At 41.8% G+C, this 72089-nt stretch overlaps 4 protein-coding genes across 4 annotated transcripts; 3 read left to right on the forward strand and 1 right to left on the reverse strand.

Moving 5' to 3' along the window:
• Nucleotides 1-893: 893 nt before the first annotated feature.
• Nucleotides 894-20894, forward strand: LOC139663289 (cathepsin K-like). The gene is made up of 8 exons (XM_071541926.1): nt 894-1045; nt 2770-2896; nt 7968-8090; nt 10689-10841; nt 15136-15354; nt 17618-17783; nt 19360-19468; nt 19801-20894. Exons 2-8 carry the CDS (start codon nt 2771-2773, stop codon nt 19898-19900), a joined length of 996 nt encoding a protein of 331 aa, XP_071398027.1. The 5' UTR covers nt 894-1045; nt 2770; the 3' UTR covers nt 19901-20894.
• A 657-nt stretch (nt 20895-21551) lies between these two features.
• On the forward strand, nt 21552-35723 carry LOC139663287 (cathepsin S-like). Its single transcript, XM_071541924.1, has 8 exons — nt 21552-21613; nt 22993-23117; nt 23965-24090; nt 27531-27683; nt 31050-31274; nt 32711-32876; nt 33256-33358; nt 33635-35723. Exons 2-8 carry the CDS (start codon nt 22998-23000, stop codon nt 33732-33734), a joined length of 993 nt encoding a protein of 330 aa, XP_071398025.1. The 5' UTR covers nt 21552-21613; nt 22993-22997; the 3' UTR covers nt 33735-35723.
• A 7084-nt stretch (nt 35724-42807) lies between these two features.
• Nucleotides 42808-53530, forward strand: LOC139663288 (cathepsin S-like). The gene is given in 9 exon segments (XM_071541925.1): nt 42808-42950; nt 45694-45818; nt 46082-46204; nt 48441-48543; nt 48546-48592; nt 49482-49706; nt 51351-51516; nt 51977-52079; nt 53168-53530. Coding segments are annotated over 9 exon segments (1011 nt in total). The 5' UTR covers nt 42808-42931; the 3' UTR covers nt 53268-53530.
• Nucleotides 53531-59485: 5955 nt separating this feature from the next.
• Nucleotides 59486-67352, reverse strand: onecutl (one cut domain, family member, like). The gene is made up of 2 exons (XM_071541927.1): nt 66302-67352; nt 59486-59796 (listed from the first exon to the last, which is right to left on the reverse strand). The coding sequence occupies exons 1-2, from the start codon at nt 67350-67352 to the stop codon at nt 59486-59488; spliced, it is 1362 nt and encodes a 453-aa protein (XP_071398028.1).
• Between the last annotated feature and the right edge of the window lie 4737 nt (nt 67353-72089).

A 72089-nucleotide genomic window follows, 5' to 3' on the forward strand; every position in this document is an offset into this window, starting at 1 on the left:
AAATGTTTGTCTAGTAAATATCCAGAAAATCTAACAAAATATCCCACGTTCATTTGCTTATTTCAAGCCAAAGAACTATGAACTCAATGTCCATCTGTCCATACATACATACATACATATATACATACATACATTCATCCATCCATCCATCCATCCATCCATCCATCCATCCATCAGTCAATGTCATGTAAAAACAGGAATTATTCTCTAAAATGCATCAGAATTTAATGAGACTACTTGTAAGTTCTTTAAACTATAGTGTACTTTCAAGTTAAAGCCTGTTTTTGGACGTCTCTCTCTCTCTCTCTCTCTCTGTTTGTCTCTCTCTCTCTTTATGTCTTTCTGTCTCTCTCTTTCTGTCTCTCTCTCCCTCTCTTTCTCTCTCCCTCTCTTTCTCTCTCTCTCTCTGTCTGTCTCTCTCTCTCTCTTTATGTCTTTCTGTCTCTCTTTCTGTCTCTCTCTCCCTCTTTCTCTCTCCCTCTCCCTCTCTCTCTCTCTCCCTCTCTTTCTGTCTCTTTGTTGTACCCCATTTTTCTCTCTATCTGCTTTAGTGAGTGATCTTCAGCATGTGGAAGTCTTTGTGTTTTACTCAAATAGATTGTTTTGTCTGTATGTATGAATGTATATGTGCTTTTATCTGTATCTTCTTTTGCCTCCTACATATCATGTAAGATTTTGTACATAATAGCCTACAACAAATGACTTATAACTAAATAATACATATTTTAAATTGAAGTTTAAGTTCAAGACGCTGTTTTCATGCAAAATCCAAATCTGTTTGCGAGCCAGACTGCAGCAGACGGCAGGCCCGAGTCCTGAAACCTGACACCTGACATCATCTGGTTTGGGGATCTTTGCTATTTGAAGGAAACCAGATGTAATTCCCCTCTTGGAAAAAAATCCTCCCGAACCTGGAGCTCCCATTCTACTTCCTCAAACTGCAGGCGATATAAACTCACACACTGACCTACTTCAGCAACACAGAAAGAAGCCGTCAGACTCTGAGGAATTCACCCAACTCTTCTTCTCAACTTTCGGACTAAAGGTAAACTAACTTTGGAATGATTTATGAGCATTCATTTCCAGTTAAAGATTTACTTTCATTTTTGAGATTCCTTCCCCTTGAGCGGAGTTAGGTTTAGCGTTAGGGTTAGAGGAAACAAATTCATAAGATTGAGATGGTAAAAATCATTCATAATAGGATTAGGACAGACTAAAAGTAATTTGCACGAAAGGTAAACTAACTTCAGCATAACTGAACTGAACTGGTGGCAAGTTCAGCATAATAATGAGACTTTGAGTTTGACTTTTAAGATTCCTTCCCTTTGAATATAAGCTCAGATAAATTCATAAGTATTTTTTTGCCAGCTAAGAAAGTAAATTCATTCTAATAGGATTAGGATTATGCTATAATGATTGTGACCCAGTTGTATGTTAAAAGAAGGAGTTTTGGAAGTCAGTGCTGCAGCCTATACTGAGAACTATGCAGAGTCATGTGCATGTGATGTCATGTGCATGTGACGCATTAATACATATTTACTATATTTTCATATTAATTTACACCTTGATGGCTTATGCAACACCATATTAATTGATCTCAAAGTAATAAAGGAAAAACCAACATGAGGATTTGATAATGACTCTTACAGTCCTTTTCATTGTTTAGATAAACTGGAAATCATTTGCATAGACCATCATAGGCTACTATTTATATTTGAGTAATTTCCCTTGAGTCACCCAAGGATACAGCTGCTAGATGTCAGATGCTGTAACCTGAAACAAGCTCACACGCTGAAAGTGAATGAAAAGGAGATGCTGCTGCAGACCAGGTGCAATAAAGTGCAGTCGGCTTCAAAGTTCACACAGTTTTGTTTTTCTGCATTTAGTCAAGTCAACGTTTATTGCAAAAGTTTATTTGTAAAGCTCTTTTAACAAACAGGTTTGCCACAGAGGGCTCTGTTGAGAACGAAATCCAGATAAAAGCAAGAGAGAATAAAACAGCAGGAAGCTCCAGACTGCAGGGGGGCAAGCAGAGGGAAAGGGGGAGTTAAGGTTGGGATGAAGAAACAAGTCTTGAGTCTGGACACAAACATACTGAGACAGAGTCTGAATCGCTGACGAGGGCAGGAAACTTATTCCAGAGGAGACCCAAAAGTTTACCAGTGTCCTACACATATAAGACAAAAGCCATAAGCATGTGTAACGTACCTATTTAGTTCAGTGTAGAGAGTTTTTTGAAGGCTGATACTACTACTATACTACAATTTTTGGAATGAAGCTGCCCATAGCCAGTATTCATTATCTAAAAATGTGACCGTTTCATGCTAACACAACTCCAAAAATGACATGCATTTATTGTTTTCCCCAGACTTTTATTCTTGCTAGAATAGAAAACCTTTGAGACAGTGTTTAGACCAGTAGCTGTCAATCCAGTGGCATCAAGACCCAACAGTATGCAGGTTTTCCTTCCAAATCAGCTGCTACAGTGTTTGGATGCAGCAAAAACCTGTGTACTATTTGAGCCTCATGGGCACCGGACTAAAAACCAGTGATTGATACCATGATGTGACACTACAACTCTCCACTGAAACCCATACAAAGACATTTTTTTAGTTGGTTGACTGCCACACTGCACTGGAATGATTTGATCCGACACAATAGGCTGATATCCGCTTTTTTAACAAAAGGACAATATTAGCCCTTTATATCGTTTTACCCTTGCTCAGTTTTCACACATCTCATGTTTCTTCTGTGCTGCTGCTGTTGCAGGATGTTGGTGTGTGTGTGCATGCTGCTGCTGGCGGCCTCGGCTCTGGGCCATCCTCTGGACGAAGCCACGCTGGACGCCCAGTGGGAAGACTGGAAGATCACACACAGGAGGGAATACAACGGCCTGGTCAGTGTCTGTCTGTATCTATGTGACTGTATGTTTGTATGTATGTGGGTGAGTAGGAACTGTAGATAGCCATTATATTCAAGAAGCAGACCGCAGTCCAGATGCGGACCTGAGAAAGGATCTGCACAGACTAGGGCTATTGTCGATTAATCTATCAATTATTTTCTCGATTAATCAATTAGTTGTTTGGTCTATAAAATGTCAGAAAATGGTGAAAAATGTGGATCAGTGTTTCCCAAAGCCCAAGATGACGTCCTCAAATGTCTTGTTTTGTCCACAACCCAAAGATATTCAGTTTACTCTCATAGAGGAGTAAAGAAACCAGAAAATATTCACATTTAAGAAGCTGGCATCAGATAATTTTGACTTATTTTTCTTAAAAAATACTCAAATCGATTATCAAAATAGTTGGTGATTAATTTAATAGTTGACAACTAATCGATTGTTCGATTAATCGTTGCAGCTCTAGCACAGACCAAACAGTGTTCTAGTTATAAATTCCAATCACTTCTTTTATGCAAATTCCTTAACGCTGCAGAGCTGCACATTCCGGTTGGACTAGACTCACCGATCACCCGCACATTAGTCTTTGAGAATTGCCCTTCACTCCTTATTTGGTTCAAGGTTCAGAGATAAAGAATGAGAGAAGCAGAGTGAAAGAGGGGAAAAGGGAAGGAAAGACCAGAGTGACTGCACCATTACTGAGAAATTTTCATCATTACTGGACTCCCAGTTGTTCTCCAGTAAATGTGCACTTTAGTTGTTTTTTTTTTACGATAATGGGTATTTCTCCGAATACATAACTCAGCTTACAGAACCACTTTTGTTCTTCAGTAGGCTAATATAGTCAAAATGTGCACATAAATTGTCTCTTAAAGAATAATTTTTTTTTATGCTCTTTGTTGTGCCTATTTCTTACAAGTAAAATACAGCATAGCAAACATCCATAACATTCTGCACTGCTGACTCTTCAAAGCACTGTACATCAAAAATAAAAAAAACATTTGTAGTTCTTTGAAGCAAATTTAATTGGTTTCACTTAATGTTTTAATAGACAAATATAATAGACAAATATGAATTATTGTAAGTTTATACCCATGCGGTTAATCTGCACATTTGTTATCTAGACATTTGTTTGAGTGACTGGTCCTTCTCAAATAGATTGTTTTGTCTGTATGTATGAATGTATATGTGCTTTTATCTGTGTCTTCTTTTGCCTCTGCTTCTCTCTCTCTCTTTCTGTCTTTGTCTCTCTTTCTGTCTTTGTCGCTCTCTCTTTCTGTCTCTGTCTCTCTCTTTCTCTCTCTCTCTTTCTGTCTATCTCTCTCTGTGTGTGTCTCTCTCTCTCTCTCTCTTTATGTATTTCTGTCTCTCTCTCTCTTTCTGTCTCTTTCTCTCTCTCTCTCCCTCTCTCTCTCCCCCTCTCTTTCTGTCTCTTTGTTGTTCCCCATTTTCCTCTCTCTCTGTCTCTCTTTCTTTATGTCTCTGTCTTTCTCTTTCTGTCTATCTCTCTCTCTCTGTGTGTCTGTCTCTCTCTCTCTCTCTCTCTCTTTATGTATTTCTGTCTCTCTCTTTCTGTCTCTGTCTCTCTCTCTCTTTCTCTCTCTCTCTCCCTCTCTTTCTGTCTCTTTGTTGTTCCCCACTTTTCTCTCTCTCTGTCTCTCTCTCTTTCTGTCTCTGTCTCTCTCTCTCTCCCTCTCTTTCTGTCTCTTTGTTGTTCCCCATTTTTCTCTCTCCCTGTCTCTCTCTCTTTATGTCTCTGTCTCTCTCTTTCTGTCTATCTCTCTCCCTCTCTCTCTCTCTCTCTCTCCCTCTCTGTCTGTCTCTTTGTTCCCCATTTTTCTCTCTATCTCCTTTGTGAGTGATCTTCAGCATGTGGAAGTCTTTGTGTTTGACTCACCGTCTGTCTCCATCTGACTCAGTTTATCAGCTCAGTCAGGTCAGCGTCGGTCTCGCCTCTCTCGGCGGACTCTAGGTGTTACTTTGGGAAGTTGCAGCTCAAACGTTCACTTTGGTTCAGTCAGTTCTCTCTTTGAACTGCTGATAGAATATTAAACAGAGCAAGACGAGGCTCTTAGGAATTTGCTTAGGCTGCGTTCACACAGCAGGTCTTCACGCTCAATCCTGCACTGCTGCTTGACTTTTGACTGAACTTGAAGCGTTTCCCCAAATACCAAACGATCTGCTGTTTGGCTTTCTTTCCATTGTGTTGTTTTCTCTATACTATCGCTGGCTCAGCCAAAATTAGGACAGTTGTCTCAGGTGAATGACAGAAGATTTACTTAACTTACTTACTTACTTACATACTGTATACATACACTTACATATTAATGGCCAGTGGTGGAAGAAGTACTGAGATCTTTTACTTAAGTAAAAGTAGCAACACAACAATGTAAAGATACTCCATTACAAGTAAAAGTCCTGCATTCAAAATCTTACTTAAGTAAAAGTACATAAGTACTGGCAGCAAAATACTTAGAGTATCAAAGTAAACGTACTCATTATGCAAACTGTCCCCATTTAGAGATATTTATCATAAATTATTGGAATATTAATACTGATTTATTGACATACATGTACATGTAAGCAGCATTTTAAAGTTGTCAACGTGAAGCTAATCTTAACAATTTAGCTATACTTTTGGGTAGTCTAATCTATAACAATGCTAATTTATAGTTATTTTATAAAGATGATCAAACATTTAAATATAAAATATTGATCTGAAAAGTAACTAGTAACTATTATTTCCCAATATATATACAGTATATCCAATATTTCCCTCTAAAATGTAGTGGAATATAAGTACAAAGTAGCATAAAATGGAAATACTTAAGTAAAGTACAAGTACCTCAAAATTGTACTTAAGTACAGTACTTGAGTAAATGTACTTAGTTACTTTCCACCACTGTTAATGGCTCACTGACAGATTCCCATATGAGCGTTCAAATACTCCTGTAGGTTGTATGCCTCTGGATCCAATTTTGTGGCACATATCCACATATCCCTGACTGATATTGAAAAAAGATGTGACTCAGATTTTTGAGGTTTTTGTGGGAGTCTTCCCCTGTTCTTATTCACAGTCTAAGTTTGGAGGGTGTTGTTTCCATTTATTGTTCCATAACTTGGATGTGGTGAAGTCCTTTGAGGCTGTGACTGAGATTGAGGGCGATACAAATAAACTTGACTTGACTTTTGCTGTGCACACTGATTTGAAAACATCTGATCTGTGTCACATGCGAGTGAAAAGTCAGAATTGGGACACTTTCGGTTTCAGCCTTTGACAATAAAACAGCAACGTCATCTATTGCAAAACAAGAATCAGTGCCAATAAATGTTGTATGATAGATTTGCCCTTGAGCAAGACAGTGGATCCATTCACTCACTGTTAGTCGCTCTGGATAAGAGTGTTATCTACATTGTAAATCTTTAACACATGCTAAAAAGCAACTCAGTTTGTGCTGTACTTAACCAGACACGCTGTACATTTCGAGGGAAACAGTGTAAACTGGAACAGCAGGAAATTTGAGGAACAAGGTTTACCGTGACCGTTCTGTTTCCTTCTTGTTGTTATTGACCCAGAGATAAAAAGAGACAGATGGAGTCAGAGAACAGAGAACCAAAAGTGAAGCAGGACACGCACAATGAGAATGATCAACAACTGGATCAATCTTTTTCATCCTTAGCCAATCATTCAATAGTTTCCAAAAGGCTATAGATCCATTTTTGATAAAGAAAACAGCATTACCATAGTTCATCAGTAGTTCTTCAATATCTCTAAAACATAGACCATTCAGACATTTAGCCAACCAATGACTTAATTTGTCTAATATTCTTTAAAATTTGCCCATATTTTGGTGCAGTTTTTGTTTCTTGTTTTAACCTGGCTATGTGCTGAAATGTTTGCCTTTTTATTTTAGGTTTTATAACTTATTATGAGACTATTATTCTTTTCCTTTTCACCATGATGTGTATATTTTAAACTAAACACTATTGTGATGCTCACAGATTTCAGATGAATTGTCAGCTGCCATGTGAGAAACCTAAAAAAAACATACTAGTTTTAAAGCTGCACTAGGCTAAGATTTTGCATAAAAATACACACCTTTTATCAGCCTAAATCACCAATCTTTTCAAATCTTTCTATCATTCTGTGTTTTCCCCTCCCAGTTCAGTTTCCCTGTGACAAAACTCTCCACTCCTCCTTTTCTCCTCCCAGTTCTTGGCTGTGAAGAAGATGGGAAATGTAGTTCAGTGGGTGTTAAAACATGGAGCCTGGCTCAGCTTTACTTTCCTGGCCGTAACTGAGCATCTGTCTTCCCTTTCCTGTTCCTCAGGCTAGAGGTCACTGCTGCACAGCTGTGTGTGTGTGTGTGTGTGTGTGTGTGTGTGTGTGTGTGTGTGTGTGTGTAACTTTTTAGATATCTTAGTCTATGTGTATGTGCATGTTTTTATCTGTGTGCCTATGTGCATGTTTGTCTGTGTGTGTGTGTGTGTGTGTGTGTGTGTGTGTGCATGTGTTTACATGATAGCATCATTAAGTGGCACATATTCACATTCCAGTGAAGTCAGCAGAAGAATCTCTCTCCCTCTCTCTCTCTCTCTCTCTCTCCCTCTCTCCCGCTCTCTCTCCCTCTCTCTCTCTCTCGCTCTCTCTCCCTCTCTCTCTCTCTCTCTCTCCCTCTTATTATAAAATACCAGGTTTTAATCAGCATTCCTCCAACAGTTCCTCTAATTCAACCCTCCTTGAACTGACATCCCTGTAATAGAATCAAAGTCTGCTCAAATCATTTGCATATTCCATTACTGGAATGGATATCAAGATAGAAAGTAATGATTATAGTTATGCTAATGGTTGTTAAGACGACGAATACTAAGCAGAGCGGGGTTTTTTCTTAAGGCAACCAAGCAATGTTCCCATGTCTTTTCCTATGTTGTGTCTGTGTGAGCTGCAGATTTTCAAAGTGCTAAACGAATGTAGTTCCTGTGAGGAGTGTCTTCAGTTTCTGTTACTGACATTACACAAAGTCACACGTCATGTTGTCGCATTTTGTCGTCTGTGTCGGTGTGTCAGGGCGAGGAGGGGATCCGGAGGGCCATCTGGGAGAAGAACATGCGCATGATTGAAGCCCACAACGAGGAGGCGGCACTGGGCATGCACTCCTACGAACTGGGGATGAACCACCTGGGAGACATGGTGAGTGCGACTTTAAGGCTCTGTTCACACCGCAGGACTTCACGCTCAATTCCAAATTTTTGCTCGTATTGTATTTTTTTTCGGGATGATTGTTCGTGTCTGTTCTAGGATGTAACATGTCACATGCCAGTATGAACTGAGAGTGATGTGGAAAAAACACACTAAGCTTCTCCTGCTTGTTTCAAACACATTTCGATTAACGTATGAGCCTTTGAATTTTTGACTGAACTGATGCCTCACCCTAAATACCAGTTGAGCCAGCTGTTTGGCTTTTTATCCATTGTCGAGTATCATTTCCTCCTTGGAGCCAAAATGATGACATTTATCTCAGTTGAATGACGTAAGATTTACTGGTAACACTTTACAATAAGGGTCACTAAGTTAAGGGTTAGTTAATGCTTAATAAGCATTAACTAACCCTTAATTAACAGTTAACTAATGTGTCTGCTAATCATTTACTAATGGTGTTCATGTTAACTAAGGTATTAATTTATACATTATTTAATAGTCATCTTTATAAACTATTAAATAAGGTATAAATTAATACCTTAGTTAACATGAACACCATTAGTAAATTACACATTAGTTAACTATTAATTAAGGGTTAGTTCATGCTTATTAAGCATGAACTAACCCTTAACTTAGTGACCTTTATTGTAAAGTGTTACCGATTTACTGACAAATTCCAATTTAAGTGTTCAAGTTGCATGTTGGTCGCATGCGTAGGGATTTGACTTTGCACCACATGTCTATGTGGTCAAGATGGGAATTGGTAAAAAAAAATTTGACTCCATGCAGCTTTTTGTTGTTCACGCTGACTAGAAAACATCAGATCTGTGTCACATGTGAGGGAGGAAAATCTGAATCGGCTGCAGTGTGAACAGAGCTTTACTCTGCATTCAGAGCATCAGCCACAATCTCAGTGTCATTAGCAACCCTTGCAAGTGACGGCTAACATCTCTTTTGTCCCACTTTGTTTGACACTCTTTTTGCTCATTTTAATCGCACTGGTGGAGTCACGTGTCTCCTGTATTTTGGGTCAGCGTAGTAAACTCACAAAAAAAAAACAAAAAAAAAAAGTCCCTTAAGTGCCAGCGATCCATTTCTCCCTCTGGAGTCCAGGCTTTCAGCTGATGCGGACTGCAGCCACACATGCACGCTGCAGCCTGCTGAGGCAAAACAAAGGCTTGGTGACCATTAAATCAGCTGCAGTGAGTGACATGAATGTCAGCGCAGGTCGTGACTGATGGCTGTTTTTGCATGAGGACGCCGGGAGCCGGGGTGTAAACAAGCTGTACATCAAAAATGGGGCGGAGAGCGAGGACACATGAAATATAGCATGCCTCGTGTGTTTTTTTTTTTTTCCTGTTTAGCTTGCATTCATTAATGGTTTGGGCTTGTTTATTCCTGACAGGAGCATGTGTATATGCGCTCGAGCCGGCTGTATTAATGGCCAATTTCATGTGTATGTGAACAGTTGGCTTGAAAATGAAGGATGCGTTTCCATTTTCATTTCGACTCGAAGCGCGTACGTGAAATGAAAGAAACAAGACGGTTTCTATTTCTTCCATTAAAGGATAAGCTCTGTGAATTTGGACCTATAGAAAATGTGTCTCTTACATACCTGTATTACTTGTATTATATCTGCAAGAGACAAATTATCTATAGGTAAAAAATCGCCAAACTTATCCTATAGTGGAAGAAATAGAGACCATCTGTTCTTCTGTTCCTTTCATTTCACTTTAGCGCTTCGAGTTAAAATCGCCAAACTTATCCTTTAAGGCTCCTTCCGCAGTCAAACTGCCAAAATTAAGGCTTTAGGTTTAAATTACCCTTTAAACAATCGCTAATGAATATCTTAATATTTCAGTGTGACACCCAGCTGATTGCGAAAGGCACAGGAGTCATTTAAATACTGAAAATAAAAAGCTTTTAACGACTATTGTCATTCTCTCCTCATCCCTCCATCTTTCTCCTCAACCCTCTCCTCCTTCTCTTTTCATTCCACTTTCTCCTCTCATCTCAGTCTTTCCCACCACTCCCTCCCTTCCCCTTCTCTCTCTTCTTCTTGTATCCTTTATCATATTTTCTGTTATTGTTTTGTATATCTGGCAGCTCTTTTTGTGTGCATAATGCACCTTAATGCCTCTTCTGCTGTCTCATTTCTACAGTGTCTCTTCTTTTTGACGTTGTACTCTGTACAGATAAATGACATTTCATGGTGGAGTAAACTAATATAAAATGTCCTCCTCTCTTTGTTGAATCTAATCCCCCTCTCTCATGTCTTCCTCCTCTACTTGCTCTTGTCTTGAGTCTAAAAATAAATCCTTTATACCTCTCTCTTTTGATTTTTTTTCCCTAGCACGTCTCTTTCTTTCATGATCATTCAAGGGATTCAAGGGAAATATTTTGTTCCATGTACTGTCAGGGCGCTGAGAGTCTGACCTTTGACCTCCTTACTAACGGTTGCTTGTAATATTGGTGATCTAGGAATTGAAGCTCGTTGCATGTCGCTGTGGATGAGAGCCTGAGCTACATCCCTGAACTCTAAAGCGTGATGTAAGGTGTAACCCGGCTCTGCCTCGTCTCTCCCTCCAGACGTCGGAGGAGGTGTCGGAGAAGATGACCGGTCTCCAGGTGCCGGTGAACAGAGATCGCAGCTTCACGGCGGCGCTGGACGACAAGCTGGAGCGGTTGCCCAAGTCCGTCGACTACCGCAAGAAGGGCATGGTGACTCCGGTCAAGAACCAGGTCAGAGAGCCATGGAAACATGTCCCCCCCCCCCACAACACGTTTCGCAGCCAAGCTTCGTTCAAACCCACAGACCTTTATTTTAAATTCTAGTCAAGATCCCAAGGTTTCCAAAGATACCAAATATGTCAGGCTGAATTACAGGGAAATGTGTAGAAAATGACAAAAAAAAAAGACATTTTGAATTTTTCCATTTGTTGCAATGGTGCAGCCATAAAAAATGCCACCTTGGGTTTGAATATTTCACTCAGTATCAGCAGCTGTAGCTTCAGTGAAGCTTTGGAATGAGCAGATACAGGATATGGATGTGATGTTGTTGTACAATTTCGAAAAAAAAATCTAACTTTGAAGCTACTTAAGAGTAAATTTAAGGGGAAACAGGGTGCAAGGAATTAAAGTAAAAGTCCTTTTCAAAGTCATTTTCATAATGGTAAATGTTTCTATCACCAGTTGATAAAACACAACAGCAATTCAACCTATATCCAGTTGATGAAGCTTTTCCACTGTTCTAAGCAGCCGGTGTCTGATAGCTCTTTCCTGGGAAAAATCCTCTGCCGCACAGGAAGTGATGCGTTTTACGTTTCCGGTTTGTTTGGATTAAACAGAAGAAGAAGAACTGGGTAGTTAGCATGAGCAGCGATAGCCACCATGGCTGAACAGACAGAGAAAAGAACGCCACCCACAGAAAGTGTGCAGTTGAAAAAAACAAAGGCAGTTTAGTTCCTGAAATATTTTTCGAGGTGCGAGGTTTTCACCTGACAGTGAAAAAACTTTTTTCATGGATAGTTCAAAAGAAAATATATTAAAAAAAAAAGTCCAATGCATTTCAGCCAAAAAACGTTGGAGATGTTTTTGTTTTGTACTAGCCATGAAATGAAAGCTTTAATTATTTTTGCCTGAAGAGCACTTTGAAACTCCTTTCTTTCATTTTGCTGTTATACTTCCAGTTAAAGGAGTCAAGTCTTTCCTCCCTGTCCAGGGAAAGACTGAAATAATCCCAGTTACAGTGCGATCACGTAACCTGCTGCAGGACAGGAAAACAGCCTGTTCTCACGCTAATTGGCTTTGACAACAAAAAAGAACGGCGGTGATTATTACAGTAAAGGTAATTAGTCATGATGAGCGGATTGGACGGCGAGGCGTTGTTTACGTAAACAAGGCTACTGAGTTCAGGAGGACATAAAGTACATAGATTGAAATATGGCATACATCTGTGCTTTCTGCTAACAGGCAGATTAGCCCTGGAATTAAACCTTATTATCTAATGAACTTCCCTGTGAGAGGACACAGTGCTGATGGGTAAATGATGATGTAAAGACAGCGTGGTTACGTCTGCCCCCCGAAGTGCCTTTGAGCAAGACCCTGAACTGCTGCTTCACTGGATGTTGGTGTCAGCTAAATGCAGAAAAATATAAGTTTTGTAGGCGGCTAGTTAAAGAAATTTTGTGTTTGTTTTTTTCAAAAAATTCATTCTCTTTTTTTTACCCAACAAAAACTGAAAATTAGTTTTACAAGTGGAAAAGATAACTTAAGTTCAGTTTTAGTTTTTTCACAATATCATTTTTATTTTTTATTTCAGTTCATGACACTGTTTTTAGATAGATTGATAGATAGATAGATAGATAGATAGATAGATAGATAGATAGATAGATAGATGCTACAGGTAAAGTTTTTCAGTTTTAGTTTTTTCACAATATCATTTTTATTTTTATTTCAGTTTGTGACACTGTTTTTAGATAGATAGAGATAGATAGATAGATAGATAGATAGATAGATAGATAGATAGATAGAGCTAAAGACATACAGTAAATGTGTAAATGTGATGCTGTCAGGTTAACTGCTCGCCCTCTAGTGGACGAAAAGCTCGCTGCAGTTTTAAACAGAGGATCTATTGAGCTGTTACTAAAGCTTCTCCTCTGCTCCCTGTTGCTAATGAATTATGCAACAGATTGACTGAACGCACACCAAAAAACGCTGCTGTGTCTTTTTCCTTTATGATGCTTAAATTGTGTGTTGTTATTTTATTTGTTACGGGCAAATTTCAATTATTCCACAGCACTAAGCCTCTTCCTACGGCTCACAGTATCCCCGAGTGAATTGCTTTGATTATCAATTTTGTAAAGTTTTTAATTGGGATGAGAAGTAGGAGCAACGGAAAGTTCTATTCCCTGAGGAAGGAAACCAAAGCCAGGCAGCATTTTACACTAAGACAACAATTTATCAGACACTGAATGGACTTTTACTAACCGAGTGTGTGCAGTGAGAGAGCATCTACACACCGAGTCTACTGGCCTGTTAAAGGGAAGCTTACCCCAAACAGTAAATAGGGTTTATATGTTTAAAATCTGTTGCATAAATATTTAATTCCATAGTTGTATTTCTGGGGTGGCAGGTGATATTGTTTCATGAAAATCACAATGCACAAAATTCAAAAAAACTAGGGATAGATTGATATATCAGTTTTGGCTGATCGATATTGGCCTTTTATCAAATATCAGATATTGGCAATTTGTCGTCCACCTCTGATGTGATGGAGGTTCCTCCTGATCCCAGCTACAGTAAAACAGGCCGAAAAACCTGACATTAAATTAGATTTTCTTTTTTATCTATTCACTTAATTGTTCACTTATGTTTTTGTAAATTAATTCTTCATTTAAAGGCCTAATGTATCCCAGAGTGTCTCTACCATTGAATAGGTGTGGTGGGTCACTCTGCCTTAAAGAGCTGCTGACACTAAAATAATTTCATCAGTCTGAGTTTCAGTGGAGAGTTTTAGTGTCCCGTGATGCTCTGAATACAGGTAAAATTTAAAGGTATTGAAAATCGGCACAAAATATCGTCTATCTGCAACTTTAGTCTAACAATATCGGTATCAATATCAGCTTTCAAAACCCTACTCCTAACCCACTGGAATGAATTCAGTGAACACATGGTATTCTGTTTTATAGGGTCAAAGTGCAAGGACTCTTGTACCATAGCAGTTTGTGTGGGCTTCTGTACTCAATATCTGTAGTAATTTATAATGCAATGTCAGTGTCTCCCACACACAGGCTTATTTTACTGGCTTACATCAGTCAGGCCCATTAGTCATAGGATCCCCAAACCAATAAAACAACATATTTGTTATTGTGTGACATGTACACACTCTCCCAGGCTGAGCAACACAATCTGACTAATGGCATTCTTTGATCCAACAAACAGAAAGGTTTTTCCTCAAACTTTTGAATCAAAGTTGTCAAAGTGTGTCCTCTAGTGGACAGAGAGTAGAAGACACCAACTGCTGCAATGTGAATGACTGATTTTCTACACCAGGCCAGAGCTGCTCATTTTATCTCCCTTACTCGGGTATTTTATTGCTGTTATACCATTTCAGTCAGTTCTCACAGATGATTCCTTCCTGGCTGTGCAGTGATATATTTACAGTACGGTGTACCTGCTCTGTTTGCTCCACTCCAGCTCATGTGCTCAGGTGTTTTTTCCTTGCTGTGTGTAAAACAGTCAGAACTCAGTGAGAGTCAAAAAAACACCCAGAACGCAGAGCAATATTCTCTAGATCTGTATATATTTCTGTTTATTTTGTTAATTTCTAACTTCTCTAATTTCCTGTCAGTGCAATCAGTCAGGCTCCAATGTGCAGACTATGTGCATATTGTATAGAAAAAATGGTAACACTTTACAATAAGGGTCACCAAGTTAAGGGTTAGTTAATGCTTAATAAGCATTAAATAACCCTTAATTAACAGTTAACTAATGTGTAATTTACTAATGGGTTCATGTTAACTAAGGTATTAATTTATACCTTATTTAATAGCTTATAAAGATGACTATTAAATAATGTATACATTAATACCTTAGTTAACATGAACACCATTAGTAAATGATTACCAGACACATTAGTTAACTGTTAATTAAGGGTTAGTTAATGCTTATTAAGCATTAACTAACCCTTACCTTAGTGACCCTTATTGTAAAGTGTTACCGAAAATATATCTTATTATATATATAATATATATGTTATTATTTTAAGCTTAATTCTTGTGTTGTGTTATGTTAAATGTGACCTACATGAGACTTGACCCACCAAGTCAAATTATTTGAATGTGCAGACTCACACCAGAGAAACTAAATCTAAAAGACAACTAGACTAAACAGAACTAAACAGAACTAAACACAATGAAACTAAACTAAACTGAAATGAAACAAAATGAAACAAATAGAAATGAATAGAAATAAAACGAAAATATAGTGGCCTCACCCTGCCCTCCCTCCCTCCCCTCCCTCCCTCCCCTCCCAGGGTGCCTGCGGCTCGTGTTGGGCCTTCAGCTCGGCCGGCGCTCTGGAGGGCCAGCTGGCCAAGTTGACGGGCAAGCTGCTGGACCTCAGTCCTCAGAACCTGGTGGACTGCGTCACCGAGAACAACGGCTGCGGAGGAGGATACATGACCAACGCCTTTGAGTACGTGGACGAGAACGGAGGCATCGACTCCGAGGAGGCCTACCCGTACATCGGAGAGGTAAATGTGGTCATACAGAGGGAAATTACAGCTGCAATATGCACCTTTGGGCGGTAAAGTGAATCCTATAGTCCCGCCCCTCCTCCCCCTCAGTTGGTCAGGTTCCCGCCCCAACACCTGTCACTCATCTTGACGAGCTGTCATCTATCCTGAGGCTGAGGGAACCGACATCTGTAAAGCCTCCACAGGCGCTGAAGAAGCAGACGCAACACCGATGTTCTCCGTGTTTTTGAATGTTTATCTGTTTAGCTGTTCTTTCGTTTTTACCACTTTCCACCATTGCTGTTGTTGCTGTCACTTCCCTGCTCCGTTGTCACTAGCATCACAACCCAGTTCACAGCTGGCCACACCCACAGCAAATAGTAATAATAATAATCTTTATTTTTATAATGCTTTTAAAAAACAGAGTTCACAAAGCTGCTTTACAGATAAAAGAACAGCGTATACGCCCCCAAAATGTCCCATCATCATTGAAAAGCCAGTTTCAGACAAATAGGGTAATTTAGGCCTGAACACACATGGTCACAAGCCAACACAGACTGATGACGTAGAATTCAAGCTATTTATTTATTGTTATTTTCATATGAAAAGGTTGGGCATTGCATTTAAATAGGTGGTGGCAGTAGTAGAGGTTAGAGCTTGTGGATGGAGGGTCGCCGGTTGAAATCCCAATCTAGGAAGCAAGAGTAAGTTAGAAACACTTTTGCCTTCTTCAGCAGCAACTATCTAAACGCCTTCCTGCAACGCACGTAACCATCAGTTGTTCCAGTGCAGCTGCTCAGTGGCCACCAGTAGGAAACTGTGGTTTACTGGGCAGCTCCCAGTGTGAATGAGCGGAACTGGAGAAATGAGAAGCAGGGCATGAATGTATGTCAGCTTCCCCTACAATCCTAGATTAAGAAAGGATGGAAGAATAAGATTGGTGTTTAGCTGTTAGCAAATCCTCTGTTTGTTGTGGTAGTTTCTGGTAGGTAGTCGGCAAAATCTTTATTATTGTGGTTCACCTGGTTAGTCTCTAGTTTATGGTACAGGGATTGACAGCATTCAATCATAATCCAAAGATGACCCAGTCTAATGTAGATGACTGAAAATGAAAAGTATGTGGTAGTCCTGCCAAGATCTTCATATCTGTACAAGATAAAACAAAAACGACCACAACTTCCAGAAAATGCCTGTTTACCGCAAGTGAGCTAAACTCAGACTGAAACTGTTTTGGTTGACAGTTTCTCACTTAGCTGTCAGAGCGTCATGTGCGCACCAATCACATGTTCCAACACAAAAAAAAGACAATCATAACCATATGCCATTTGACATTAAAGAAGCACCAAGAGGCTCACTGAGTGGAAGTGGCTCAGCTGAAATGATGCGCATGATCTCCCACAGTCTGACTCGGCAAAATCAGTTTCCCCTTCAATCACCTGTTTTGTTTTCCTCAAACAAGAAGGAAGTTCAACTACTTTCAAATGATTACAAAGATTGCACTTTCTTCCTCATTTCTTGTTATCTTAAGAAAAACACCGCAATCTGAATTATGTCAAGTTTAGTTTCCTTTGGTATAAAGCCTCACAGACTGGTTGGTTCGGTAAACATGAGCGTGTTGAGTGCAGTTTACTGATGTCACCTTACAGGATTTCTGGCTGTTGAGGTCCTTAAATTTCAAACAGTAACCTGTCGCTGCCATTTGGAGCCGCTAACATGCAAAATCGCCAAAATCGTGCAGCTTTAAAGAGAAGGTCCTGTCCTATTTATCACTAACCATGTCCACTATTATAACATTCAAAAACATTTTTGCATCAGAGTTTTTGTCTCTGAGAAATCCACACCAGCCTCCTGTTAGCATTTGTTAGCAATGCTAGTGCAAGTCAATGGGGTATGAAGCCACTGCTCTCAAAATCCCATTCAAGTGCTTTGAGCAAGTTCTATTGCATATTGTTACTATTACTACAGCTATGGAAGTATATAGAATGGCTTGCAAGTGATTTTAAGAGTTATGGTTTCATGCCCCATTGACTTGTGCTAGCATTGCTAACAAATTATAATAGGAGGTGGTTGCCAATTTCACAGAAACACAAGCTCTAATGTAAAAACATTTGGCACATTCAAAAACGATGCTTGATTAGTGATTAATAGGTATAGGCTTAGAAAATAGCTGAACCTTCCCTTTAACTTGATTTAATGGGATTTCGCAGTAATAAATAAAGGTATCAGAAACCAATATTTTCAGCAACAAAAGCCTGACTCTCCCCCTCGGTCTTGTCTGCAGGACGAACAGTGCCGCTACAACGCGTCCGGCATGGCCGCCCAGTGCAAAGGCTACAAGGAGATCCCCGAGGGAGACGAGCGGGCGCTGGCTGTGGCGCTCTACAAAGTGGGTCCGGTGTCCGTGGGCATCGACGCCACGCTGAGCTCCTTCCAGTTCTACCAGAGAGGTCAGTCGCCTGTTCATAGTTCTGTTGTCTACTTTTTCTTCTTCAAACAGTGGGAAGCTAGAGCGGGAGAAAGAGAAGGGGACGCACTCTGGAAATGTCTTGCAGTGGGAGGGGAGTGTTTTTTTCTTGATATCAGAGTAAAGTGAAAGTGAGATTTGAAAGCGAGAAATTTCATCACATGACCAAGTAAATTTGAGTCACTGGTGTTGATCAGCAATCCTATCTACCACACACAGATATAATATGGTCATTTTGTCCTATGGGGTAAAAATCTTATTAAAAGTACTAAAAAATCTTAGTACTTTTGCCCCTTTAAAACACTTGTTTCAGTTGTGATCCTCAATCGAAGACAAAATAACAATAACTTGCCATTCAACATAAAATACAATAAAAACACCAACAATCGATAGAATATACAGCACTACTGTGGCACTAGCTAAAATGTGTTAATACTGGCCACTTCTAAATTTGTTCCAATGTAATGTTCTCACTTCCTTTTCACACAGCTTCAGCAGGGCGTTTTTGAATTTGCAGGGTGAGGCAGTTCCACAAACTGATAGCAGAGAAGTGAAATGAGTTTTGAGCTGCGGATTTTTTCACATGATGAGGGGATGATTCAGGACTACTGGGAAATTTCACATGAACGCTCTCCAAAGTCGGATGATAAAGTCAGAAACTGAGAATATTTTGCTACTCGTGTTTCCGAGTTGATGCAATGGTCTTCAATGGCCGAAAGTGTCAGTCAACAGTTAGAAAACACATAGCCATACGCTTTTATTGCAAGTTTGAGGTCTGTCAGACTGACCTAACATTTGTTTGAGTGAAGCTCGTCAAATTAGTTTGCAAAGTTACCGGACGTCTGTGTTTGTTTATTGTTTGACTTATGGGTTTGATTTTCTGGCAAAATAGCACATGAATGCATCGTAGTTTAGCAGCCAACAGCAGCACATCAACACACTAGTGAACCATAGTAATCTGAGAATTGAGGTATCCAGAATCTAGTGCCAAAAATTCTCAAAAATCTGTGATATTGGTTGGAATTTTTATGTACGTCTATTTGTACACCATGAAGTAACAACTAAAAATATTCCAAGTAAATAAAGTAAAAGTAATAATAATAATATAATAATAATCTTTATTTATAGAGCACTTTTCAAAATCCATGTTACAAAGTGCTTCACCATGGCAGCAAAATAAAACAGACAGATCAAAACTATTTGGTGTATAAAAACCAATACAGTGTAGGAAAAGATAAGAATAGGAAAAGAATAAGAATGGGAAAAGAGTAAGTAATGTGATTTTGATATATAAATATGAGAAAATAAAGAATTTGTATATTTTTGGGCATTTATTGTTAAATAGGTGTACATTACAATATGGAGAATCAGCTAACAAGGTGAAAAAGTGTTTTTTAATTTCACAGATTTTAAGGCTTTTTTGCAGAAGTCAGTGCAGCTCCTACAATGTAATGTGTAGGAAAGACTACCAAAGTCTAACTGATGGACTCTTCTGTGGCCTCGGGGTCACGGAGGTCGCCGCGTGAAGCGCTCACTCTTCCTCTCTGTCGTGTGCCCAGGTGTTTACTACGACCGCGACTGCAACAAAGACGACATCAATCACGCCGTGCTGGCGGTGGGCTACGGAGAGACCGCCAAGGGCAAGAAATTCTGGATCGTCAAGAACAGGTGGGACACGTCACCTGTCTGAACGGCATCAGGTGGCTCGTGCGGTCGTCAAAATGTGATGACAGCTTGTTTGTTGTTTGTCCGCTCTCAGCCCGGCGTGTGGTGCACCAGTCTGAACGGCATCAGGTGGCTCACGCGGGCGCCAAAATGTGATGACAGTTTTGTTGTTTGTCCGCTCTCAGCCTGGCGTGGCGGCGAAACGATGGCCTTTTGTCCGCCGCACAATGACAAAATGATGAGCTGAAATGCCATTTGACTCCTGGCGATGCCGAACACCTCCTCTGTCCCTCACTCTCTCTCTTTCTCCATTTCGTTTTTCTTTTCCCTGGCAGCTGGAGCGAGAGTTGGGGCAAGAAGGGCTACATCCTGATGGCGCGTAACCGTGGCAACCTGTGCGGCATCGCCAACCTCGCCAGCTACCCCATCATGTGAGTCGAGACGAGTCTGGAGGCCGAGAGCGCAGAGAGACACGGGACGGACAAAGGGACCTTGCCTGGACTACTTGACTTTGACCACAGCCAAGACCACCACACATACACGCACGCACACACACACACACACACACACACACACACACACACAATTCACTTGGAAATGTATGCAGAGTTTCATTCCAAAATATCAACAACCATCACAAAAATATGACACTTTCTCATATTTTAAGTATAAATTAAAGTTTTAATTGAAAATACTAGCAAATTTAAAACCTTTGTTACTGAATATTTTGGAATATTCAGTAAGGAATTACAAGTTAAAAAAAAGAAATGGAAAATGGATTTATTGTGTTTTGGGATGAAACTCTTCCAGTGATGAAAGGGTTAAATGTTGTCAAGTCTTGGATTCAAGTGTCCTTACAGATGATTGATTAGGAGGTTTGGCTATCCTGAGCTCTTTTAAGCACTTTGAACCCCTGAAGTGGTTTCTGTTTTATCTCCAAACCAACAGACTTCCACTGCAGTACAGATACAGTGGAAATAACTTTTTCATCAACCGGCCACAGTCGCTGCTGGATTCAGAATTTACAATAAAAAAAAACAAACACTGAACACAGGTTGGATACGTGCCAAAGCACCAAGTAGAATTGACAAACCTGCCAGGCACAACTCAAATTTTACAGATTCGTCTGGTTAGTGCTAGTTTCAAGCCCTGGTTGTACTAACAGTTTGTGTCAAAGCCTTCCACTGCACCTAACACACGTAGCTTTAATTCAGTGTGACAGGAAACATTGCTGGGCGATGGGAGTTCCTCCTGTCCTGTGGTGCAGAGTGAAGGTGTGGATTTTATATCTTTAACCATTGATTACGTTGACTTTTCTCCTGATTGTGTTGACGTTTTTGTTGTTGTTCTGTTCGGCACTTTTCTCATGATTAAACTGTAACTTGATGTTTTCTATGAAATTAAATAAAGGTTTCATTTTGAATTTGAATGTGTCATTTGGATATTTAATATTTAACCAAGGAAAATAAAGCGAGTGCAAACAGCCAACATGCTGCGTGAGAAAATGAGCGCTGTGAAAGTCAGAAAGTGAAACTTAAAATTCCTCTCCAAACTCACGTTAACGGCATTTGTACATGGTAACACTTTTTAAACAGAGATTTATAGCACTGCTCAACACTCAGAGAGTTAATGTGAATGCAGGTCAGATTCTGGCATATTACCCTTCTTTAGGCTACCTTTAGGCAAGTGAGAAAATGGACTTGTGGCGTGAGAGCGTGTGAAAAGTGTCAATTGCATGTGATGCCATGCTCATCTCCATGCTTCTCTGTCTGCAAGCACTCAATAGGGCCTGATGTGTTGGTAGAAGACCCTGCTATGACAACAGAAGAACAGAATTTGGGTTATTATAAAATTTGAAAATGCTGGATGTTATGTCGTTACCCTTCTCAACACCGGACACACCGGTTATACCGCCTGTCGCCACTAGAGGGTCTGAGCGCTGTGAAAGTCAGCGTCACTATGAAAGTGAAACTTAACATTCCTCTCCAAACTCACGTTAACGGCATTTGTACATGGTAACACTTTCTGAACAGAGATGTATAGCACTGCTCAACACTCAGAGAGTTAATGTGAATGCAGGTCAGATTCTGGCATATTACCCTTCTTTAGGCTACCATTGGATTGTACTGGACACATTACTGTCACTAGGTAAGGACAATTAATCCTATTCATACTAATCTGTCATATTAGTGATCACATCTGATCACTAATATGACACTTTAGGATGATCAGTATGTTGTTATTATGTCCAGTTATCATTTAGTAGCCTAGCTTGAATATGGAAGCTCTGAATATGTGCCTTTATTTTACAAAATACAAAATAAGGTAGGCTACTCCTGGTGTGGGGCTAATAACACCGGTGTGGACGCTGTGCGTGTGCCGGCACCGAAACAGACTCGCGCCCATGTGAATCAGCGCTGCAATGTCCACCGGGTGCTGATGCGTTGCGGTAGCGGCACGGAAGCCATCCGGAACCCGCACGGCAGTTTGGGCGACTCCGTTCTTTTTCCGCGTCTGGTCTACTTTTGCCGGATCCGCTTGCGTCTGACAAGCGTGGAAATGCACTTTATTGACTTTCGGGTGATGCATAGCCTACGACTCAAACGCGTGCGGTGTACATTGCCATCCGTCCCGGAGCCGTTCTGCTTCCGTGCTGCATCTGGTGGACATTACCGTATGCCACCGGTAACACCTCCCACCGCGACAACCCTACTCTGAATAGAAGTTGGCAAAATTCCTAGCCCAATGTCCCAAATGGCTATCAACAAAACAACAGTCCCTCTCTACATTTACACCTTGTTACTTAATTGCTCTCCCTCTTTGTTGTCTGTATGTATATATTTTTTCTTTTGACTCGAGGCTTGATCTCTGCCAGGTATTTGTTTTCTTTGCTTGATAGCAAGCAGCCATCTCGCTAAAGGTCAGAGGATATCCTGTCTTTGATGTGGCCCATGTCTCTCTGGGTGCATCCCAAGTCTCTTATTTGATATTTCCTCGCTCCTCGATCCTCGCTTGAACCGGAAGTCGTTCTGTTCCGTCATTTTGAAGGTCGTCCCAAAGCTCTAATTTCTGCTCCGAGGATCGAGGAGGGATCTCTGAGGAGTGAGGAGACACGAGAGCAGCCTTCCCGGAAGACTTTCAGCTGAACGCCATGACGTCAATTCTCCGCCCCTACATCTGGCAAATTTGAACGAGATGGCGGAGAAACAGTACAAGTGTAACTGCCCGTTATTTTATGCGTTTTGATATATAACGTTAATGCAAGAACATGGGGAACCTAAATTACGTTTATTTCATCCACAACCCGTTTTGTCATGCAGAAACGGACGTCGCTTCACATGACGCTTCAGAGGAAAAGACGTCTCATTTCTCTAAAAACATATTTCCTCGTTTCCTCTCTCCTCGCATGGTTTCCTTGCGTCTCTCCATGCATCCTCGGTGGGAGGGACTAGGACGCAAGGAAAAGACGCATGTGAGGGAAACGTGGATGCAATTTAAGAGACTTGGGATGCACCCTCTGTGTACAGGCCTGATGTTGGGGACCCTGCTGCTGGTTTCCCAGTGTGTCGGGGCGGCGGCCATGTTTGACACCAGGCTGGACGTCCACTGGGAAAAGTGGAAGAAGACACACGGGAAGAAGTACCAGACAGAGGTATATGTAAAGAGTTTACACAGTTGATGTGACTAGGTCTCTCCCCTCATTGTTTTTTTTACTTGAGAGATTATTGTTTTCTCATTGATTTAGTATTATTTTTCATTCCTTGTTTATTGGACAGTAAATATGAAGAGTTTTGTTCCAAAATGGGATTTCCACCATTTGAAACAAGTGACATCAACACTTCAAAAATGATAGATATTGACAAATGGTCTTTTTAAACCATGGTGGGTAGCTGAAGTCTCTGGCTGACAGATTATTTTCCATAATATATGTATCACACTTTAGAAAAGAACTCTGTATGTGTGTGTGTGTACTGTGGAGCCTCTGCAGCAGGGAGATATACCACTGATGCTACAGGGGGCACCATGGACCAGCACCAGCACAAGAGAAGGCTGGGCCACGTCTTGGAGGAGAAGTACCAAATCCAGCAAACCTGAAGATAACACAGCTGAGACAAATTGGTAATCACCTCCTCAGTATAAGGCAGACCAGTCTCCTGGAGAGCATGCACGTATACCCCACGGCACTTTTATTTTGAAAAGCCTCTCGCTAAACAGAAGAGCATTCTCTGCAGTTGTCTGCCATTTTTCAAACTTCACCAAAACCAGGCCAAGAGATCAGAACGTGGATAAACAGCAAATTGGCCATCGTCTCCTCTCCTTCCCTCCCCGTCTCTGTGTTCAATGACTTCCATACACAGCAGCCTCTGACCAGGAAGAACTTGCGTTACCTTCGTCCTCCACCCCCCTCCTTCACATTTATTAATAAAGAACTGTATTTTGCTTTACTAAAACAAGACTCTCTCCACCTGTCTCTACCAAGCTATTCAGATCCTCTCAAGAGCAAGGAGGAGCTGTACCGCAGGGAGTTGTGGGAGAGGAACCTGATGCTCATCACCATCCACAACCTGGAGGCCTCCATGGGCCAGCACACCTACGACCTGAGCATGAACCACATGGGAGACTTGGTAAGGAGCATTCACTCACCTATTTTTACTTGAGAGATAATTATGCTTTGTCAAAGATTTATTATTTTTATTCCTATAGAGGCTTTGGAGTTGAGTCACAAATCTAGTAACCATGGTTGCTGGTGCCATCATGGTGATCTATTGGATAATTAATATCTAAAACAACCAGGCTACAAAAAGAGAGAGATATTTAAAAAAGGTTCTTGTGGTGTGACTGTAGGGTCCACTCAGCAAGTAAACATGAATAGTCTGATGAGGCAGATTTCCAACTTTAGGTTACTCTACTCATGACACCAAACTGTCTTGTCTTTAGCCCTAGTCTCTACTCCAAACCACTATGAGTTGAGAAGAGTCAGCTCAGTCAACCTGAACAAACTGTTGGTTGGTTATTGGCTTTGTTAGCTAGAACTAACCATTAAATATTTAGCAAAGCAGCTAATGTTAATAATATGCAACTACTAGCCATTGCTAGGTACTGGTCAGGTAACATTAGCTACTTGATAAATCAGATGTGTTAACAACACAACAATAATGATTAGCTGGCTAGGTAGCCTACTGTTGTTAGCTCGCTAACGCTAATGTTATCTAAACACCCGGTAGATCTGATGTGTCAGTGGCAAAATGATCAGTTCTCAGTCAAACACAGCACAGGAATTAACGTGTATTCCATACTTCAGAAGGACCGTGCTGTGTGTACTTTATGTCTTGAAACATCATTTTGAGACCAAACACAAGAAAACTTTCAAGGATGAGGCAGACAAGGCTGAATACATCAAATGTGCGGTGTCCCGGTATGGGAAGCCAAAAAATGCCAAAAATAAAAATCATCCTACCGAAGCAAGCTATCACATTGCGAAATGTGGAAAGCCATTTACCGACCGCGAGTATATGAAGGAGGCTTTCTTCTGTAGCTTAGAGGTTTTGTTTGATGGCTTACCAAACAAAGAGACAATAAAATCAAGATTAAAAGACATTCCCATGTCAGCCAGAAGTGTTGAACGACGCATTGAAGAAATGGCAGAAAACGAGCACAGCAGACAGCTGGTTTGAAAGAAGCCATGGTATTTAGCATTGCACTTGTTGAGAGCGTGGATGTGAATGACATACCACGTTTGGCAGTCATGGTAAGATACTGTGATTTGAATGTAAGGGAGGAGTTCTGCTGCTTAAAACCAATGCCTGAAACAACAAAAGGAGAGGTCATAGCCAAAGTTTTTATGGAGCATTTTGAGGAGCGAGGGATTGACATTAGCAAGTTTTTTGCAGTGACAACAGATGGGGCCCTCGCCATGGTCGGGAAACAGAGGGGAGCAGTCACATTAATTGAGGAACAAGCGGTCACCCCATCATGAAACTCCACTGCATAATACACCAAGAAAACCTCTGTGCAAAGATGTCAAATTCAGATCTTAATGCGGTCATCGCTACAGTGGTGAAGGTTGTTAAGTTCATAGTAAAGCGATCTGCTCTGACACACCGACAGTTCCAGTCCCTGCTCAAGGAAATCGACCGCTCATAGAAAGATATCCCTCTCCACTCAGCGGTTTGGTGGCTAAGCTGCGAAAAGTTTTGGAGCGGTTTGTCAGCTGCTTTGATGCCATAAAAGCCTTCCTGGCTGAAAAAGGCCAAGACTATCCAGAACTCGAGGACAATAAGTGGGTTGTGAAACTTATGTTTCTCACGGATATTACTGGACACCTCAACGAGCTCAATCTCCAACTGCAAGGTGCAGGGCATACTGTTTTGGACATGTAAGACACATGGGCGGCTTCTGTCGGAAAGCTAGCAGTTTTTTCAAGTGACGTTGCTACCTCCACTTTCCGTTACTTCAGACACTTGAGGGAGCTATCCACGCAGCACAGCATCAGCACTGCTGAAATATGCAAATACATCAGCGGGCCTGAGTCGGAGTTCACAACACAATTTCGGTATGGACCCATGTTCACTTTGTTGATCAAACCTGATAGCTTTGATGGACATGAACTGGATTTATCTCTGATGGACTGGCTGGATACACAGGACATGACAATGCAGCTGATTGACCGCTGTGGGTGACAAAGTTTGCAGAGTACGTTCAAATCCAAATTGCTAGTTAAACGACACACAATGTGGGCGCAAAGTAAGGCGCAAGGCGCAAAGAGGTTGTACTAAGTCCCTTAATTAATCATAGGTGTGTTTTGGGCATAACATGAAATCAACCAATCAGAGTGTCATCTCCCATTCCCTTTAAGAGCCAGGTGCGCTTGCACTTTGGCGCATTGCTATTTAAATGGCGGATTCGGCAAGTTGGAGAAACGAATGGTTTTCTGCTGTGGAAACGGATCTGCTCGTGCGCGATGGCGATGTGTGTGTGTGTCGGGTGAAGGTAAGATGCCTTTGCAGTTTATTTTCATGACTTTTTGCTAGGCTGTGCTTTTTACATATTTACTGTGTTGTTTTTCATGATTGTAGGTTGCGTATTTAGTAATTGGCAATGTGTGATGGTGGTTAACGGGACATGCATGTTGCGCATTTGGCATTGCGTAATGGTGAGAGGGACACGTAGTTTTTGGCATTGCGTAATGGTGAAAGTATATGGCAATTTGGCAACTAAATACATGTCAGGAACGAAGTAAAGTGCATCTTACTATCTGAATAATGCGCCCTTTAAATAGCAGGAAAATACTGCGCCAGACTTTAGACCAGTTTTTGTTGGTCAATGGCGCAATCGCTTTCCCCCGCCTCAAGACAGTACTGCACCACCAATGCGCCTGACCACACCTCATTTTAAGACCAACACGCCCATGGGCGCAAAGATGGGTGGAAGTACATTTGCTATTTAAACAACGTGGGCGCTGGGCGTGAAAATGACAACAGCGTTGTTGGAAACTAGCAATGAAACTTGTGCTGGCTTTGCGCCACTTTGCGTAGTAGTGCCCACTAGTGGTAGAGTGCAACTGCTTTTGGGTTTGTGTTCAAGTAATGCTCCTCAACATGTGTTTCAAATTTGGGCTTGATTAGATGAATGGTCAATGAGTTATGGACAATTTTGTGTTATAGGGTGTGTTTCTTTAAAAGTTTATTGGTCGATAAAAGTCAAACCATTTGACCTATCAATAACCTTTATACAACTTTAATAGAGGACCGTCCCAAGATTGTTCACACCGAGTTTTGTGTGAAGGAAAGTTTCTTAAAGAATTCAAGGTACAGAAAAAATGATTTTTGAAATTGGCATACTTTAAAGAGCGAATAGACAAAAAATACTCATGTCACACTTTAAGCTCTGTTGGTCTGTCTGTCCATATATCACTGACCTCATCACAGCCTATCTGAGAGGGCTTGCCAAGGACAGCAACCCAGGAAGGAATAACATAGAACCCTGCAAAACAGATATATGGCAGTTAGAGGTAAACTCTTCAATCGCTAGTCATTTTATCATTTTGTTGTCATCTTCCCCACAGACACAAGAGGAGATTCTGCAGTCTTTTGCCACACTCCGTCCTCCTACTGACCTGCAAAGGGAGCCATATACTTTTGTGGGATCAGCCGATGCTGCTGTACCAGACACCATGGACTGGAGAGAGAGGGGCTGCGTCACCAAAGTCAAAGATCAGGTAAAAGAAAACAATGATTTGTGTAGCTCAGCAGGTAAACTCTGTCCGCATGATCGGTTAATGTTGCTGGTCAGTGCAGGAACAGAAGAAGAGTGTCGGCATCTAATGTCGCAGTGATGCCATGAACTGTGCCATCCCAGAGGTCTCATCCTGTTTATCGTTGTTATTTGTTGGATCAGTTCATCACAAGTCGTCACCACAACTGCCTGTTATGGAAGTTGCTGCCTATATTCAGATTTTGTTTTGGCCACTGCCGAGGTGCCAGTCTGTCGCTTGTCGCTTGCAATTAAATATCTCAGACAAATGTTTCCATACTACAGCTTCATCAGTGTCTGGACACTTGAGACAAACACTGAAAAAGATGTAGTATTGAAATGTTTGTCTGCTGGCAACTGTACTTTTGCACTTTTTGCACATTTTGGTGAGCAGAGCATAGTTTAATAACTGCCTTAAAAAGACTTTTTCCGCTTTCCCCTTTTTAGCCTTTTGTATTTTAAGTAGTGTGCAGATTCCTTGCCCTGTATTCAGGGTGATTTTTAGATACTGAGCTTTAAAATGTTCATATTCCACAGAGAATAAACCTTTTTAATTAGCATTTTTAAACTCTAATTTACTTTCATTTTTGTAATAAATTGCACTATTTACCCATTTTTACTTGCAGTTTTTTTTAATAGACCTTTTTACTTTTTTTTTTTTAAAGCCCCTACGTGTAGAATTTGATGACTTTGGCCACCTCTTGAGTCCCGTAGTGGTAGTATTTTACGATAGTTGTTGCAAAAGGACCCCCACTGCAGACTACAGAGAGAAGACATGTATAATGAAGAGGTGATATGAAATTGTTGTAATGCAAACTGAACGATGGAACTGGAATAAACTTGTGTAAGAAGGAAAGTTATTTTTCATATGGTACAAAATTAGCCCTGTTGGGACTGGCACTATACTGCGTGGGTGCACGGGTGGCACCACCCCCCCCTGCAATATGATTGGCCCTTGATCTTGGTCTTGCTCCTTGATTTGCTATGCGGATCTGTCACGGCTGCTGTCAGAAGACAGGAGGAGAGACTTTTTCAGTATCAACAACACCATGTCTCAGTTCATGCTATGCTATATGGTATGCATGGTATCTCTCTCTCTCTCTCACTCTCTCAATGGACCCATCTGTGCACTTCCCATTACACACACGGTTTGCTCCCTCAATCCAGATTAATATTGAAAAATATTAGAGTAGATCATAATATCAAAGGCTAGTAATTTAACGATGTAAAGATACAGGTGAGACTGACAGCACAGAGAGATGTAGGGGCAGAGGGGCAGAAAAGCAGATTTCTCTGTAAAAGGGGCCTCATTTCTATTCTTCACCTTGTAGACAAAAGCAAGCAACAAACAGTATAGTGTAGCACTGTTTATTTTTAAGTTATGTTATCTTTGACACCAAGTACTTGAAAGGGAGCACTTTAGATATCTATATTTGACAAATGGAACTATTTAAAATGGAGTACATTAGATCATTTTTCAGTTCAGTGATAATATCCTATATATTGACAGTATAAGAGAATACAAGAATAAAAACATCATCCCCCAGCAATGTGTAAATATTAATGGCTACTGACTTAATGGTTTGTATTTATTTTTTTAGGGTGAATTTAATGAAAAGACTCTAAATTCAAAGACTTCTTTATCCAAAAGAAGAAACCATGTCAGACAGATAGTGCAGGTCAGAGCCTTGCAGCCAGGGACCTACCACAGGTCAGAGCCAGCCTGAGAGGGCCAGTCAGGGCCACACCAGCAACCAGGGACCTGCAGCAACAGGTGAAGGTCAGAGCAGGAGTCTGTTACACCTTTTGATGTGTGGTTTTTTTTTTTTCTTTTCACAACCTGTTCACAAGGTTCCTTCCATATGGAATAAGATATACTGGTTGTAGAATTTTACAAGATTCTTATAGAGGCACATACAAGAATCATAGTCATTTCTTATATCAAATTTGACTTATAAATACTTAGGAACTTATAGACTTATAAATACGCTGTATTTATTCCTGATAAAATTTCTGGATTGTCCATGGGCCCCCCCTGTCTAGGTCTTGGAACCCCCCGCCCCCCCCACCCCCTTAAAAAAAAACCTGCTTGCGAATATTTTAGTTACAACTAGATTGAGCTAGTAAAGCAGTTTTTTATGCATATCAGATTTGGAATTTATTATGTTTGCCCAATGCTAACTCACCTCATATTCGGTAATGCTCGCTCGCTCAGTGTTTGTATCACAATGTGTTTGTAACTGTGATTGTGACAAGATATATTTGCTGGCAAATATTTTAGTTACAACTAGATTAAGCTAGCCAGTCACATTTGGCTCTTGATCAGCTGCTTCCGGGATGGAAGCTGTCTGATGCACAAAATAACATTTTTTTTTTAGAAAATCAGTTGATGATTTCCCAAGAGTAGCAGTAATAATAATAATAATAATTGTATTCGTATAGCACTTTTCAATACAGGTAACAACATGCTTCACAACAGTCAATATAAAACACACAAACAAATCAAAATAAAACAAGTCTGTTTTGAAAATGTACTGAGTAGAAAGTACAAATTTTTCTTTTGAAATGTAGTGAGTAAAAGTAAAAAGTCTTCAGTGAAAGAAAAACTTGAGTAAAGTACAGATACTTGAAAATCTTACTTAAGTACAGTAATGAAGTATTTTTACTTTGTTACATCCCACCTCTGCTTACTTCCGTGCTGAGGAAACGGCACAATTGCAGCACACGTTTTGGTGGCTTTGGGGTGTTATGTACTCCCTAAGGTCTAATGCATGTGCAGCAGCAAGCTAAAGCAGATCTATTCCGCCAAAACCAAATGTATTGCTATGTCATAGCCATTTAGAAACGTATTAATATCTATATGTGAGTTGTCCTGACTGAAATAGAATAAACAAATTTTCACCGAAATGTCTAATTTTCCTACAGCCATTATGCTATAAAATTTAATTTGAGAGTGATATATTGTGGCTTTATTTCAGGCAGTTTGTGGAGCTATATATAAAAAATCTAGATAGGTGAGGTAAGGGTTTATTTCTGAGGTAAAAACACATAGAAGAGTTGCAAACATATCTCCAAAAATCCTCCTTTTGAAAACACGTAATGATGATTGAAAAAATCAGAATCACTTTACTTGCCAATTGTAATAAATATATATTTGTCTTGCTGTAGTTTAAAGGCATATGAACAACGTACATAGTAACACAGTACATACCTATAGGATACATAACATATGTAATATATATTCCTAATAGATACAGTATATATAGATAGGAATATTTTTTGCAGTGTGTACATTATGTTACAGTAACACTATTCCTTTCATGGACCCCAGGGTGCCTGTGGCTCCTGCTGGGCGTTCAGTGCCGCAGGGGCCCTGGAGGGCCAGTTAGCCAAGACTACAGGGAAGCTGGTCGACCTCAGCCCGCAGAACCTGGTCGACTGTTCATCTAAATATGGGAACCGTGGCTGCAACGGCGGCTTAATGCACAAAGCCTTCCAGTACGTCATTGACAACCAGGGCATCGACTCAGACGCTTCCTACCGCTACATAGGAGTGGTGAGTGACTGTGTTCATTCACTTAGTCAAAATGCACTGATTTTATTTCGTGAAGCAAACCTCCTGGAAAGCAGTTTTTGTGGAAACTATTAGAAGGCGGGCCGACGCATGTTTAGAAAGTGTGGGAGATCATGAGAAATGAATATGATTGTTTCCAGCTCTTTGAAAAGCTTTGGAATTGGACGGTCTGGAAAATTATGGAACGAAACAGCAGTTCAGCCTTAATACACACATTTATGCAGCTGTAAACCCACTGTCACTTCATATATTTGTTGTTGTGAAGCATTGTTGTGTTCTCACTGACAGTAATATCACACTGTCGGTATATTCAACAATGACCAAAATCTTCATATCCAGTCAACAAATTAAGGCTATATGGCCATATAGTATGGAATTTTTAAAATGGAAAACATTTACAAAACCATGTATTAAAACAAACACTGATACATACAGTGTACACTCAGGTTTACAGTCAACAAATTCCTGCATTTAACAGTGTGGTTGGGAGACCGACGGTGAGAAGTTAAGTCTGATCCTTTAGGCTGCGCACGCTCTGCGCACAGCAGTACTCTTCTCACTTGTCTATGGTTTGGTGTCAATTGTCTCTTTGGAGTGGGTTTTCTCTATGGGGGCGGTACTGCCCCGAGTCGGCTTTCAGAGAACCTCTGGGGGCGCCGGGAACAAGATAGCTCAGAGAGGGGTATTTGGGTGCAAATGGGGGCGTTCTGTTTTTTTTTAACAGTCATTCAGTCAGCCCAGTTAGATTTGTTCCCCCCTAGGATGATTTTCTTTTTTAAACGTTTTTTAATTTTAATCTCAAATTCCTCAAATTGACATCCCAATAGAGAGAGCTGGCTGTAAAACTGTCATTTTGTGATGCACAGAACAAACTTACATGTGTAAGTAACAGTATTTACTTGACTCTTTTTAATCAGAGATGTGTGAAACTAACACTCAGATAGAGACGTAACATGAGTAAGTACAAATTAGCACATTTCATACACAGGGAAACGATGTGCTTCACATGAAAGCAATAATTTAACATGGAAAACAGAAATAACACATACGCTAGCTTGCATTTGCATTTTTTATATCGGCAAGGCCACATGGTCCACCAGAATTATTAGCTGGTGTCTGTCACTCCCTGCTCTCTTTGGCTAGCTAGGTCTATGCTCGCAGTGATCGACAGGATCAGAGCCTAGCCGCCATACTAAACTCTGTATATATATTTGCATTCATTCTCAATAATCTGTTTACACGAGTTGGCAGACTGAACTATAGAAAATGACTGAATGACTACAGAAACATTGTGGGTAGCAGTGAATTAATTATAATTAATCACGCAGCACTCTATACTTTAGTAGCACCATGTATAGTTAGGACTGTGTTTTGGTAAATGCTCACAGAAGTTTGACCCTGTTGTCTTCTCACTTCAGGAACAAAAGTGCCGCTACAATCCATTGAACCGCGCCGCCAACTGCTCCCGGTACAGCCTCCTCCCTGAGGGCGATGAGGCAGCACTGAAGCAGGCGCTGGCCACCATCGGACCCATTTCTGTGGGGATTGACGCCGCTCGACCCAAATTTGCTTTCGCCCACAGTGGTACGTAACACATGATCAGCTGCACGGGTCATAATCTATAACATAAATGTAAATATACGTAGAAAGATCAGATATTTTTTGGGGGTGGAAGGATGGACAACTGAACCCCTTTACCTGCTCAGCTAAATGCCTAGATGTAAATGTAAAGGTTGTCATTGGGATACTGAGTGATTTATATAGATCTCAATAATCATAATAATAATGCATTTTTATATAACACTTTTCAAAACATATGAATGAAACATATGAATCAAAACTACACAGGGTTACAGATCAATAAAAGAGCCAAAACAAATAAGTAAAATTGGTAAAGCCAAATTAAACTTAAAGCCTGTCTAAAAATGTGTTGATGTGTAGATAGAGAGATATGTCATTTCAGGAGTGTATGATGACCCAAGCTGCACCCAGAACTTCAACCATGCAGTCCTAGTTGTGGGATACGGCACACTGAACGGACAGGACTACTGGCTGGTGAAGAACAGGTGAGGGGATTTCACACCTTTAATTCTCTGTTTTCATCCCTAAACCCCCATCTGGTCCATACATACATACATACGTACATACATACATACCAAGTGGACGTATAGCTCCTATACCACACTCCCCCATCTGTTCCCCTGGGGTGCATTTTAACTATACTGGAGGACAATGGGGAAGTGAAACAAGGAAGTTCTAAAACAACAGAACAATCTCCCATAAACGTGTTGTATTTGTTTGACCTAATTCCTCTGTTTTTTGGCACTCTACACTCTGTCTAGCTGGGGAACGAGTTTTGGAGACCAGGGCTACGTCCGGATGGTTCGCAACAAGAACAACCAGTGTGGCATCGCTCGGTACGGCTGCTACCCCATCATGTAGCTCCACACCACCAAAGGGAACTACTGTTACTACTTTTTTAGATTAATTTCATATGGATTTTTACATTTTTCTAAATGTTTTGTTTTTATTGGTATTCCTAATGTACATTTTTAACTACAAAAGCCCGGGATGGGTAGTCTTACAATACTAAGGTTTAGCAGCAGCTCTGAGGGCGCTTTCACACCTATAGTCCTTTGCTTTGGTCTGAATCAGTGGATGAGTTGCATTTTTCATTAGGTCCGGTTAGTGTTCACACGGTCCTGTGTTAAGTGAACCAACATTTGTAAAGAAATGACACGCGGTCCTACATGCCGTTCATCTATTGGACAGAACATTTCCGAGAGAAAATCACTTCCTGTCAATCACATTGTCACGGACAACAATGGAGCAACAGCAGCGTATTGCGATTGCGATAGTAGCTTTGATTGAGGGCTTTTTGTGAGGAGAAATGATAACGTCACCTGATGTTAGCTGAGCAGCTGCTAGCTCAGTAATCAACTGGTTAGCACTTCTAGCAGACAATGTTGTGGAACAAGCAAAGGCTTACCAGATATTTCCAATACATGTCCGGTATAATCCATACTGCCTTTATGATCGCTGTTACAGTAACGTAAATTCACTGATTACAACGTCCTATTTCTCCAACGGCACTTTCACTTTCTCCATATTTGTTGTTGCTATGGGAAACAGCCAGCGTCAACGGATGTCAACATCCATTTTCAACCCACAATGCACTGTATTTCGGTTTGCTTCCTATATTAGGTCCTATATTAAGTCCGATTACGTTCTCACCTAAAGCTGCACATACACTGTACGATTTGAGCCCGTTTCTGACCCGATTTTTGAGCCGCACGACTCATTTTAGAGTACAGCAAGGAAGAAAAAGAAAGGTTACAGTAATCAGAGTGTAGCTTGCTATCAAGTTAACAATGTACAATCTATACAGTAAAACGTAGCTAGTTTACCACCAAATCTCTCTGCAAAATGGACAAGCCATACTGTCCACGTCTTCCTAGCCACCTGCGAGTCTATATACGCAGACACCACCTGCCTTGGAGCTTTCAAGCGAGTCTTTATTGACAATTGTCAATAGCCAGAACAGTCCGCAGGGGCCAACGGGCCGTTTTCTACACGTACAGTGTGAGCACTTAGGTCGTGGCTTGACGATCGGACCGTACAATGTGAGCACATAAATCGTGAGCTTTGGCTTCTATTTACTCGTACAGTAGGAGTACAGTAGGAGTTGGAATTAAACAACAACATTTCTAAAATCGTACAGTGTATGCTCGGCTTAAAGCGAACCAAATCGTGGTTCACTTGGAAACGGACCAAGTCCCGACTTTTCAGGAGGACCATGGTTCGCTTGTTTGGTCCGCACCAGAGTTCAAATGCGTGTTCTCACCTCTCCAAACGAACCGGACTTATGAAGTAAACGCACCATGGTTCGATTAAAACGGACCAAACAGGGTAGGTGTGAAAGCCCCCCAGAGTATATTATGTAGTGAACGTGTTTAGCTTAAATGGGGAATAAAGTTCTACCTCTACAACTTTAATCATTGTGATGTCTGATAACACGCATGTTTGTGCGCATGTTTGTTAATGTGTGGAGAAATACAGTATGTATGTGTGCATGTGTTTGTGTCTGGATCTCTTTAACAACTTAACAAAACTGAAAACACAACAACATTTCACAAAACAACTCTTGTGTTGCCCCACAAGAGTTGGGGCAACAAGGGCTACATCCTGATGGCACGTAACCGTGGCAACCTCTGCAGCATCGCCAGCTACCCCATCATGTGAAAAGACGAGTCTGGAGGCCGAAGGCGCAGAGAGACACGTGGAGGACGAAGGGACCATGCCTGGACTACTTGACTTTGACCACAGCCAAGACCAAAAAAACACACACACACACACACACACACACACACACACACACACACACACACACACACACACACACACACACACACACACACACACACACACACACACAAACACATTCACACACACAATGCACTTGGAAATGGATGCAAAGAGTCTCATTCCAAAATATCAGCAACCATCACAAAAATATGACACCTATAAAAGTAAATGATTTAGTAGATGATGATGATTAAATGAGAGTTTTATGCAGTATCAATGAAAATACTAGCTAATTTAAAACCTTTCTTAACAAAACAGTTTTTGAAGTTCGGATCATCTGTACTTTTGGAATACGGAAATAAGGAATTACAGGTAAAAAAGAAATGCAAAATGGATTTATTGTATTTTGAAATTAAACTCTTCCAGTGATGAAAGGGTTAAATGTCTTGGATTGAAATCCTTAAAGATGATTGATTACAAGGTTTGGCTAGCCTGACTTCTTTGAAGTACTTTGAACCTTTTGAAGCATAGGCGTCACAAATAGGGGGGACAAAGGGGACACCCCTTCCAATATTCAATAGTGGTCGTTTTGTCCCCCCAATAATTTTTCTGGACCTCAAAATTATTGACCAGTACCAAAGTCTGTCAGCTGCCTCTAGCTTGCTGCCGATTGCTGCCCCTGAATCTGAATGACAAAAGCTCCCGCCCCTCAATCTGAATTACCGAATCAGTGGTGAATTCTTAATACTATAAAGATAACTGGATCATTCACATCTAGAACGATAACTGTAAATTTAACTATAACTATAAAATGATTTAAATCGTTATTAGTAAATAGAATATCTGTGTTCCAATACAGCTATAACTATATAAACATCCAAAATAATAACTATAACTATATATTTTGTTCAATCTGAGCAAGATTTTTTTTGGATGCAAAGACAACAATAAAACATTTTCAACCAATCAACATAAAGTTCTAAAAAGGAAGAGCGGGAGGATTCAGTAGCTCTCTGCAGTGATGGCGTTGCTTGCTGAGGAACTTATCACAGAAGTCCAGAGGAATCCGGTGCTATTTGAGAAAGACCATCCCCTCTATAAAAAACACAACATACTGCTTGGGTTGGAGGAGCTCATGGGATTAGCGGTAAATCGTGTTTACTGACTTGGAAGCTAGTTAACTCGCTAACTAGTGTATTTGCTAGTTAGCTAGCTAACTAACAAAATGTGTTTGCATCATGTGTTGGCCAACCTGACCTGCTGAGGGCAAATGTGCTCTGGCACATTTAGACCTATTTATTCTATCGTTTTAATGGCTATGACAGGGAAGTAGCAACATGTGTGTCCCCTCCAGTATTGAAAAACCATTTAGCCACGGTGAAGTTACAGGTAGTGAAAGGAATAGTTCACCCAAAAATGAAAATTCTGTCATCATCTACTCACCCTCATGCCAAATGAAACACAGGTGAAATTTGTTAGTCTATATAACACACAGGGAGGCTGCAGCACAACTTGGTAGCAGCCTTCTCCAAAACAACTGAAGTCAATGGGGACCTGTTCTTTAGAGTTCCAAAACAAAAACAGCCAAACAATCACACTGTGAATAGAAAGACCTATACACCATTATTTGTTGCAAATAAATCATCTGTAATTAAGATTTGCACTAAATTATGGAGTAAATGTACTGTAGGTCTTTTTGGAACTCTGAAGAACTGGTCCCCACTGACTTCAGTTGTTTTGGAGAAGGCTGCTATGGAGTTGTGCTGGCAGCCTCCCTGTGTGTTATATGGACAAACTTCACCTGTGTTTCAACTGGCATGAGGGTGAGGAGATGATGACAGAATTTTCATTTTGGGGTGAACTATTCCTTTAATTACTCTCAACTAGTGCTGGTCCAAAAAGAACAAACAAATCATTTTGAACAAATCATTCTCAAGCTGGAAACATACCGAGTCTGTAGTGGTACATACTGATTCTTGCCACTTCGAGTTTCCATCAAAGCTCATTAAACGATTGAATGATCACCAATGTACCTTAACAAACGAAGACATGACACTTTCAAACCCACTCTTTGGGGAAGCAGTACATTGCTGAGTGAGCCGTTCATTCAGGTTTTCGAGTTTCACTTTCAAATCACTATCTGCAAGCTGTCCGAGACGAGCAGCATCTCGAGCACTAGATACTACTGCCATGTCGAGCCAAGTTCCAGTATTCAGTATACAGGTTGTATTGTTTGGTAATATTGTTTGTGTTAGTGAGACAACCTAGTGTATTTTCTTGTATTGAGCGGTCGTATAGTTTTGTGTTATGTGGCAACTTGTAGTTTTCCCCTTGGGGCTTGCCATACTTAGATACTGCATGGTTAAATGACTTGTTCATGTGCCGGTATACTGAAAACTCGAACTCGACTCAACATGGCAGTAGTATCGGACGCTTGAGATGCTGCTTGTCTCGGACAGCCTGCAGACACTGTGTCTGCCGTGTTTGCCCATTGCCCATGTAGGCACGCTGCTGCGGTTTCCAGCTTGGTAGTTACTTGTTTAGCCTTTTGGTGTAACTAATCTTGTAATTATTCTTAAGACATATTACAAACAAATTTAAATATGTACTCTGTTCTGGCTCAAGGCCGGCGGTAGCTATGGGCAGGGGTGGGCTCAGCCCACCCAAACGTGCATCTTGCCCACCTAATCAAAAGTTAAGAAAAAAATGTTTTTTGTTCAGCCAATGAAAAAATAGCACAGAAAATACCAGTACCGTAGCCCGCCGCTGAAGTCGCCCACTGCCCACCCCCCCTTCTCGTCGTGCTCAGGCACAAACACACAGCTCTGAAGCAGTCCCATCCACTGCACAGAGTGTGGCGTATTCACACCAAATCAGGCGTTGCGGCACTTCCCGCAGGGTTGTGGGGGTGTGGCTGTGTTTATTTGTGCTTTAGAACGTAACCACTGTGAAACAATCAGAAAATAACATTTTATTTCTCTGATTCACCGGCTTTCTCGCTACCACCGCTCCCTCTCTTCATTCACTCTCTTGCTCGCTCGACCACCGCTGCTGTCTCTCTCTCTCTCTCTCTCTCTCTCTCCCTCTCTCAATTCAATTCAATTCAATTCAATAGGCTTTATTAGTCAAGGGAAACAGGAGACTAATGTTGTAGATAGATAGATAGATAGATGGATGGATAGATAGATAGATAGATAGATAGATAGATAGATAGATAGATAGATAGATCTCATCCAATGAAAATAAATGTTATGGAGTTGATTATGTTAAAATGGATGAAGGTATGTTTTTTTATTTTAGGATAAGTCAATCTGCTTTCTAAGTTGTTTTCTTTGTCACTTTTGAGTTTGAATAAGACTACCTTCTATTTTGTAAATATTGGCTATGGTGAGAAGTCTCACTGGATTAGGTTTTAATTTTATTTGAGAACTAAGCTCATCCAATGAAAAGAAATGTTATGGAGTTGATTATGTTAAAATCTGGATGAAGGATTTTTTTTAATTTTAGGGTAAATCAATCTGCCCTCCACTGACTCAAATCATAGTGTAGCAGCAAACTTAGAAATGCTGCTTCACTACCTCCCAATTTCCCTGCTTCAAATTGTTCTTTATAAATTTGAATAGAATAAAATTCTATTTTATTAATCCCCGTGGGGAAATTAATCTTCTGCATTTAACCCATCCAAACACCCCATACACAAACACACAGCCATAAACTGAAGAGATATTTGTGCCATCTGGCCAGGGATTTTAACCGGCAACCTTCGGACTACTAGTCTGCTTCTCTAACCTCTGGGCTACCTACCAAGTTGCCCACCTATTATTTCTACCAGCCCACCCTAATATAGCAGGTTAAAACCGGCCCTGTTCTGACCTCACACACACACCAATTTGAAAACTACTGTTATAGTGCTTCTCTCACCATATAAATAAACAACTAGAATCGATAAAACAAAAAACTGTTGACATTTACCAAAATGCATGACTTCATAAGTCACCATCTTATATATAATGAAATAGAAACAATTAACAATAATAAATGCAATTAAATAGGATATCTTACCCTCTACTGGCCTAAAATGAGTATACAACAATTGATGTTTTACAGTATACAACAAACATTGCCGGGAAGTTATGAAGACCAGATAGCTCATTCTAAGAAAAAATTTGAAAACCCAAAAAACTCAAAAATTTGATTCATTTACATGTACTGACACAAAATGAATCACCAAAAAGACTCAAACTTCCCAGCACTACTCTCAACATACAGAGGATACAGAGGACTAGCCTCTTTGATCCACTGTAGATGTGGTGTTCAGAGTCACCTACTGGTAAAGAAATGAATAGTTTCACCTAGTGACTACCACTAGCTCTCATATAAACAAAGCACAATAATGTCAGGACAGCTCCCGTTAGAGCATTATTGATGCTGCCAGCTCTTCTCTTTTTTGCAGCAATTCATGAACCCAAATCCTTCGACTATGTCATTTATTTACTTTAGAGAGTGAGTAAAATAAAAGAAAGCCAGTTAAGTAATCATCCTCCATTTTTCTATGAATATTTGGCACAAAAATATATGTTGTAGTGTGAATGCTTGAGCAACAATGTATCATTATAATTTATAGTTATCTTTATAGTTATCGTTCTAATGGGTCCAATATATCCAACATTTATCTGTCACAAAATCACAGATTCAGGCTGTAAAACATTTCAGTGTTTAGTCGCTAAACCATGTTCTCAGTCTGTACAATACAGTCTGTGTAAAACTGTCATTGTTACAGTGTATTGGAGTTACACACACTATAAGAAAAAAGTAACACAATGCAGTTAAATGGTTATAGTCTGGAACTCTAGCTTTAGGATAAATAATTTTTTGTGGATCAGAAGTAGAAGGAAACCCACAGACCCCTGGCCAAATTGTGACCCCCTACAACAGCTACAGTGGAAATAACTTTTTCATCAACTGGCCACAGTGGCTGCTGGATTCAGAATTTACAATAAAACACACTGAACACAGGTTGGCTATGTGCCAAAGTACCAAGTAGAATTGACAAACCTACCAGGCACACTTCAAATTTTACAGATTTGTCTGGTTAGTGCTAGTTTCAAGCCCTGGTTGTACTAACAGTTTGTGTCAAAGCCTTCCACTGCACCTAACACATGTAGCTTTAATTCAGTGTGACAGGAAACATTGCTGGGCGATGGGAGTTCCTCCTGTCCTGTGGTGCAGAGTGAAGGTGTGGATTTTATATCTTAAACCAATGATTATGTTGACTTTTCTCCTGATTGTGTTGACTTTTCTTTTGGTTGTTCTGTTCGGCACTTTTCTCATGATTAAACTGTAACTTGATGTTTTCTATTAAATTAAATAAAGGTTTCATTTTGGATTTTAATGTGTCATTTGGATATTTAATATTTAACCAAGGAAAATAAAGCGAGTGCAAACAGCCAACACGGGGAATTTGGCAATAAAGTCATTCCCATTAGATGCTTACAGGACAGGTGGTGTAGCCTAGTTAAGTTTAATTTATATTTGTTAGATGATGTGATGGGAAAGAAATAGCACAATGAATAGTTACACCACATCCTGTGGATTTGTAAATGCTGTATAAAACTGCAATCAACTTAATAACCAAGTATGTGATGCTAGGTAGCCGAATATATCTTAAGTTCTCCATTCTCTCCATATTCAAGCTGAGAATAAATGATGAAGAAAAGGGAACGATAAGGTAACGAGGATTCTTTTAGCTGGAATGTAGGGCTTCATTCCAAAATTCTATACATCTCTCAGTATCTTTAAATGGGAGCCTATCTATGTTCCCAGGATCCTATGTTCCCATGGTCCTATGTTCCCAGGGTCCTATATTCCCAGGGTCCTATGTTCCCAAGGTCCTATGTTCCCAGGGTCCTATGTTCCCAAGGTCCTATGTTCCCAGGGTCCTATGTTCCAAAGGTCCTATGTTCCCAGGGTCCTATGTTCCCAGGGTCTTATGTTCCCAAGGTCCTATGTTCCCAGGGCCCTATGTTCCCAGGGTCCTATGTTCCCAGGGCCCTATGTTCCCAAGGTCCTATGTCCCCAGGGTCTTATGTTCCCAAGGTCCTATGTTTCCAGGGTCCTATATTCCCAGGGTCCTAAGTTCCCAGGGTCCTATGTTCCCAAGGTCCTATGTTCCCAGGGTCCTATATTCACAGGGTCCTATGTTCCCCAGTTCAATCTTCTGTTAACACACATTAACCCTCCTATTGTGTTTGGATCAAATTTGACCCGTTTCAAGTTACAAATATTTCATAAATATTATCCAGTTTTTTTTTTATTGGAACAAGGCGTCAAAACAGCTATATAAACACAACAAAACCAATGGTTACCATTTTATTTGATTTTGAAGGTCTCTAACCCTAAACCCAGACCAGGGGGTTCTTCTCAAGGTTCTCTTCTCACTCTGTCAAAAGGAGCGAGGTGCAATCTATTTTACGGTGGATGGCCAGTGCCTAACCTGGACAGCGCTGATAAAAAGCCCTTCTGTTCTTTGAACCAGTTGTGGTCAGAGCTCTGGGTAAACATCTACACACAACCAACCTAACCCTAGAACTGGGGAACACAGGACCCTGGGAACATAGGACCCTGGGAACCCATTTAAAATACAGAGGAGCCATGACAGTCTAAATGATGGTTCAGAGGCCGTTCCATCCTGACAAAAATAAATGCTTTGGCATTAAAATGGAAAAAGTAATTGAATATCAAAATATCAGCTATCAGCCACTTCAGTCTAAAAATATCGGTATAAAAAATTGATTAACCCCTGCACTACTGAAAATGTTTTTTTTGTGGTTCTGGCAATTGCAGGAACAACCACTGTTGCAAAGTATTGATTCTTGCTGCACACCAAGTCTGTAGAAAAAGTTATTTTACATGAGGTAAAAAGTTTAGGAGCGAATGACCGCTTCTTCAGGTGATCAGTATCGGCCTTCAAATGCTCATATCGGTCAAACCCTATGGTAGTAAATTGTGAATTAAAGTCTTTAAATACTAAATAAGGTAATATCCTCTGCTGTCCCACCTTCAGATGATGACGATGATCCTCTGGTTCAGTTTTCAGGCTGTGGTTTAAAACATAGACTTTGAAATGAAAGCCTGTATTTTTCTGCTCACTCAGTTTATCTCCACACGCAGGTTCACCTCACTGGAGGAAAAAAGAGGAAGCTACATTTCATTTGCATCCAGTGGTTATAAACACATGATGAGGAAGAGTTGAGAAAGACCATGTGACACTTTCTGATAAATACCAACCAGGAACAAACAGGTCAGATTCAACAGACGCTCCTCAGCAGCTAACAATGAGTCCGACTGATCAAGGCAAGTTTAACTTTCTCCTCATTCAGTTTACTTTCTATAACAAATCATTATATTACTGTACAAGTTAATTTCAATGTTTATCGTCAGTGAATATCGTTCCCGTGTATTATACGCTTTTACTTTCGTTTCTGATTTTACACGGAATTTCTGCTGATGGTGTGTAGATGTAGACAAGTCACTTTCATATTCCTATAATGCCGATATAGTGACTTACAGTGTGGCTGTGGGCCTCAATAGTGAGTTTATTGTCACCATAACATAACCTACATAATGGCATTTTCCATCTCCTATGGTATTCCTATAATAATGGGTAAACTTCTATAGGATACTACACCTAGGCCTAGTTAATGTGTGGGTTATCTGATTAAGGCCAATAAGGCAAGGAACACTTGATAGTTTAGATTAATTTTAGTAATCCTAGTTTTGACTACACCTACTGTTTGGATTAGAGCTGTTCTCTGAAGTTGATTTTCATTAGTATCATTACATCTGAATCAAGTTAAAATTCTAGAAATGTCATAACTGAAGATCTAACCTCAGTTCATAATTTCCATTAAGTTCTCTTTTGTGCGCTTCCTTTATTAAACACTGATTGTGTCTGCTTCTGGCAATAGTGACTTTGCTAAAAAAACATCATGATGTCGCAACATCGTCCTTTATAATCCTTCTGAGCAAAATAACCTTCTAATGCCATTTACAAGAACTGATGTTGATCCTAATGACAGGACTAATGCATTTGGCCAATTTTCCTGCTTGTTCATTAGTTTCTATTATGACAGCCGACTCAAGTGGGGATTTATGTACAGTTCAATAGCTTTAAATATGAGGAAGTAATTCTTACATTGCTGCTTAAAATTATACCAAGTAATGTGATGTAACACGCACACCCACCCACAGACTTAACGTCTTCTATGATGCTTTATCATAAGATACCAAGTGTTCATGCTGAAGGTGCCAAGAAGAGTTAATATTACATTTATTTTTTATTCTTATTTTGGTTCCTAGTCCATGAATGAGCTGCAGAAACACTTAAACTTCTTAAACTACACTTAAACACTTAAAACTCTTAAACTTCATCACTTTTGTCTGATTTTAAAAGGAAATTTGTGGCCGTTGTCACTGAAAGCTGTTATCATACTAAGCTTACTCATATTCAAGTCATACCACACCATGTTTGGTAGGTTTTATTTTTCTTTCATGTTTTAAATGTTGTTGTGTTATGTTTGTCTCTTGTGTGCTGTTTGTGTTCAGATGTTTTTATCATCAGTGCAGCCTCTGGGCCAGGTCTCGCCTTGTAAAAGACAAATTGGTTCTTTGTGGGTCTTTCTGGTAAAATAAAGATTCAATAGATAAATACATTCTCCTAAGTTACCAAAAACTAAACACCAGCTTACCACTCATGAGTGTAAAAACTCAGATCTGCCCTGACTCTTTCCCAGTCGACCGCTGACACACAGACGCGATGTGTGTTACGACCTGCAGCCCAAGTGTAGAAACCACTTCCTGCCCAAAGCAACACTTTTCTCAATCCACAAAACAACATGAGCAGGCTTCTGTCTTGTCTTTTATGTCTTATTTTATAGCTGAAAACTCTGTCAAATCTGTCAATTCTGTTTCATTTTTTTTTTTTACTGTAAGTGTAAAAGCAAATGTTTTAGGAGTCCACTCCTTCTATTGTGGCCTGCTGAACTCCAGTAGTTTGATATTGGTGATCCATGGCTTTGATCTTTGATCTTCACTTGATAAAAAACACTAAAATACCGTTTAATGTCTCAAGTGAAATTCAGTTTGCAAAGCCAGCATGGAAAACAATGCACATACACAACATCATACACAACAATGGACAACATAGCAGTGACTATTAACCAACATTTAGGCTACAGTTAAACCGGTCTGGTTGGTCCAGGAATGCCTGTTCAGAAAATGAATTGTACAGCATACTCAGCAGAAACAGCATTCACATTTAACAACATTAATGCCAAGTTCATCATTCAATATTTATAAAATAGCAGATAGCAGATTGGTGTTTTAGTTATACAAACATTTCTCAGAGGCAGAGCTGCTCTGGAGGCAGAAACAATCTCACTGAAATAATCTCTCAGTGGGCGGAGCCAAAGTACCTGTTTTTCTGGTTTAGACTGAAGCCCAGTGAAAAAGACAAGAGGTAAGAGAGGAGGAAGGTAATATTATGAAGCCTAGCGCTCTGCTACTAACTGAAAAACAGGCTAGTTAGCCTAGCTGGCCTTCCAAGTTCAAACCAGCCATACAAGCCTATAGCTAGGCTAAGATAGTTAGCTAGCTGCTGACTTTCCAAGATTATGCCATGGTAATGAAATAAAATAAGTCTTTGCCATTCATATCTTTTATTTACATTTTGACTTTTTTTTTTTACATTTTGATTTTGAATTCCTTCTTTGTCATTCAAGTTTGCCGGTTAGCTAACTTGCACAGTTGTTTATTTGGCTCCGCCCATTGAGGTTTAATTCAACCAATGACATTTATTCTGCCTCCAGAGCAGCTCCTCTATGTAAAACTCATAACTAAAACTTATAACTACCACTCTGCAAAGTGCAGATTCTGTTTGTGGTTTTTATGCACTGAAAGCTAGCCTATTTGTTTGATGTTGTTGACTCGAGGCTCGATCTCTGCCAGGTATTTGTTGTCTTCGCTTGATAGCAAGCAGCATCTCTCTAAAGGTCAGAGGATATCCTGTCTTTGATGTGGCGCTTGTCTCTGTGTACAGGCCTGATGTTGGGGACCCTGCTGCTGGTTTCCCTGTGTGTCGGGGCGGCGGCCATGTTTGACACCAGGCTGGACGTCCACTGGGAAATGTGGAAGAAGACACACGGGAAGAACTACCAGACAGAGGTAGGCCTATATGTAAAGAGTTGGCCTCTCCCTTCAGAGATTCCTGTTTTCTCATTGTTTATTGGAGTAAATATGACGAGTTTTGTTCCAAAATGGGATTTCCACCATTTGAAACAAGTGACATCAGCACTTCAAAAATTACATGAAAATTAAAGTAGTAGTAGGTAGTAGGCAGCTCAAGTACATTGTTGCCATTTTTCCCCAAAATATAGCTATCACACTTCAGAAAATAACTCTTTGTGTGTGTGTGTGTGTGTGTTTAGGTGGAGGAGCTGGGCCGCAGGGAATTGTGGGAGAGGAACCTGATGCTCATTACCATCCACAACCTGGAGGCCTCCATGGGCCAGCACACCTACGACCTGAGCATGAACCACATGGGAGACTTGGTAAGGAGCACTCACTTGACTTGAGAGATAATTATGCTTTGTGAAAGATTTATTATTTTTATTCCTATAGAGGCTTTGCAGTTGCATCATTGGCCATTGGTGAGATCCGTTGGAGACTGTACACAGATAATATGTAAACACTAGGGCTGTAGTTGAGACCGCCTTGGCCGAGTCCAAGTCCAGATCGAGTCACTGGTGAATTGAGTCCAATTCATGATCAAGACCGAGGGGGGTCGAGCCCGAGTCGAGACCAAGACCGGGGGGGAGTTGAGAGGGTCGAGACCGAGTCGAGACCAAGACCGAGGGGGGTCGAGACCGAGTCAAGACCAAGACCGAGGGGGGTCGAGACCAACCAAGACCTGGGGGGAGTTGAGAGGGTCGAGACGGACTCGAGACCAAGACTGCAAAACTCGAGTCCAATTTGAGACCACCATACCATAGCAATGTGTTATCCAAGGCTACCATTGTATTTATTGACTAAAATAACACATTTTTGTTTATTGCCTAATTTGGAGGGGTGTTTCTAAAGACATTTCAACAAAATTAGCATGTTTTAGGACAAAATTAACTGTAGGCAGCTTGTTTATGTTGCTCTCAGCATTGCTTGACTGAAAATATTCTTACCTGTAATTTAAGAAGGCGAAGACGAAGGAAAAAAGACAGAGAAAGACAGAGCGAGAGCAGCAGCAGTCATATTAACTACGAGTCCGAGACGAGACCAAGACCGTCAGAAATCGGTCTTGAGTCCAGTCTCGGACTCGAGTACTACAGCCCTCGTAAATACACAACAGGGCTAGAAATCGAGAGATAGTCCTAAATGTGGTGTGACTGTAGAGTCCACTCAGCAAGTAAACATGAATAGTCTGATGAGGCAGATTTCCAAATTTAATTATGTTTATTTACGCCACAATGTGGTTGATTCCTCAAGGTAAAAACTAAAGTGGAGATAAACTCACCGCTCAAGTTAAAACACCCATTAGGCCTGGGCGATATGGTTGAAATCAATATCACGATAATCGATAAAAAGGATTTTTCGCGGTATCAATATATATCACGATATGGTTCATGTATACAAAATCACGTTAAATAATCAAATGAATGTTCATCTCATTGAACCGAATAGTGATGTTAGGTGTGATGTCAAACAAAACAGAAATATTCAAATAATATTCCTACCATACCTCATTTTATCAGAGTTTTTAAGTAACATTTACTTGTCATCATCAATTTAGACGGCAGAAATGTGTCACAATATTACAATATCTTCATATCATCACGATATGATTCCACTGAAAGACGATAAACGATAATATTGAATTATCACCCAGCCCTAACACCCATGCTTGGCTAACTGAAACTGATCCTTTTTCAGTTAAGAGACTGGATCAGATTGTGATAATTCAACAGCCGGTGCTCATGTGTGACAGACAGGGAGAGAGGGCAGGTTTCAGTGTTGATATGTGCCAGAGGGCAAAGAGCCTAGCTAACTAAGGCCAAGACTGAAACACCTTTATCTGATTGACTCTGTAAACTATCTTCTTATCATATTTACCTATATTTACACTTAGTAAATATCCTATTCCTTTGTTCTTTGTTGTATTTTCAGACATGTCAACATTGATCAGTCTCTCATGGAGGTTTTTTTTTTTTTTTGTTTTTTTTTTATATCAGTATACATTTGATGCTGTATTGTTGCACCCTCACTATGGCAAAAATAGTGCCATCCTTATTTATTTTGATTGTAATAACTTTGCTACTTCAGTGTCAGTGTAGTAACAGTAAGTAAGTCTTTGTTGACAAAATAATGATCCTTTTACAAAATGGATCCTCTAAGTTTTAAGGATGTTAAATTATGTACTTCAGGTAGTGATTTTCTTTCCAAAATCAGACTTCCCACCACATATGGAATTCCTGGAATATCATGACATTTATATTTATACATTTATACATTTATGTGTGTTTTCCAGCCAGGGAATCTGATAAATTCCCTCAAGATGTCAGGAAATATCAGGGAATTTTACAGATGGGTCATTTCACAGGAATATAGCAGGGTGTAACTTGTTTCACACTTTCATTACATTGGATGGTGGTTTTCAGCCCAAATGGAATGGAAACCAGACTGTTTACCTCTTTACACGTTTCTGAGCTGAAAAACAACCAGGAAGGAATAACATTTTTAGGTCATGGAGGCGCTTCAACTACCCATTTGATCATTTTGTTGTCCTCCTCCCCATAGACACAAGAGGAGATTCTGCAGTCTTTTGCCACACTCCGTCCTCCTACTGACCTGCAGAGGGAGCCATATACTTTTGTGGGATCAGCCGGCGCTGCTGTACCAGACCCATGGACTGGAGAGACAGGGGCTGCGTCACCAAAGTCAAAATGCAGGTAAAAGCAAATGACTCTGTTTCCAACGATGATTCATTTAGCTCAGCAATGACACTCTGTCCCGAGGATCGGTCATGTTGTTGGTCAACGCAGGAACAGAAGAAGAATGAACTTGTGTCATCCCAGTAGTCTCGTTTCCCCTCTTCATCCTGTTTGTCGTTCTTATTTGTTGGCTCAGTTCTTTCTCACAGAGGAAGTCGTCACCACAGCTGCCTGTTATGCAAGTCGTTGCCCACATCCAGATTTTGTTCCTGGCTTTCAAAACGTCCCTCCACATTTTCTTTTAAAAACATGTCATGATGACTGAAGAAATTTCTTGGAACTGCTAGATAAGATTAAAATCAGAATCGCTTTACTCACAAATATAATAAATCAGTCATTTGTGTTGGCGTGAGTGGTTTAAAGACATAATCAGCAACTGACATAGTAACACAGCACATACCATAACACACACGGTACAGACTACAGGACCTCACATGCATATATACAGATATATTCAGGAGACACAGTAAACCATACATGTTACTCTACAAATACACTGTCAGTAACTTCAACTCCAACTTTGTCATGAACGCAATGAAAAAATCCGTCTTATAAAGTCATTTAGTCTAGTATCAAGTCTTGTTTTCCTTAAAAATGAAAAATCTGCCAGAAATAAACCAGATCACTCTGCTTGTATCAAGATGTCAGTATTTATTCATAATCTTTTTTTTAAACAAGTTGATTTGCAGTGGAAAGAAGTTAAATTATCTTACCCCATGGGCAGATTTCTCTCTGTGTTTTAAGAAAAGTAAGATTTTAAGACTCAATACTTGACTAAATGACTAGGAATATTTTTTGCAGTGTGTACATTACGTTACAGTAACACCATTCCTTCCATGGACCCCAGGGTGCCTGTGGCTCCTGCTGGGCGTTCAGTGCCGCGGGGGCCCTGGAGGGCCAGTTAGCCAAGACTACAGGGAAGCTGGTCGACCTCAGCCCGCAGAACCTGGTCGACTGTTCATCCAAATATGGGAACCGTGGCTGCAACGGCGGCTTCATGCACAGAGCCTTCCAGTATGTCATCGACAACCAGGGCATCGACTCAGACGCTTCCTACCCCTACAGAGGAGTGGTGAGTGACTGCCTTCATTCACTTAGTCAAAATGCACTGATTTTATTTTGTGAAGCAAATCTCCTGGAAAGCAGTTTTTGTGGAAACTATTAGAAGGCGGGCCGACGCATGTTCAGAAAGTGTGGGAAATTATGGGAAATGAATGTGATCGTTTCCAGCTCTAAAAAGCTTTGGAATTGGACAAAAAGTCTGGAAAATTTTGGAAAGAAACAGCAGCCTTAATACACACATTTCATACAGCTGTAAACCCACTGTTATTTCATGTGTTGTGATATTTGTTGTTGTGAAGCATAATCTTCAGCCATAAAGTGTTCTCACTGACAGTATTATCGCACTGTCAGGATATTCAACACTGACCAAAATCTTCATATCCAGTCAGGAAATTAAGGCCAGGAAAAAGTTTTAAAAAAATTTTTTTAAATGGAAAACATTTAGGAATGTCTTGCATTAAAACAAAGGAACTGATTCATACAATGTAAACTCAGGCTAGTCAACAAATTCCTATGTTTGACAACCATGTGGGTGTGAGAGCAACAGTGGGAAGTTAAGTCTGATCCTTGAGGCTGTGGCGTTCTGCGCACCGCAGCACTCTTCTCACTTGTCTATGGTTTGGTGTTAATGTCCCTTTAGAGCAACAGTAAATAAATGGGAGCGGACAACGTGTTTCAGCTCAAGGCTTCATGTGGTTCGCTGTGTGTGGAGTGTGTTTCTGGGACGCCACACTGCTGTCGTGGGTCTGATTCAACCAAAAGTACAGTACAGTGTGTGATGTGAGGAGCCCACTTGATAACCCACTTGATAACCCACTTCAGTGACAAAGCTGCTCACACCCAACCCCAGTGTCTGAAATTCTTTTTTTGGCTCACCACCATTAAAAACTAAAAAAAAATTAACTACGAAGAAGAAAATTGGCGAGTGACACTTATTGATTTCTTTCCAAAGACAAAATCCCCCAGCTCATCCCCCTTTCCTCCAAAAACCAAACCAGGTTTCTCCAATTTTATTTGATGGGAGAGGTGGAGGGGCGGGACTGTTAAAAAAAACTGGAATAATCTGTAAAATTTTTATTTATACCTACTGGTACACCTTGAAGTAACCATTAAAGCTGCAATAAGTGAAATTTTCTGACCACTAGAGGGCAACAAAAACCGCAACACATTTGTAAATAAAGCACAGCAAAGCCACTGCACTACGGAGGCCTACCAAGGACAAACATCACAAAGCACCGTGCATAAATGCTAATAGCTAAGCTAACTGTACCTGCTGAGAAGTCTCACCGGTTATCAGTCTCACTTAGACAGATTTTTCTCCCACTGAAGGTTATATGTCCCACAATGACAAGTGAAGAGGCAGGTAGCAAGTTTACTAGTTTAACAAGTTTACTCACGTGCTTCATCGATTCCACCGTTACGAGAACTTTTTCAGGAGTGGGAGGGGGTGAGCACCACTTTTAAAGAGCGAGGGAGGAGACAAGCTAGTTTAAAAAAAACAACAACTACTGAATGGAGCGGGAGGAGCTTCGTTCAGGAGTGTTAAATACTTTTACATTATGACATGGAAAAATAGCACCATGTATAGTCAGCACAGATCCTGTGTTTTGGTAAATGCTCACAGAAGTTTGACCCTGTTGTCTTCTCTCTTCAGCAACAACAGTGCCGCTACAATCCGGCGAACCGCGCCGCCAACTGCTCCCGGTACAGCTTCCTCCCCGGGGGTAACGAGGACTCTCTGAAGCAGGGGCTGGCCACCATCGGACCCATTTCCGTGGCGATCGACGCCACCCGACCCAAATTTGCTTTCGTCCACAGTGGTATGTAATGGGTTGTAATCTTTCTTAACATAAATGTAAATATACGTAGATCTATATCCCCCTACCTGCTCATAGAAATAATACTAACAATAATAATACAAGATAATTTTATATAATACTTATCAAAACATATTAATTAAACATATTAATCAAAACTAAAATCGGTAAAACCAAATTAAAAATTAAAGCCTTTCTAAAACTGTTTTGATTAATGTACTGTATGTATGTATGTATGTATGATAGATAGATAGATAGATAGATAGATCGATAGATAGATAGATAGATAGATACAAATATAGATAGACAGATAGATAGATAGATACATAGATACAAATATAGATAGATAGACAGATAGATAGATAGATACATAGATACAAATATAGATAGATAGATAGATAGATAGATAGATAGATAGATAGATAGATAGATAGATAATATATCCTCCCCCCTGTCATTTCAGGAGTTTATGATGACCCAAGCTGCACCCAGAACGTCAACCACGGCGTCCTGGCTGTGGGATACGGCACGCTGAACGGACAGGACTACTGGCTGGTGAAGAACAGGTGAGGGGATTTCACACATTTAATTCTCTGTTTTCATCTCTCAACCCCCATCTGGTCCACACATACATACATACATACCAAGTGGACGTATAGCTCCTATACCACACTCCCCCATCTGTTCCCCTGTGGTGCGTTTTCAGTAAAGCCTACTGGAGGACAATGGGGAAGTGAAACAAGGAAGTCAAGGCTCAGTAAGGAAAGTACACAGTGGCATAACAACCAATGTCCAGCTGTTATTTTAAGGTCAGAGTTTGGGTTTCTGAGTTTCCAGAGCAACTTTCAGTGAGTGCAAAGAGTAGAATCGCTGTTAACTGGTCAAAGTCGCAGAGGCCACTTTTTTATTCTCGTATCTTTGGCACAGATGTATAAATTAACTAAAACTTAAAGGAATACCCCAAGAGTTTGGGAGATTGTCCCGTTAACTTACCTGTAAAGTGATGTGAACGTAAACACCAAAATAATCCATGTGTCCCCAGTAGATCATTGGCTCTGGTGCTTCATGCATACAGTATGTTGAGTGATAGCATTATGTAAAGTAAGAAGACAGACTGTTCATAGCAAAAAGTTGTTATAGGTTTTTATTATATGGCCTGTAGATTTATATATTTAAAAAATGAACTATTAATTCACCATAGCTGATTCAGGTTTATTTTTGGTTTTATTTCAGGTGAGCAACCACATATTCATCCACTGCACAGTGATTTTTAGCTGTACACAGTCTCCCATCACCCACCACCTTCCTATGGAAATAGGGAAAGTAGGCCCTGCTAGTTCAAAAGAGTATTGTTTTTATGTAGTTCCTCTAAATTTTACCAATCTCTTTCACAAAACTGGCAGACTAGGCCACATAGCATTTAAAATGTCTTACCATTTAGCTTTAGGGCTGCTACAAGTTCATTTTCTCACTTTTGAGATGATACTTGCCACCTAGTATGTTTTATTTTAGAGTGAATGATCTCCCTGGGACACACGGATGATTTTCATGTCTATGTTCTCTAATCACTTAACAATTACCCAAACCCATTTACCCAAACACCTGATGCATTTGTTTGACCTAATTCCTCTGTTTTTCTGCACTCTCTGTCTAGCTGGGGAACGAGTTTTGGAGACCAGGGCTTCATCCGGATGGCTCGCAACAAGAACAACCAGTGTGGCATCGCTCTGTACGGCTGCTACCCCATCATGTAGCTCCACACCACCACAGACTGCATCAATGCTTAATTAATTGCCTTTTTTTGCCTGTTTTTTTTCTGTTTTTTTTAATGTTCCATTTCATTTTAAATGTTTTGTTTTTATTCCTATTGCACATTTTTAAATGCAAAAGCCAGGGATGGCCAGTCTTAAAATACTAAGGTTCAACACCAGCTTTGTTGTCATTGTTAGAATATATTTTGTGTAATCAAACTTTTATATTTTAGATGTGGAATAAAGTTCTATCTCTAAAACTTTAATCATCGTGTTGTACAGCTGTCTTGCAACACTGTGTGTGTGTTTGTTAATGTGTGGAGAAATATGTGTGTATGCGTGCGTGTGTTTGCATGTGTTTGTCTTTGTGTGTATGTGTGTGTGTGTGTGTCTCTGTGTGTGCAAATGCTTGTGTCTGGATCTGTCTGTGTAATAGAGAGGAGGCAGTAGAGGCAGCCTTTCTCTTTCCTGAGGCTCAGTCACAGTGACATGTACTGGGGTTAGATCAATATATCAGTTTGCCGATTGGGCCAATATTGTCCTTTCAATAAAATCAGATCTCGGCCAGTCATACATCAGTCAGATATGATGTGGCTAAGGATCTGATTTTACTCGGCCAGTTTCGGGGGTGGCAGTCTGTAAAACCTGCAATGAAACCTGCCTTAAAGGACTACATTGACTATTTGGGGAATTGGTTCATTGGACAACTTAACTTCATAACTTTCTTTATTTTGCACTGTTTTATTCCTTGCACTTGTTCCTTATGAAGCACTTTGCAACTCTAGCTTTGTGCTTTAAAGTGCTCTATAAATAAAGTTTATTATTATATTATTATTATTATTTAACATGTTACAATAGGAGTACCACCAAAATTATCTCTCCTGTCTCTGCTATATATCTCTATCCTGTGTTCATGCTAAAGGGTTTAATCCAGAGTAATCCAGTGTTGTGTTTTTTTCTGAGTAAATTGATCATTGGGCCAATTTACCAAAAAGTCAAGATCTGCCAAGATCTGCTAACCCTAAACATTTAATTAATATGGGTTTTAATGCAGAGTTTTATTTTCCCATCATGGTCTAACTGCTGTTTCAGAGGCTTTTCCACCCTGACAAGCAGAAAATTCAGGCAGAAACTTGAATACATTTTGGCATGAAAATGGTCAAATTCAAATATACAGAATATCAGCACAAAATTTCAGATGTTGGCAGCTTCAGTGCAAAAATATCGGTGTCAGTATTGGCCTTTAAAAACCCGTATCGCACCTGATCCTCCTGACACATCTCTGGTGCTTCTCTCTCTTTCCCCCCCAAGGTCAGAATGAAGTCAACGGACCAGAATACACTGTTGGGTTACAAATGAGTCATTTTTATTTTTTTAGTGCAACATCACAACAAACAATTTCACATGAGGTATTCAAAGGGATTTTCTTTAGTTGTTGATACAAAATGTCCCACCATGATTGACGTTTAAAGTGTTGTGTATCTTTTTTAAAGCCTTTGGTTGGTTAGCCACATTCATTAGTAAGTCTAACACATGGACAAGAATGGCACGATAAAGCATGGTGGGTCGAGTCCAAGCTGAGGAAACTCAGACTTAGTCAAATATAATATTTCCCTCAGCTCTTCCCCGTTTAAAGCTTTTTGTATGGATTTCATTAATTCCTACTTACAACAGTGGGATCAAACAGTATTTCAACTACACTAAACATCTTGGAAAAAACAAGGGTGGGAGGGGGTGGTTTACAAATGTGGAAAAATAGCTTCTGTCTCCTCTGACCTTTTTTGGGATGAGCGCTTGATTCTTGGGCTTTTCTGTTACAGCAAATCACATGATTCTAGTTTTTCGGAAATAAGGAATAGGCAACGTTGATTACAGCAAGATCCTCCTTGCTTGGATTGTCACCTCCTTCTTTTTTGGTCTTGAGAATGATTTTTTTTATATACAGAACATGGATAAATGTGACACTCTAGCATACTGGACTTAAGCTTTGGCTGGACGGGGCTCGGTCGGCTCCTGTAACGGATTGATTCCAGCACATTTGGTTTGGAGTAAAAGGCATGAAGAAGAGACGGATGGACAGACAAGATAGATAGATAGCTAGATAGACAGACACCCTGACAGGATGGATTCTTTGGTTAAGGAATATCTTTGCCACACAACATCTCACACAGTTGAGGTAGATGGGTAAAGTCTTCATGTACACACAGGGAGAGGGTGGGGACAAATAGGGAACACTGGGGTTTACAGAGTCAAAAGTCTTCCATCCGCAGACACTGCCTCATGTCAGTTTCTCAGTTCCAGTTCAACATAATACTGTTTATGCAACATAAATACATAGCACGCGGAAGCTAACCCCACTGGTGCTTTTTGAATCCTCTGAGTGCTACGGTTGTTCTGATAGGGAACTGCTAAAAACTACCCATGATACATAATGATTCAGCAGTTACCCATCAATCTTTGGTTGTTTTTTTGGTTTAAACATTACTTTGAAAAAAAGAAAAGGTTAGTGAAACTCTGAAAGTATACGCTCGCTTTCAGTTTTGCTATTTTATTATTTATGCTCCCCTCAGAATTGCTCTGCAACAGCCACAGCTGCTGGCCTTGTTTCAGGGTCAAGATTCTACAAAATCCACTAGGTGGTGCCGCAGGCTAAAATGGCAATGCGGATCACCTGCAGTGGCCTACTAAATTCACCCCTCTCTCCACAGAAAGGGAAGAGCTTCCCACTTGACACTGAGCAGAAGGTGGCTCAATACAAAAAAAAGCTCTGTCTCCATTTTAGGCTCCTAGTCAGTGTGACAAAGAGAAACCTGAAAGGTGTCACCTCATCTTTGATACAATGACAGTAGCGCACAGGGGTCGGGAGAGCAGCCTCCCAGCTCTTTTATTTTATTTTTTTTCCCCCTGTACGAGACTCAACCCCACTCCCCCACCTCCACCCCCCTTCGCTCTCAGCATGCTTACAATTGTTGCTCATTAAAGTTTAATTCAGCTCCATGCCCCACTACTCCAGCCCCCTTGTTCCTGAAACATCACCCCCCCCCCCCCCCCCCCCGCCCCCACCCTCCCTCCTCCCTCATTCTGGATGATTCAGCCACCTCTCTGATCTCCCCCCGCCCCCTTTGAATGCCCCCTAAAGCCCACAGGTCTGGCCGAGAGCGGACCCCAGACCAGATACCCAGAGAGGAGACGGGATGAAAAAAGCCTCCCTTTGAAGTCCGTGAAAAAGTCGATGGCCTCTTTCATGACCGCCCGTCTTTCAAGTGCACGCTGTGAAGGGGGCCTCGGCAATCCGCCCCTTCCAACGTTAAAGACAGAGAGAGAGAGAGAGAGAGAGAGAGAGAGAGAGAGAGAGAGAGAGAGAGAGAGGGAGAGGGTGGAAAATGGCCAAGCTAGCCTTGCCACTCTTTGGCAGCATTTACACAAGGGTGAGAGAATCAGATTGTGTGATTTCTCCAGGTTTAGGCATTCACAACGCAAAGAGCGAAAAATCAGATCATTCGTGCCTGTGCAAATCCAACCTTAGACAGGACAAGGTGTAGGGAGAACCCTAAGAAATGCAGAAGACCAGGAACGAACCCTAAGAACAGAACCCCAGAAGGCCAGAAACGAAACCCTAAGGACCCCAAGAAGACCAGGAACGAACCCTAACAACAGAACCCTAAAAGACCAGGAACAAACCCTAAGAACCCCAGAAGACCAGGAAAAAACCCTAAGAACAGAACCCTAGAAGACCAGGAATGAACCCTACGAAGTCCAGAAGACCAGGAACAAACCCTAACAACCCCAGAAGATCAGGGACGAACTCTACGAAGTCCAGATGACCTGGAAACAAACCATAACAACCCCAGAAGACCAGGGACGAACTCTACGAAGTCCAGATGACCCGGAAACAAACCCTAAGAACCCCAGAAGACCAAGAACGAATCCTAAGAACCCCAGAAGACCAGGAAACAAACTCTAAGAACCCGAGAAGACCTGGAACGAACCCTAAGAACCCCAGTAGAGCAGGGACACAGTCGAAGAACCCAAGAAGACCAGGAATGGACCTTAAGAACCCTGTGGAACTGAGACAACTGGCAGAAGGGCTTGGCATGTGGAGGACGGTGAGAACACACTGAGTTGGACATAGACAGGAGTGTCTGCACTGCGTTGGGGCGGAGGGGAGGGAGGGGGGGGGGGGGGGCGGGGGGGGTCACAACCATGCAGTCCCTAGGCAGATGCACAGTACGCATGTTTGCATGTGACCCTGAAGGACTCGCACTCAAAGGCCTTCAGACGCCGCTTTAAGTGGGTCCCCAGACACTCTGCACACTCTGCCGAATGGCGTTGGTCTGAACACAACTTTACAAGCAACCTGTGAACCTATGGGATGTCACATCATCATTATTATTATTATTATTAATATTATTATTATTATTATTACCACAACATTCAAACAAGCTTTGGCCTTGGCATTAAGAGCTGACCGCAGAGACATTTGCAAGAGTAAAGAAATCCCCATTATTCTACAAAAAAACAAAGGCCAGGCCTTAAAGATAGAGAGAGATACGTAACATCACTGGGTGGGGGGGTCGGAGGGGGGTGGGGGGCTGGGGTACAGGGACAGGGTAAGGGTTCAGGCCGTACATTCAGGGAGGACAATCTTAATCTTTGGTATTACGATGGGATTCTACAGCTAAAAGTGCCCATCAGAAAAAGTCTTCAGTTTCACACAGACATACAAAGCATTGTTAAATAAATACTTACAGTATATAGATAGCATAAATAAATAACCAAATAAATAGAGAGAGGAAAGAAAAAGGAAAAAACAATAAATACACAAATGCAGTAATAAATACGTTGATCAGATCAGCAATTGCATTTGAAACCTTCTTGCTCCAATTCAACTATTGGCTATAAGGAGGCATGTTAAAGCCTTTCCTTTGTGGACCAAAAATGACCTTGTACGTCAGCAGGGCTGGAACAACTGCCCCGCACTTCCAACGTGTTTCTATAAATAGAGCGATGTGCTTGAAATCTGTACAAAAGGGCTGAAAGAATCACATTCCTCCATTTTCTAGACATCTGTAAAAAAAAGATTTTGTAATGGAGCAGAGGTGTGTACAGTTGAGTTGTTTGGAAACGTGAGTGGAAAAAAATACTACAACATCACTATACATTGTGTCAGGTGTACCTCTTTCCTCTGGAGCCTTTGTGTTCAAAGGTTGTTTTTTGTCTTGTTTTTGAGTCAAAAAAAATGGCTGTGGAGCTTTTTGGTTTGGAAAGCTCAGTCAGTGTCTTAAAGCTAGACGGTTGCACCAACGAGTCTGTTTATGCACCCTACGTGTGTTTATTGATTCTGTCCTGGCGTACGGCGAGATGCACTGCGGTTCCCCCTCGAAAACTCTGATTCATTCAAAGCGGGACCATCTTCACAAAAATAGGAAAGGACAGTCAAGGTTCCTGTTGACGGTAAAATGATTGACAGCTGGGAGTCATGGACGTTACGGAAACCTCCTGATAATTCCGGGTTCCGAACTCGGAACACCTCCGTAGTCCTGGGAACCATCACCATGGAAACACATGCTAAGAAAGGGGTATTAGGTTCTTCAGAAAAAAAATGGGATGTTATGTTTAAAAAAAAAAAATGCCTTTTTTTTCTCTTTCATCTTGATTCTTGAGAAAAAATAGGGCCATAAGAACATTGGGGATTAACATCTTTAGAGGGGGGTGGTGATCATTTTTGATTAGGAAGTTACACAATGGAGCTCTCCGGGTGTGAGCGAACGACGTCTTGATTCCTCACGTTTGGAGAGATGACTATAGATTTGAAGGTACACCAAAATATGCTTCCTCCTGATTTGTAATACCCTCATTATCTCTAATCTACATAATCAAAATAATGCAATGAGATGGTGTCTATGTAAGGGTGTGACTCTTCTTTAAGTCAAATCAACTTTGCACCCTTGTCTATACACAGCAGGACCTCACATCCTGCGATCATATCACTCTGGGTATCGCCCCCTTCCATTTCAAGGGAGCGATCAACTTTGGTATGGAAAATGCTTCAAGATACTTCTTCATAAAAACATCTATATTAGCCGGCTCCGTCGCTCCTTCTGATAACGAGGAGGACATTTATTACGGCTGATCTCTGCCTAGACCAGTCTATGTGCCCCCTTGCTCCCTCAGCAGCGCCCCCCCCTCCCCCGCCGCCGCGCCTCCTCGCCGCTCCGCCGTCAGGCCGTGCTGCAGGACACGGCGGAGGAGGAGACGCTGGAGCCCGAGGAGCCCGTGGAGGAGGGACGGCCCTCGTCCGCCCACTTGTTGAGGTTGCGTCGGCGGGCGTTCATGAAGAAGTTGCTGACAGTGGAGAGCTCCAGGCCCAGCTGCTGGGAGATGGTGACCTGCAGGTCCTTGGCGGGGCGGTGGTTCTCCCGGAAGATGGCCATGAGCGTACGCCGCTGCAGGTCGGTGAACACCAGCCTGGTGCGCTTGGGGCCCTGGTTGCGCTCCAGCTTGCTCTGCTCCTGCTCCTTCCGCTTGCAGGCTGGGGGGGGGGAATAAATTTTAAAAAAAGGGAAAGGGGAAATAGGTTAGCTAACAGACTGGCTGGCTAACTAGGACAAATGGATTAGCTGGGAGAAAGTGGATTTGTTGAAAGAAAACAGATTAGCTAAGCAACTTTGATTAGTTAAAAGAGATGAATCAGCAACTTGTTTCATTGTGCAGTAAAGGAATCAAGATGTTCAACCTATCACATCTTATTGCCACTGAGCTGCTGTAGGCTGCTTGGATAAAATAGATAACCAGATCCAGGACAAAACTCTGAAGTTATCCTCATGGTCTTGATTATGATCTTTTGGAAACAGTGTGTATGCTTATATGTATGTGGCCTGAAGACAGAGTGCAAAATCTGGTGCTGTCATCTATTTAATCCTGGTTATCTTTCAAAAAAATACTCAAATTTAAAATGACACTCATTTCCCCCATGAAACAGCTTCAAAGTTTTAATTTTGCATAAGGAAACAACCTGCACAGTGCTGGAAAAATTGAGCGAGGAAGCACATGAACCTAACAGCAATAATGTTAAGCCAAAATCCCCTTTTCTCTCCCTGCATTTTATTTTGCTCCTATGTAATTGCTTGCATCTTCACAATACTCCTGCAAATGATTTGTCAAATGAGGCAGCATTTAAATCTACTGCAGCACTCGTACATTCTGGTTTTTCACTCTGCAAATTCCTTTTTTTTTCCCGGTCAAAACTGCATTCCCCATTCAGAGGCAAATGGGAAAATAATACTGGGACATCAGAAAGGCCAAAGCGAGGGCCAAATAAACTCCAGAAACACCAAAGTACTCGCTTACAGAAACAAGACCTATCATGTAAACAAATGTATGAACATTTTAAAATAAGTGATTTGATTTGATTATTTTCCGTTGTGTTCATCTTCATAAACACATTAAGCGTAAATGAAATCACTGAAAATATAATGAAATCAGAGACTTGTTGCCTTATCTATCATCCATCTATTTCCTTTTCCCTTATTTCTACTGTGGTTCTCAAAAAATTATAACCATGCTCGTTATGTGTTGCTGAATTAGGTCAGTGCCAAAAGTTTGCCAAATTAAAAACTTTTTTCCCAGGCAGTGACCGGGGCGATGAAGTCTTTTGGTAAATTCTCATAAAGCCTGTGTAGCTTAGACTAACCACACAATAAAAAAAACAAGAGGGTCTGGGTTAAACACCACTGTAGCTGCTGGAACTTTCCCAATTATGGAATCAATATTTCCTCAAGAAAAATAGAAAGAAAGAAAAAAAAAAAATTACCCTGCAAAAAAAAAAAAAAAAAAAAAACATACAACAAAAAAATCCGAACAGTCAGTTTTGTGTGGGGAAAAAAAAATAGCCTGATGTGTGTGGGTTGAGCTGAGATCCATTTTCAGAATCAGACAGCATTTTGGAATTCAGGCTGCTGCTCTCCTCTGCATACCGCCGCCGAACCTTTTCACCTCTAACACGCTGTAATTCTGTATTTACAGGAAACACAACACCAACCTCTGCCTTTGTGTACCGAGCCAACCCCCCCCCCCACCACCACCACCACCACCACCACCCCCCCCCCCCCACCTCCTCCCTCTGTCTCTCTCTCTCTCTGTCCGTCCATCTCTCTCCACTTCCCCTCTTTCCCTTTGCCTTAGTGGACACTTCAACATCATTAGTTTCTCATAAAAGTCATTTACATGTGGCGGCAGGAGTGAGTAATAATCACTTTAGGGGGAACTAATTTATTTTCTATTAAAGGCGGGTTACGTCAGAGGTGAGTGAAACAAGCAGAGTCGGCATTGCCCAGGGTGTTTAGAAGCCCTAAGTGGACTAAAACATATTTGGGGGAGTCGTGTAATTACCTAAATGCACACTTTTAAGAGGTTTCAATCAGCAGTGTGCGGCTGAGGGATCGTTTTGCTGATGGTATCAAATGAGTTTCTAAGTGTAAGCATTGGTGCACGCCAGCACTCAAACACACACACACACACACACACAGACACACAGACTAGGGTTAGACCGATATATCGGAGCTAATACTGGGGTTTTATTAAATATCGGGCCAGTAGATGTCATTCGCTGTGCAGATATGATGGAGGCCTGACTACACTCTGTAAAACCTGCATTTTATTTTCACATTTAATCTATTAATTTAATTGTTCCATAACATTTTGTAAATTTGTTCACCTACTGCTCAAAATAATATCATTAGTATTGGTTTCAGTGGAGAGTTTTAGTATCCCATGATGGTCTAAATGCTGTTTCAGAGGCTTTTCCACAACTGATAAGAATCAAATTTTGGCATGAAAATTTAACATTTTTAAGACACAAAATATCAGCTGTTGGTGACTTTGGTCTAAAAATATCGGTATCAGCCTTCAAAAACGTACATCGGTCAAACCCTAACACACACCCAACCATATACACACACAGATACACGAACACACACACACACACACGCTACACACACACACACATTATATATATATACACCATGGAGGCTGCCTTTTGGTCTCAAAGCAGCACTGAGACGTTCAATTGATTGGCTTATATCTCCCCATTGAGAAACATCTCACACACCGAGGGCCGATGCTGATGTTTACTGTATGACCGGCACTTCAATACTCAACGCACAGTGGCAAATATCTCTCATTAGCCGAGCACTTGAGGAATAAGTGTGACCTTACTGCTGTCTTTTCCACGCGAGCGGCCATCACAACAGCAGCATGAGAGATGAGCTTCTGATTGCTCTGACATCCAGCTGAGTTTCTGAAACTTAAGCGCTGAATTGGACGTGAATAAATCTCGCTGCAGATTCCCCCATGCACATTCTCCTCCGAATCATTATCTGAAGGAAATGTTTGACTCGGGGATGCACTCTTGTCAACTGGAGATTACAGCGGCCTGTTAGCTTTTAGGCATCTACAGCTCGTTTGCATTTCTGAGAGTTATCGAACCGCGTCTCATTAAAATCCGAACAGGCCGAGATGTCAGAGGCATGTCAATATTACCACAAGTGAAATAAAATATTTTTTTTTCTCCAAATGCTGCATTTTTCACAGGCGTTATACCATCCCTACCATGTCGATATATAGAGAGGAGGGGGGGGGGGTGTTGCAGCTATAGATGGTGCACTCACTGCTCCATGTAGTAATGAAAGGAATGACATGATAGTGCTAGGTAGCTTGCTTGTACGGTGGATTTATGGGCTGTTGGAGGAGTCAGGGTGTCCTGCCGCTCTCTCTTCCTCCTCCCCTCCATCCCATCCTCGGCTCGCTCCCTCACCGACGATCATAACGCCGACCATTAAGTAAATGCTTCCTTATGCTGTAATCATGTGTAAAAGGCTCACAATTACCATGCTATAAATCCCTGGCACCGGGGCTACTCCTGCAGACATAAATATTCCCCTATAGGCTTCTTATGATCGTGGGAACAGCCCCTAATCATGATGTATGCCCCTGTCTCGTGTTGCTGAAACGTGATCGAAAGCCCTTTCCCTACCCCCCGGCGTCTGAACCTCCACCCCCCTCCTAGCCAGCCCCCCCCCCCCCGCCCCCCCCCTCTCCCTGTCCTCTCCCCCCCTCCAGCCCCAGCCCACCCCCTGCTGATTTCTTGGGCCAGGGGCTGATAGAAATTATTGATTAAATCTGTGCAGCTCAGACTCCTCGACCCACAGAGGCTGGTTAACCCCTTCAGCGCCGGAGTGGGGGGAGCTGCAACAGCCAGATAAAAAACAAGCCTGTTTGTTTGGGGAGGGCTGCGCCGCCGAGGCCACGTTGGCCTGTTTACAATTCCCGATATGCAAATGGCATCCTGTGTGACCTTTGAGCCTCGCTAGCCGAATGTGAACTGTATGCAGCGGCCGGACGGGGCTTTGTGGCTTTCATTACTGTGGGGGTGGTGCTGGTGGTGGAGCCGACACATAAACCGCATTGACCTTTCTTATTCATTTAGACCTTTAGTCAAGGGCTTCAGCCATCATCTTTAAAGTTATAGTCCCTGATCCCCCCCTCCCCTCGACTTAAAGTGTTGAAGCTCGGCTGTGTGGTCTTTATCCCGCTGCCCTGCCTTCTTCTCCCACTAAATCCTGATTGCCTCCTCCACAGCCTGAGGTTGGGCTGGAGATGCATCTCATATACAGTGCAGTAATCCACAGAGCATAAGCACGCAAACCACCAGAAAGAAAAGAAAAAAAAAAAAAAAAAAAAAGATACTGCGGATAAATCAGAGGGATCACCTCCTCCTGTGTTAGCACTTCAGCAACGTCTCCGCAGAACGAGAATTAAACGTGAAAACATGGCAACGGCTAAATTCCATAATTACGTCCAACGCTTTCGCCTCGGAGAAACTCTGCATAGCAACCCCCGATGCCAGAGAGATAGCAGGAATTATGAGAGTAACAGTGTGTTGCTGGCTGACACCGGCGTGCTGAAGGGCCTGCTATGTATTTAAGCGAGTGCTGCATTAAGGAGGATCATCTTAAAACTTGAGGCGTGAAGCAGAGAGCACTTGAGCTATCTTCAGACCGGGGAGCACAGGGCACCGCGCATTCTAATTCCAGTCTCGATTTGCCGATGCGGCCGAGGTGTGTGTGGGCAAGGCGTGCTGCTCTTTCCCATGGAAATCAATAGAGGCTTGTAATTAAACAAAAGGGGGTTGGCCAGGGGAAAAAAAACAACCCCCTCGGAAAGTAGGTTATGTAGAAAAGTGCCGAGCTGTCCAAATTGTGGCTTTGCCAAGAACTAAATATGCAAGTTTAGACTGTGTGGGAGAGAGAGAGAGAGAGAAGCATTGTCAAACGCTAGCACATTGGCAATGCCTTCTCTCTGTGTAGGGCCCTTAATTTTTTATGAGCATGATTGATCCGCTGCTTGGATTTTGAGCACTGAGTTGTTAAAATAATATCCGCGTCTGTAAAGATACAGAAACAAGGATACTGGAAAAAAACACCAAAAAAAACGAACTGAATGATTGACTAAAATAGGTTTTATCTGCTCAAAATAACAAAGGACTATTTCATCATGACAAAGATTAGGGGTGTGTGACAGGAAGAGGAATCTTGCATACAATGCGTTCGCCCAATGGGAGGATTAGATTCATCAAATGCATTACCTAAATCAACATTTATGTCGAATTACAGTAGAAACCCAGAGATAATTCATCTCTAGATAAGCGGTTTGGGTGTGATTGGTGTAACATTTTGCTGAACGGAGGATATACACATGTGCTCTCTCAGCCGAACAATCAAAGATCAATGATTGTGAGGGGATTGCAAGAGTGCACAATCATTACCTATGAACCCTATTGTGTTGTTGCGCTTAATCAGTTGAGCTGCTGACAGAGAGCGAAAAGCAGTGATCAACTGGGCTGGCTTACACACACGTACTGCTCACAGACCCCCGCAGTGAGCAGACCACTTGCAGATACACACACACACACACACACACACACACACACACACACACACACACTCGTCTCTGCTCATCTCATATTACTGTGTTCACTTGGATCTCTTTCTGTGCTTCGTGTATCAGATGGGTCCTCGGTCCCCATGGAGGGACAACACTGTAACATGGCACTGTACAGCGTGCTGTCTTGTCTTCAGTCCTTATCCCCCCAAGAATATCAAATGTCAAGCAGCAGATTACAGTGTGCCTTTCAAAAAAAAAAGAAAAAAAAAAAGAAATCTCTCTCCCTGGAAATCTGTCTAAATACTGCATGCGCCTCCACTTAGCCAATAATCTATTCTCTTTTTTTCTCCAGATATGAAGAATTTCACAAACCGCAAGGTGATGCCTCGGAGCAGAACAACAGAAACAAATGCCTCTGTTTTTAGCCCAGCAGTAATTGCCTCTGTGACGATGTTGATAAAAGACGTCTGGCAACAGCTCAAGACTAATTTGCATCAACTACCTTGCCAACTCAACTTCAGCCGCGCGCTGAGCAGATATAAATCACTGTTAGAATTAATCAATCGCTCCAGAATGGCATATCTGCACAAATTATTTTGTGGACTCAAAAGCGATTAAATTGCCAACCGCTGCTCACGCTGATCTTCATGGTTCATTTAAGAGGAGGGCAAATGTCTGTGGCTTTTCTGATTGTAGCTACTGTACAAATCAATAGGAGCTGTTTGGGAGCAAAGTAAACAAAGGGACTGGACATATGGCCCTTTCTTGCTCAAATTGTCCTCAATGCACCGCTAAGTTCTTATTATTTGGTTAGAGGCTGTTTAGACGATGTGCATGCAGTGGTACATTCATTGGTATCAAGTGGGGAAACATCAGTATGATGCTTCTGCTTTTCCTCACGTCTCCACCTGAGCAGCATACTGATTATTGGAGAGGAGAATTTTTTTTGGAAGACATGGAGAAGGAAGGTGTTTGGGGAAAACAAGGCGAGTGAGTGTGTCTGTTTGTTGTTGTGTGTATTCTGTGTGCATGTGTGTGTGTGAGTGTGTGTGTGTGTGCGTGAGAGGTAGATAGAGAGCAAAGGCAGATCTTACCCTCCAGCCGGAGCGAGGCCATTCTTTGAAACTCGGGCTCCTGCAGCCAGCGGGACATCCTCTTAAAGGTCTCGCGGCCGGACTTGAGCTTGCCCCAGGGCTTGGGGTTCCTCAGGAGGTCGGACAGCGTGCCCTGTGACCTACACAGCACCCTCTCGGCGAAGATGGCCTGGGGGATGCTGTACCTCTTCAGCTCGGTGATGATCCTCTGGGCCACGTCCCTGGTGTTGATCTCCTCTCCGGCCGCCCCGCCGCCGCCGCCCTGCACGCCGGGCAGCAGGCCCTCGCCGGGCGAGGACGAGGCCGACGACGAGGAGTGCGGGTGCTCGCCCATCTTGGAGGCCTGCTGGCCCGGGTGGTGGTGGGGCTGGTAGTGCTGGCTGTAGAGGTGAGGGTGGTGGCTCGGGGCGTGCTGGTGGGCCTCCATTTTGTTCAGCTGGTGGCCCGCTGAGGCGTCGCCCCCTCCGAGGCCCGGCGGGGACATCTCGCGCCCGAAGTCCGTCGTCCGGCAGAAGATGTTCCCCCCGTGGACTTCGTAGCCGCCTGGGAGCATCTGGCCCCCGTTGGCGTTGGGGCTGTTCCCCAGGCTGCCGTAGCCGTGCATGGAGGAGCCCAGGCCCGAGCCGGCGGAGGGCGGCGACAGACTCTGGGACATGGCCAGGTCCTTCCCGTACGGGTTGTAGAAGTTGCCGCCGAGGCCCCGGTCCTCCCGCATGAGGGTGAAGCTGCCGATGACGTTGCTGACGGGCAGGCAGGGGTGGTGGTGGTGGTGGTGGTGGTGGAACTTGTCGTCGAAGGGCTGCAGGGGCGTCAGGGTGGTGTAGGTGCTGCCGCAGCTGGACGGAGCGTCGCCGCCGTACCCCAGCGCCGACATGGAGTGGTCGAAGCCCGGCGGACGGTGCTCGGGCTCCAGGGACATGGACGGGCCCCCGAGGGACGGCCGGGGGAAAGCGGCCGAAAGGTCCCGCGAGTGCAGCATGGCCCGGCCGTCCTGGCTGTGGGCCAGCTCAGAGTGGCTGTGGAGGGACATCTCCCCTAGACTCCCATCCATTTTCTATTTCACCAAATAACCTTTTTTTTTTTTTTTTTCTTCTCGCCTCTGTATGTTGTTGTTGCTCTTTTTCTTGTTATTGTTGTTGTTCAACAGCAGGGCAAACCGTCTGGAAGGTCTCTTGTTACACGAGACTATGGATTTATTGATTTGTGAATGAATTGATTTCCGGGCTTATGGGGTGTCTAATTAATTATCTGATAAAGTTAAGTACTGTCTTCAAACTCCCTCAAACTCCAGGAAAACGTGTGTGCAACAGCATCAGGAACATTAACTACCATATTATTCTCATTTGTGCATCAACACTCTCCTCTCTCCTCTGTCTTTGGTCAACTGGGTTCCTCGGCAGAAACCTTTTGTGCCTGCATGAGACAAGATAGGCGCTATTACTCCGCTGTATTTAAACTTTTACCGTTACAGACAAAGAAAACAGTCGGATCACATTGTCTGCAGCCTGGATCATTAATTTGCAATCATGCATCCCAAACAATGACAATTATACAGTAGCATTACAGGATCCTAATTTCTATTTCCCAGATACGTCCCGTGGAACACGCGATAAAAGCTAATATCGGTGTTTTTTTTTAACCCACTTGAACCAAATCTCAGCTTGAAACAGACTATTTTTCCTTCTTATGCAAAGTTATGGCTACAGAGGGAGCGCGCATGCGAAGCGCTGCACATTAACCGACGCGTCAGGTTTGCATATTTACTCCACACATGCAATGAATCCGGACGATGCTTTAACAAACAGCCGGCATGATGGCGATCTGGAGACATGAGGATAGTAATATGTGAACATATACAGCCGTAAAATCCTACCTTTATTATCCACTTCTCTGAGCGCGTCCGCGGCTGTTGTCCGTCCTGTGCATCTCTCCGATTGTGTCGCCAAGCAGCCTGCAGATTCACACAATTGGTCCGCTGCGCCCCGGGGTGCTACATTCACCAAAAACCAGAGCGCAAAAACAATCTGCGGTTCCAGACAGACCTCTTCCTCTCTCCGTCCTCCCTGCGTCCCCGCTTTTTTTTTTTTAGTCTTTGTTTTCCAGTCCAAAAATCTCCGGGTCTAGCCTCGTTTCGCTCTACCCTAGCAGCTCTCCTCTTTTTCTTTCATTATCTCGTGAGATTTTCCTCCTCCTCCTCCTCCTCTTCCCTCTGCCTGCCACTTCATCGATCTCACCACCAACTCTTTCTCCTTCTCCTCCTCCTCCTCCCCCTTGCTCACATTGACTCTCTGCTTTCAGTGCGTCACGGCCTTAAAAATCTGACAGATGTGCAATGAAATTCCTACTCCAATTAACCCTTTCTCTCCGGGGGGGTGAGGGGGGGGGGGGGGGGGTTGGGGGTTGACCGGGGGGGTGTGGGGGGGGGGGGGTGTGTGGAGATGCTCCCTTTCTCACAACCCCACAGGTTAAGCCTCCTTCAGCTGATTGCATGCACAACTTATGAATTATGTGCGCACATCCTGGTCATTTTGCTGCGCTTAGCTGTTTATTGTATCTGATCAATGGATTTCCGGCGCAACACAACACAGGCTGCAGATACTGTTGTTTTTTTGTTGTTGTTGTTTTTTGTAACAAGTAATGCTGTTGCTGTTATTGTCATCTGGTGTAAAATAACACTGAAATTGTAGGATATAAATACAACTGCATTTCGTGTTTATTATTCTTTTTCTATTATTATAAGAATAATACTTATTATTTTTTATTATTATTGCTATTATTATTATTGAGTATTGTTATTATTACTGCAGGTCTAATATGAGCGCAACACCAGTTTAGGGGGCGCTGGGATAGTAAAACACTGTATTAATGGTGAATATGCAATTATGAGAATCGCCTCACTGACTTATTGACTCCAGAAAAAAAAATCTATTCATTTATCCTCTGCTGCTCGCGCTCTCTCAACAGGCCAAACCTGCTTTTCTTCTGCCTGAATTAAGAGTGTTGTTTTTTTTCGATGGCGTCTTGGTGATTTAAGACAAATGTAAATCCCACCTTTCAGGAATAAACGCTGTCAAGTGACGCGCCTGCAACTGATTCATTTAGCCAACCTCTTCATCAGCACTCACAGCACGGCTGAGCGCCTCCATTCACTTCAGCTCGTGCACACTTCAGTGTGGAAAGTCCCTAAACAAGATCAATGCGACCTTTTTCCACAAGACCCTCGACCTGCTGCAGCACCGAGCAACACACACTGCAGTGTGTGTGTGTGTGTGTGTGTGTGTGTGTCTGTGAGTGTGTGAGTGGGTGTCCATTGTGTGTATGAAAGTGTGCGCATGTAGGCTATTTCATGTATGCATTGTGTGAGATTGTGTGTGTGTGTGTAGGCCTACTATGTTTGAGTGTGAGCATGCGTGTGCACGTGTGTTTTTGTCCATTTTGTGTATGTGCGTGCGTGTGTGTACATGTGTGATTTTGTGTCCATTATTTGTTTGCGCGTGTGTGTGCGCGCGCGCGCATATGCATGTGGACATATGTGATTTTGTGTCTATTTTGTGTTTCTGTATGTGTGCATGTAGCACTATGCATTTCTATGTGTGTACACGCGCTTGTGTGCATATATGTAGGCTATATATATGTGCGTATGCGCGCGCGCGTGCTGGCCTCCGTGAGAGACAGACAGACAGGAGCAGAGGAACAGAAAACAGGGAGGCAGAGCGCATACTAATCATATCTGTCTGTCAGTTTAATTTTCAGAGATGAGCAGTTCTGGCGTTTGGAAACAGCGGAGCGGTGCGCGGTGTGGGACCGCCGGCTTCCCGGAGCAGATGCTGCCCTATCGATCCGCCCCGCGCGCAGCCAGCACGGAGGGATGCGCGTATGGATGGCGAGTAGCTGGAGGTAAAATGGTCAACGGCTACAGAGCGAAAATAAAAGGTCCTTTTGGAGGTCGGGGTGAAAGTTCACCTTCTGTGGCTGGAAAACCCGAGAAGGCAGGCTGACACCCGAGCTGCGAGGCCCGACCGAGCCCCGCAGCCCGGGAGGGAGAGCAGCTCGGCGGCCTGCTGCTCCGGTCTGCAGCGCCGGCTTGACATACAGACACTCAGCTGCTGCCACTTACAGTGTAGAATGAGCCTCTATTCCTACATCAGCAACATTACAGCCAGCAAGGACATTTACATTCCAGCCATTTAGCTGATGCTCTTACCCAGAGTGCAACAGTGGAACTGGCTTCAAATCCTAGATCACCATTACAGCCAATAGTAAGGGCATTTACATTTTAAGCGTTTAGCTGATGCTCTTATTTTGTGTACAGTGGGAGCAACAGTAGAATCAGCTGCAGCCCCTGCATCAGAAACATTGCAGCCGATATAAGGACATTTACATTTACATTTTAGTCATTTAGCCGATGCGCTCATCCGGAGGGAGTTGCAATCAATGCAACAGTAGAATGAGCTTCACTTCCTGCATCGCCAATATTACAAGCGTTACAATAGTAAGGAGGTCAAGGGTCAGATGATGTTGCTGCGAACCTAAAATGAGCATGCAAGAGAGAGAGAGAGAGAGGGAGAGTGCAAGGGAAATAATCTAAGGAGAGGCAGCAAGGGAATTTTATTTTTATTTCTTCTTTTTTCTCTCCCAGTTGCAGTGCGTAAAGAAGAGGGATGTGTGAGCTATAGGCGACTTCTCCAACAGATGAGTTTCCAGCCTGCAAAGGAAGATGGGGAGTGACTTGTCGAGATTCATAAATTCATTAAAAAAAAAAAAAAAAAAAAAGAGCAGCCTGGTGTTTTCAGCGGGCGGGTACGTGCTGTGAATGCCGGCCTGGAGGTGGATCCAGAGGGCGGGCGGCGGGCAGAAGGCAGCGGGCAGCAGGCAGCAGGCAGAAGGCCCACAGCAGCCACAACAACACGACAAAAACACGACATCCACTCCTTATCCTGTAGGCTATTCTTACTCAGCCGCATTCCCTCCCCAAATCTCCAGTTTAATCACCGAATAAATGTGATAAATTATTGGAAATGATAATGGATGGAGCGCGCGCAGTGACAGCCTTGAATTAAATATTGACTCTCAACTCTCTGCGACGCAAACTGGGGAAGAAAAAAAAATGCATTTAAATGACATTTCAGCAGCAAGAAGTGTCCGTCAGTGGGAGAATAATCTAATCTGCGGGATTAAAGCGGCAGAATCTGCTTCCTAACAGAGCGAGCTGCCCGAGTTTCTAATGAACTTGTGTTTTTATGATCAATTACTTCGCCTGACGAAGGAAATCCACTTCTGAGGCTCCGCCAAACATCAATATGTTTTGTGTGCTTTTTTTTTTTTTTTTTTTTTTTTTTTTTTGGGGAGAATTAATTTCCAAAAATAATCGTCATGTCTTGTCAGTTCGTGTTTTAAAATGGATTGATAGGAGAGGCGCTGCTGTTGGGATTTTTATTCTGACTCTAATGGGCCGTGTTTTCATCTTCTGGATATCATCCCATGCATTATTTAATCACAGCAGACACGCACGCGCGCAAACACACACATACACACCTACACACACACACACACACACTGAGCAATGACTGTTAAACATGGTATTTGAAACTAAAACCATGTTCGCCTTTTCTTATACTCCCCTATCTGTGTGTGTGTGTGTGTGTGTGTGTGTGTGTGTGCTTAATGCGTAAACAATACAGTGCATGCTACTGTAGACGACCCCCCCTCCCCTCACACACACACACACACACACACACACACACACGTTTAATTCTCCAAGTTCTTTATTCTTAGACATGAAAATGTG

The sequence above is a fragment of the Centroberyx affinis genome, unplaced genomic scaffold (assembly GCF_046629955.1).
Source record: "Centroberyx affinis isolate AG114_WGS23_722 - 3 ecotype Tasmania unplaced genomic scaffold, CSIRO-AGI_Caff_v1 ptg003971l_1, whole genome shotgun sequence".
Taxonomy (NCBI): Eukaryota; Metazoa; Chordata; class Actinopteri; order Beryciformes; family Berycidae; genus Centroberyx; species Centroberyx affinis.

Excerpts from the sequence above, each read along its gene's own strand:
- LOC139663289 (XM_071541926.1), top strand. The coding sequence starts at position 2,771 with ATGTTGGTGTGTGTGTGCATGCTGCTGCTGGCGGCCTCGGCTCTGGGC. Across the intron at positions 10,842-15,135 it reads TGACTCCGGTCAAGAACCAG|GGTGCCTGCGGCTCGTGTTG; the intron begins GTCAGAGAGCCA and ends CTCCCCTCCCAG. Across the intron at positions 15,355-17,617 it reads CCTACCCGTACATCGGAGAG|GACGAACAGTGCCGCTACAA; the intron begins GTAAATGTGGTC and ends TCTTGTCTGCAG.
- LOC139663287 (XM_071541924.1), top strand. The coding sequence starts at position 22,998 with ATGTTGGGGACCCTGCTGCTGGTTTCCCAGTGTGTCGGGGCGGCGGCC. Across the intron at positions 24,091-27,530 it reads TGAACCACATGGGAGACTTG|ACACAAGAGGAGATTCTGCA; the intron begins GTAAGGAGCATT and ends TCTTCCCCACAG. Across the intron at positions 27,684-31,049 it reads TCACCAAAGTCAAAGATCAG|GGTGCCTGTGGCTCCTGCTG; the intron begins GTAAAAGAAAAC and ends CATGGACCCCAG.
- onecutl (XM_071541927.1), bottom strand. The coding sequence starts at position 67,352 with ATGGATGGGAGTCTAGGGGAGATGTCCCTCCACAGCCACTCTGAGCTG. Across the intron at positions 59,797-66,301 it reads GGCCTCGCTCCGGCTGGAGG|CCTGCAAGCGGAAGGAGCAG; the intron begins GTAAGATCTGCC and ends CCCCCCCCCCAG.